This window comes from Podarcis erhardii (assembly GCF_964252035.2).
Source record: "Podarcis erhardii genome assembly, chromosome: 14".
NCBI classification, from domain to species: Eukaryota; Metazoa; Chordata; class Lepidosauria; order Squamata; family Lacertidae; genus Podarcis; species Podarcis erhardii.
The window spans coordinates 27914676-27983503 of NC_138503.1; the positions used below are offsets into that span (position 1 = coordinate 27914676).

At 45.6% G+C, this 68828-nt stretch overlaps 2 protein-coding genes and 1 long non-coding RNA gene across 12 annotated transcripts; 2 read left to right on the forward strand and 1 right to left on the reverse strand.

Annotated features, from left to right (window-relative positions):
- Positions 1-1036: 1036 nt before the first annotated feature.
- Positions 1037-28725, forward strand: PAQR5 (progestin and adipoQ receptor family member 5). Of its 4 annotated transcripts, none has more exons than XM_081839222.1 (9): positions 1037-1411; positions 13132-13307; positions 19302-19429; positions 21629-21834; positions 22516-22642; positions 24548-24592; positions 25957-26053; positions 26687-26828; positions 27805-28725. In XM_081839222.1, the coding sequence occupies exons 2-9, from the start codon at positions 13248-13250 to the stop codon at positions 28038-28040; spliced, it is 1041 nt and encodes a 346-aa protein (XP_081695348.1). In that variant the 5' UTR covers positions 1037-1411; positions 13132-13247; the 3' UTR covers positions 28041-28725. The 4 variants fall into 4 exon arrangements, with proteins under 4 accessions (XP_081695348.1, XP_081695349.1, XP_081695347.1 ...); XM_081839223.1 differs by lacking the exon at positions 1037-1411 and adding an exon at positions 8565-8698; XM_081839221.1 differs by lacking the exon at positions 1037-1411 and adding an exon at positions 11162-11405.
- Positions 28726-32993: 4268 nt separating this feature from the next.
- KIF23 (kinesin family member 23) lies at positions 32994-55722 on the forward strand. Of its 7 annotated transcripts, XR_014151163.1 has the most exons (25): positions 32995-33231; positions 35309-35378; positions 36386-36514; positions 37310-37415; positions 37932-38068; positions 39190-39299; positions 39410-39583; positions 40204-40245; positions 40567-40679; positions 41461-41582; positions 41780-41882; positions 43067-43146; positions 43251-43370; positions 43704-43863; positions 44405-44569; positions 46759-46916; positions 47593-47766; positions 48741-48920; positions 49236-49565; positions 51695-51925; positions 52634-52716; positions 53339-53420; positions 54146-54216; positions 54423-54524; positions 55091-55722. XR_014151163.1 is itself a non-coding variant. In XM_081840194.1 (24 exons), exons 1-24 carry the CDS (start codon positions 33119-33121, stop codon positions 55104-55106), a joined length of 3066 nt encoding a protein of 1021 aa, XP_081696320.1. In that variant the 5' UTR covers positions 32994-33118; the 3' UTR covers positions 55107-55722. The 7 variants fall into 7 exon arrangements, 6 of the variants coding, with proteins under 6 accessions (XP_081696320.1, XP_081696319.1, XP_081696324.1 ...); XM_081840194.1 differs by lacking the exon at positions 54423-54524 and having other exon boundaries at positions 32994-33231; positions 39413-39583; XM_081840193.1 differs by lacking the exon at positions 54423-54524.
- Positions 33835-47664, reverse strand: LOC309329437. The gene is made up of 3 exons (XR_014151164.1): positions 47590-47664; positions 39858-40011; positions 33835-34689 (listed from the first exon to the last, which is right to left on the reverse strand). It is a non-coding gene; the product is annotated as an uncharacterized lncRNA (long non-coding RNA).
- Positions 55723-68828: the final 13106 nt, after the last annotated feature.

Below are 68828 nucleotides of genomic sequence, written 5' to 3' on the forward strand. Positions count from 1 at the left end.
TTCCCTAATAGAACCATGGAATTGTAGAGTTGGAAGGGACATCAAGGGTCATCTAGTACAACCCCCTTGGCAAAGCAGGAATCTCAGCTCAAGACTCCCTGACAGATGGCCACCCAACATCTGCTTTAAAAAGTGTTGCACCAACAAGCACAATACAACCCCTCTGCAGCGCCACAAATCCAACTTAACGGTGTATCATTGGAAAATGTTAATCACTTCTACCTGGGCAGCTATCTTTCCACAAGGGCCGACGTTGATGCCAAAATCCACTGGTTGCGCTCCCCTAAATCTGCCTCTGGTGGGGCAGGGCGAGGGGGGTCTGTCCAGATTCTCTTTTCTACACAACTCTTTGAGGTGGAGCAACAGTAGCAGCAACAACAAAGGACTGCCTTTGCAGCTGGATACTGTTGTGAGGTTGAGCAGTGATTTTTGGCATCATATGCAAGGCTGGGGTTGGGGGGAGATATTTTCCAGCCCGAGCAGCCTACTCCAGTGATGTTTGGAGCCAGAAGCAAGAGGTGCGACTCAGAACTTTGTTCAGCTAAAAAGTCAGAGGCTTCCAGTGCATTCACAACTCTCCATCTTCAGTTCAGGCAGGGCAGAGGCGTGAGTGCAAAAAGGCCTGGGTGTGCCCTGGGAAGAGCCCCGGGGGCCAGGTAAAGAGGTTTGGAGAGCCACAGTCAGCTCCCATTCCTGAGCTTTCCCACCTCAGATGTAAAGGGTTCTGCTGCTATCCTAAGCCCGCTTACTTGGGAGTAAAGCCTCATTCAGTTCAATCAGACTTGCTTCTGAGAAGACATGGTTGGATTAATGCCCCTGTTTCTGTTTGCGATGAGTGAGGTGGGAGGATCCTTGAAATACTTTTAGGTAGCTCTGACTACAACCATAACCAGGAGCAAGCCCTCTGCCTTTGCAGCTTAGCATGAGACATCCCATCTCCCCACTTCTTGTGAGGCCAAACCAGCTGGTTTTCAGCTCTGAACTGGAAAGACTTGCTTTCGCTTGTTTACGCCCTGAATGCAAGTCCTACCGCTGCAAGCTTTGGCTAATTTGCTGGCCTGGGGACTCTTTAACTGAAGGAGCTTTTGGGGTGGGGAAACCCCAGCACGCTTTAAAAAACAACAACCAACCAGCCCAAAAGGCTGTCTCTTTCCTTTAATTGCAAATACAACCAGAAGAAAGGAGTGGCTTCTGGAAAGAGCTGGTCACATTCTTCAACCTGTGGAGATGGCCTAGCCGCTGTCAAGCCTCCCTCCTCTGTCTAGGCTAAGAGGTGGGGACTGACTTTCCTTTCCATCCCACGAGAGCATCCCTCTGAAGCTGGAAACCAGAGAAGGAGCAGCAGTAGCAGCAGCAACAGAAGCAGCATTGCCTCTCTCTCCATGCCTTTGACAGAGCTTGGCTGGCAGAGGTAAGTACTGGACTCTTAAATTTCTAAACTGGGATTATGACCTCCCAATCTCATTCCTCCTAACCCTAGATTTGTGGGGGTTCAGTAGGTGTCTACTTAGGGTCACCAGATGCAGTGGTGAGGAGGAAGGGGTAGTCTGCAGTTGCCTCCCCCCCCTCCATTTGCTTCCCGCAGATACTACACTGGAAGCATTGCACAGGAACCAGCTCCTAGGGGTTGAGGTTCCTTCACACACCCCAATAAAATATTTGAGGGGGGCAGCCTCCTCCAGAGTTGATGGGCATTGCCATTCAAATGGTGTGCATGGACTGTGTCTTGTGAACATTTATGCAAGGCTCCCCCCAAAAAAAATATTTTATTCAAGTTGGCACCCCTGAGGTAGTACTTAAAGAACTCAGGGCACAGATTCAGGAATGTGAATCTATATGTACAGTGGTACCTTGGGTTACAGACACTTCAGGTTACAGACTCCGCTAACCCAGAAATAGTACCTTGTGTTAAGAACTTTGCTTCAGGATGAGAACAGAAATCGTGTTCCGGTGGCGCGGCAGCAGCAGGAGGCCCCATTAGCTAAAGTGGTGCTTCAGGTTAAGAACAGTTTCAGGTTAAGAACGGACCTCCAGAACGAATTAAGTTCTTAACCTGAGGTACCACTGTAAGGTACCACTGTATAGATGCTTCTGGGAAAATGATGGTGAGTCGGTGGCTGGGGTCACCAATGTTTTGCAGTCTGCCCAGTTTTCAAAAAGGGGTAGGAGACATGGGGCCCAGGGTGTAAGACCCGGGTCTTGCCCCTGCTGTTCTGCTCTCTAACAACACCCATATATACCACACCTGCTGAAGTTCCTGTTCAGTCTACACACATGTCGGAGGCTCCTGTTCCCCTCTTCTGCTATACTGACGATTCGCCTGGTGCCTTCATTATATTGTCACAAAAGTTGGGTGCCTGCCCCTCTCTCTGCCAAGCGGTGGCAAGAGCCCATGGGGTGCCAGGCACACGCACAGGGTCCGTGTCCCTTTGGAGACTGTTGTGCTTTAAGAAATAGGGTTTGTTCACCTTCTTACAACTTCAGTCTGCATGGAGGAAGTCCAGAGGCAGCAGCGCAGGCAACCCTCAGGCTGCCTCTCTCCAACATAGATCTCCCCCTCTCCTTCCTCCTCCCAAGAAGTACCCCAAACCCCTGCTCAAAACACACACCCCATCACCTTGGCAACCCTTTAAACCAGGGGTCAGCAAACTTTTTCAGCAGGGGGCTGGTCCACTGTCCCTCAGACCTGGTGGAGGGCTGGACTATATTTTGAAATAAAAACAGAACAAATTCCTATGCCCCACAAATAACCCAGAAATGCATTTTAAATAAAAGCACACATTCCACTCATGTAAAAACCCGCTGATTCCCGGACTGTCCACGGGCCGGATTGAGAAGGCGATTGGGCCGTATCCGGCCCGTGGGCCTTAGGTTGCCTACCCATTTTAAACCCCTGTCTCTCTTCACACCTCAGGGCATGGGGGAAGTTCTCTTGCATTGCCTCAATGGGCCTCTGTCGTTCCCTTAGCTTGGCCAAGCTGGTTTGCATAAGCCAGCCCAGGAATCCCCGGTCCGGCACATCTCTGCAGTTTGCGTTTTAATCCGTATCCCACTTAATCAAAATCTTAACATTTATTCATTCCTAGGGTTTAGGGGGACCCTCCCCCCCAATCTATAATACCATACTTTAGGTGCCAGGCAAAAATGTTCCTCTTCAACCAGGCCTTTGGCCGATTAATATTCTACAGCCTTTTGAATGTGTCTGTGGGAAGGGGGGAGTTATTGTTTTGCTGTTTTGTTTTAATTATTTACTCCTTTCACCCTGTATTTTATTCTGTGAACCACCCTGAGATCTTACGATGGAGGGTAGTATAATAATAATAATAATAATAATAATAATAATAATAATAATACAGGAAGAACCCTTCTGTAAACTGGGGCTAGCCCGTATCATGCTGCAGTTATACAAAGCTATGGCACAACCACAATTGGCATACCTGTCGCCTCAGCTGAAAAAGGATATTGCAGAGTTGGGAAAGGTTCAGAAAAGGGCAACCAAAATGACTGAGGGGAGGGAGCGACTCCCCAATGAAGAAAGGTTGCAGCGTTTGGGGTTTTTTAATTTAGAGAAAAGGCAAGTAAGAGGCGACATGATAGAAGTTTTTAACATAATGCATGGTACAGTAATGAGAAAGTGGAGGCAGAAAAGATTCCCTCCCTCTCCCCTAACACTAGGACTCACAATAAAAAAATTCCTTCCAGTAGCACCTTAGAGACCAACTAAGTTTGTTATTGGTATGAGCTTTCGTGTGCATGCACACTTCTTCACATACCAATAACAAACTTAGTTGGCCTCTAAGGTGCTACTGGAAGGAATTTTTTTATTTTGTTTCGACTATGGCAGACCAACACGGCTACCTACCTGTAACTAGAACTAGGACTCACAGACATCTCAGGAAGCTGAGTGTTGATAGATTCAACGCAGATAAAAGGGAGGACTTCTTCACGCAGCGGATAGTTACCGTAAACTATGGAACTCTCTCCCACTTGAGGCAGTGATGGCTACCAGCCTAGATGGCTTTACAAGAGGACTGGACAAATTCATAGAGCCAAAGGGGTATTGATGGCTTCTAGCCATGATGGCTGTGCTCTACGTCCACCACCAAGCCAGATTTGAGATTGTAAACTCCTTGGGAGCAGAGACCTGTGCTCTGGTATCGTTTAAAGTAGCAGGCATGTTGTTGGTTCTCTATAAATAATCAAGGACAAGAGAGGCGAAACAGGAAAGAGCATGTGACAGACTGTTTGGGGGGAGAGGAGGAAGAGGGTCAGCAACAGCAGACAAGAAAAAGAGAAGAGGAGAATGAAAAGGAGAAGCACCTCAGCATCAGCACCGCTGTCCCTCACCTGGTGCCCTGTTTCGGACTACAATGGGGGGGGGGGCTGATGGGAATTGTAGTCCTAAACATCCACAGGGTACCAGCTTGGTGAAGGCTGCTCCAGAGTCTCTCAAAACCCTGCTGCGAGTCACCTTAGAATCATAGAATTGTGGAGGTGGAAAGGTCCAAGGGTCATCTAGTCCAACCCCCTGCAGTGGTGATAAGGGCAGGTTCAGACATGCAGGCCGCCGTTTGATGATGCCTCAACCCTAAGTGTGTGAACTGACTCCACTCAATGGCTCTGTTGAGCCTGAGAATGTTCTTGGTGGTGGTGGATTCTTAAATCACGTAAGTCGCCCTAAACGGACACTCCTCAAGGGACAAGCGTGAAGGTGTGAACCAGCCCTGAGTCTCTTGGGTGTCCAGAACAGAGGCTGAGGGTCCAGCCTGAGTCTCGCTCTCTCTGGCTGGTGGAAATGCAGTTCCTCATTCCTTTGGCATGCTAATCATTGGTGTTGCCTGGGCAAAGAGGACAGGAACAAAAGTAGCTTTTTATTTTATTTTTGGAAAAAGTTTCAGTCTGCTGTGCTTTTAAATGGGCTGTCCGTCTTGTTTTCACTGCATGTTAATTTCATGCTGTTCTTGTTTTGCAACTTGCGGAATGGTTAAAAAATAAATATTGAGCTGCCTTTTCGCAGCATCTGTAAATTTCCACTTGCTTAGACTAGCCTGGCCAGTTGCTGTAGTATCTGAAGGCTGGTCAGGGAGTTGTGTTCTGTTGAGCCATGCCCCTTCCCCCCAAATCATGTAAAAGGGGTCAGGGGCAAAGCCATCCTTCTGGCACAATACATAGGCATTTTCTCTTGGGTTCCAGCTGGAAGACTAGGGTAAAATAGCTCCCTCTCCAAAGAGAGCTGCTGGTGGTGTAGTGGTTAGAGCACCAGACTAGGACCTGGGAGACTCAGGTTCAAATCCCCACCCAGCCATGATTCTCACTAGGTGATCTTGGGGCAGTCACTTACACTATCAGGCAAACCTACCTCAGAGGGTTGTTGTGGGGGTTAAATGAAGACTAGGAGCTTGGAGACCTGGGTTCAAATCCCCCACTTGGCCATGAAGTTCCCTGGGTTACCTTTGCAGCTGGTCACTGCATCTCAGCCTCGCCTACCTTGCAGGGCTGTTGTGATGATTTAATGGGGAGGAAGAGACCTATGTATATCACCTTGGAGGTAAGATGCAATATACAAAAAGTACATTCCTTTTTCCCAACAAGAGATACCCATGTTTTTACTACACCCCAAACATTATCTGGTGAGACTGGCCAGTCCGCACCAGATCCAGTCTGTGGGAATTAGGATGCCATTCTTGATAGAACTGATCTGAACTGATCTGTTCTCCTGTACTCCTTGCAATTCCTGGGGGTCTGGATGATGACCCTTTGGGTCCCTCTCAGCTCTACAATTCTATGATACTATGACTGACAGTTTCTTGGGGAAATCACTTAAGGTCAAACCTAGGCAAGGACCTAGGTTCTGCCAGACAACTGCAAACTCTTGCAGTTGTCTGGCAGAAAGTTCTGATGCAACCAGAATCTTCTGGGTCTACTAAGACTTGGTTAATCCAGGAAGGAACAAACTGTTTATGGGGCAGCCGAGAGCAACTCATCTCTGGCCTGTTGTTTTCCTGGCTCCTTCTGCCTGTTGAATAATATACCCGAGAGAGAGGATGTTGCTAAATAACCTGCATTATGAAAATGGGGTTTGACTGTATAACTTGGCAGAAGAGACAGCAGTTCTGAGCAATGCAAGCTGGCTAGGAAAGCATGTCTCCATAAAGCGGCCTTCCCCAAACAGGTGCCCTCCAGATGTTTTGGATTTGCAACGCCATCGGTCCCAGTCAGCCGATGGAGCTGCGGTTCAAAACATCTGGAAGGCACCAGGTTGGTTTGTTGCATCCAAGCATGGATGGAGGGAGAAATTCACAACAGTTTTCCTTGTACAGCAAACCTTTCTGAAACAATGCGTGGACCAAAACACAGCCATCCTTGGAAAGTCACACTTCTCCGAATTTTGCAATGTGGTTTTCCAGCCAAGCCATGTGAGCAGAAGAGTGCATCTCCAAGGATAATGTGTGCATAAAAATGCATATATTCTATGTGGGCAGCATCATTGGGAAATGGTGATAGGCCTCCAAGAACACATGGCAGATTATGGGATGATATCTTCGTACAAAAACCAAAATGGCATAAAAGTGAAATGTTATTAAACAGACATTTAGTGCTTCTGCTGGGGGGTGGGCAGGATTGTTGAATATTGATCTTTGCTTCTCGTATAAATAAGTGAAAACAATAAAATATTTGAGGGGAGGAATGCATATATATCATAAAGATAGCATCCCTGAATGCAATATATGTAGGGAAATTGCTTTGCCAAAATGTGGAGATTAGGAGACAGTCATAGGGAAATCCTGGTGCATTTACAAGAGGGCTTAAGAAAAATTCACAGACTGGTGTGGAAAGGGGAGAACTCAGCTTGAGACTGCAAAAACTGAGAAACTGGAGTGGACAGCTTTACCTTGAGGGGCTTAACCCTAGCAGCGCCAGCGGCAGGCCGCGAGGTATACATAGTTCTGTCCTTGAACCACCTCGAAGCAGCCGCACCCTGGGAAGTTGCCCCAGAGCTCTTCCTGGTTTCTTTCTTTCTTTCCTCCCTGCCCTTCCTCTCTCCTGCCACTCAGCGAGGCATTTGCAACCATCAATGTTTAAACTCCTTAACCAGACTCTCTGCAAACTGCTGCTGGAGGGGACCAAGGACTCAAGGAGTCTTGCCAGGAGCAACTCAGATCGCCTAGGAGTACAGTGTTTTCAGCAGCGTTTGGGAGCCCATCTGGTGGCTTGCAGCATAACTCAAGAGAAGATCTAAGGGGCTGCTTGATTTGCAGAGCTGGATTTACCATCAAGTAAGACATTAACCTGGTGGATTTGGGCAGGTGCCTGGCAGTGGCCGCAATCGGCTGCTCCTTTCAGGCAGACCTCAGAAACATTCTTGTTTCCGATTGTGTTTAATTGAGGGGGGTAGAGTAAGGCTATGTACGCATTGCCAGCTTAAAATGCCACGAGGTTGGTCTTTTTCCTCATAAAATTGTGAAACTGGAAGGGACTCAAAGGTGCATCTAGTCCAACCCCTCCCCTGCGAGGGTGGTAAGGATGTTACCTATCATTGTCAGCCTTATTTATATATCAAATAAAATCACAGACCGTAGAAATGTAGAGTTGGAATAATAATGATAGCAATAATTTATTATTTATACCCCGCCCATCTGGCTGGGTTTCCCCAGTCACTCTGGGTGGCTCCCAGCAGAATATTATTAATAATAAGAAAGTGATAAAACATCAAACATTAAAAACTTGCCTAAACAGGGCTGCCTTCAGATGTCTTCTAAAAGTCAGACAGTTCTTCCTCAATATAATGCATTCCTCCCCCCCCCCCATTATATGCATCTTTATGCATGCTTTACCCAAGCAAGTATATGGTTGCATATATAGGGAGAACTATGCTACAAAATTTGGATAGCCGTGAATTTTGAAGGCGTGTGGGGTTTCTATTCTGATATCATTTTGCAAATCGGGGAACTTTGCCTTTAAATGCAAACTGAATCAAATTCCTACCAGCAGTCAACCTAGATGATGTTTGTCTGCACCAGCCTCTTTGGAATCACCGGGAGTTGTGTGAGATTGCGGCTGTTTTTTCCCTGCTTTGCAAACCATTTTGAGCAGCCTTCCCCGCCTTGGCACAGCTGTTTGATGTTGTTTGGTGTTGGTGGGAGTGCAGCTGCCCTTGCTGGAGCTGATGGGGGTCCAGAACATCTGGAAGGGCACCAGGTTGGGGAAGGCTGCTTTTGAGGGTGTGCACAGCAGGGTTTGGTCTGAGGCTGGTTCTCTGCTTGAACAATCTCATCTTTGGTGCCACATGGGGGAAGTCGTAAAAAGTTACTCATTAACATCTCCATTATTTACCCAGAATGTTGAACCTCCTTGCAGGTGCATAACATTCTCCTTTGGGTGGGTGGGGAGGATGGATGCCTGAACCCTTGCTTTATCCTTGCGGGGAAGGCAGGCAGGCAGGCAGGCAAGCGATCCTGTGTCCTGAACAACCTGGCGGAAATATTTAGCATCCAGAAAGGGTGGGGAAGGCGGTGTGCTTCAGCAGTCGGGTGGGGCTTTGTTTCGCTGTGTGTTTTGCAAGATTCACACACTCTCTTGGATACAGGGCGTACGTTGGCATGTTGAGATAAGCCGGGAGGGGGGACCTGCACGGTCCCAAGCCAAACATGAACACAGTGGCCTGCAGGGATGTCTCTTGCCAGACGCAGCAGGGAAGGTATGTAGCTGTGCCAGGCAGCAGCTCCTGCAATTTAGCGGGGAAGGGGACAGGAGCCCATCGCGGTGCAAAGAGCCAGACTTTTGCCAGAGTTGGGGTGGGGCAGTAAATTTAAGGAGCGGTGGTGGCTTTGCTCCAGACCTCGGTTGCCTGGCCAGGAAAGGAGTTAAGCCAGGAAAGGAGTTACGGTAATTTATTTCATGAAATTTATACATCGCTGGATTGTAAAAGAAAAAAAGGAAAAAGCAAACTAAAAGAGAAAAAAAAAGATAAAGCAAGACAGTATCCACAAGAAAAATTAACATTAAGGATTTAAAACTTTCAGAAAGTTAAAATAACAATAGGCTGAAAATGTGTGGGCTAAACAAGAATGTTTTTAGCAGGTATTGAAGAGAGGACAGTGAAGGCAACTACCTGATATCAATAGGCAGGGAGTTCCAAAGCTCAGGTGCCGCCACATTGCACTTGCAGTCTCCTGTTGGTGTGATAGGGGGTTGTTTCACTCCTTATACAGGCATCCCACCCCCTTACGTGCGATCGATTCATGTGTGACTGTGTACATGCAGGGCACCGGGAAATAGATAGATAATTTAATTCAAACCTGGGAATGGCAGGAGAGAGCTGGAGAGTCCTTATGGCTTGCAAGGAGACCCTTCCCAGAGCCTGAAGAGGACATCGGTGAGGGCAGAGGAAGCCCTGAAGAGACCTGAGGTGCATCAGAGCTTTGTTTGGGCTGCTCAGCCTCCCCGCCTAATAGCTGATGTCCGGGGTAGCGCAGCAGCATTGGCTGCTTTCCCATGCATCCTCCAGCCTCCTGCCGGCACCAGAGCTCTAATTCTAGTTATGGATATTTTTGGATACAGTATTTTTGGTTACAGATTGGAGAGAGATCGGCAGAGAGGGCGCTCTCCACTTACACGATTTCCGCTTATGTGCGTGGGGGTCCAGAACGCAATCCCCACATAAGTGGGGGGATGCTTATATATCCATCTCATTGCTTTGCTCTGCAGAAGAGAGTCTCTTAACAGGGACTATCTCACCAGGAAACCGTGTCTGTGGTGGCTCCTCACAGAACTCTAGCCCAATGGTTGCCATTAATTTGATCTGAACTGATTTTATAATGAACTGATTTTAGAATGCTGTATTATTTTACTGTTGTTAGCCATTCTGAGCCCGGCTTTGGCTGGGGAGGGCGGGATATAAATAAATAAATAAATAAATAAATAAATAAATAAATAAATAAAATAAAATAATTATTTTGGGACTCCCTTCTGGTGTATATCCAACAGGGTCCATTTTTAATGTCCTTTTTGCACCTAGTAAAGATGTTCCCCTTTCAATGAACCATTTAAGTGGATTTTTTAAATAAAGAAAACCCTCACTCTGTATCTGTATTGGTCTTAAAATTGTTATATATAAAATCATTTCAACAGTCCAAGTTCACGGTGTTGCTATTAGTATATCAGCCCTGAGCAACTTTGGACCAGTTTACCTATGAGATCACCTTACACCCACTTGACCACTAGTGGAACTAGCTCTGTTACACCTGCTATATAATACCTGTTCCGCATTTGTAAGAACTTAATATTTGCTGAAGCACCTACACTTTGGAACTCCCTACCTGTTGATATCAGATTAGTCATAACTGTCCTGCTAAAAACGCTTTTGTTCAGGCAAGCCAACCCAGATGCTTAGAAAGTCGATGTGAGTTTTAATCTGTTTTTAGTCTAACCTTTTGAAACTCTTCAGTTTAATTAGAGATAATTTTATTGTATCTTTTTCACAAACCGCTTTTAGGATTTATTTCTCTTTTCTTTATTTTACAATTAAGCGGTGTATAACTTGTACGAAATACAATCGTACCTTGGAAGGTCGAATGGAATCTGTTCCAGAAGTCCGTTCGACTTCCAAAATGTTCGGAAGCCGAAGCACGGCTTCTGATTGGCTGCAGGAAGTTCCTGCAGCCAATCAGTAGCTGACAAAGCTTTCAGCAGATGTTCAGCTTTCAAAAATAGTTCGCAAACCAGAACAGACACTTCCGGGTTTGCGTCATTCGGGAGCCAAAACGTTCGAGAACTAAGCTGTATGAAAACCAAGGTACGACTGTAATAAAATGAAGAGAACATGTTCTTATCATGCAATTGTTTTGATGTGGGTGTTTTTTTAAGGAAGCAATTATTAAATGAAATACGTAAATATTAATGCTGACCTGCTTTCCTAGCTTGAGGTGGGATTGAGATACACCTTGAACTTGGCTGCCAAAATACTGGCATCTGCTTAGGCTCAGGCTCCTCAGGAAATTCTTGACTGGCCACACTTACAAGAAGAGAGTAAATGGGTGCAGGCGGCCATTTAGAAAATGGGGGTGGGAGGAAGTGGGTTAAAAGAAATAAAAGAGGTGAAGGATAATAGCAGGCTGAGAAAAGGTGTGGCCAAGTTATGCATTTTGTGGATTCTTCCTGCAGTGAATCAACACCTCCCTTTTTAAATAGTCCGCTTCTGCAAGGAATTTCTCATTGCCTAGGGAGAGTTCAATGCAGACTTCAAGGGCTCATCCTGGCTGCCTTTTGGTCACTGCATGTGAGAGAGAAGAGAGACTCGTATTGCCTCTTAGCATCCTGGGGTAGTAGCTTGCCAGGCAGTGAGCTAGAACAAAAGGAATCAATTTCTACAGCAAATCGCAGCTCATGTGCTACAGAAATTCAGGGTAGGTAAGAAGGCTGAGCTAGGTTTCCACTTATGGGAATTTTGGGCAGGCAAGAAGAAGAGACGGGGTGGGGGGGTGGGGGTATTTTCCACATGCTTTTTACAGCTAGTTCTTGGGAGTCACCATCCAGCCCTCAACATACAGCTTTGATGTCATCTTCTTCTTTAAAAATGGGCTTCCTCTTGAGATGAACCCAGCCAATCAGGAATCCTGTTGGGAATAGAATGCCACAAAGCCAGCACAGAGCAAGGGCAGTTCTTCCTGCCCTTATTCTGAATAGCCTTTTTTACCCAGTTTTTCTGGCTCTTCTCTAAAAATCAATCTAAGGAGAGGTGGGAAACACATTTTGCACTGGCTGTTTTGATTTGATTGTTTCTGCATCTTGTGCACCTTCCATTCTGCTGCAGTTCATCTTCTACCAAAAAAAAACCTACTACATTAGTCTGTCTGCTGTGGCGAAATTATGTAACTTCAGCTCCCTTTTCTATTTTTGTCAGAATTCTCTGACATCTGCGCTGTGGCTGAGGGCACATATTTGTAGCTCTAAGGAGGCCTGGCTCAGTAATGTCAGGATATACAGTGGTACCTCGGGTTAAGTACTTACCAGTAATTCGTACCGGAGGTCTGTTCTTAACCTGAAACTGTTCTTAACCTGAAGCACCACTTTAGCTAATGGGGGGTCTCCTGCTGCTGCTGCGCCACTGGAGCACGATTTCTGTTCTCATCCTGAAGCAAAGTTCTTAACCTGAGGTAATATTTCTGGGTTAGCGGAGTCTCTAACCTGAAGTGTATGTAACCTGAAGCATATGTAACCCAAGGTACCACTGTATAGCCCCATCTGAACACCTCCCACAACATAGGCGAGTGGTGAGAAGTGGAAAAAAAATTGCTTTGAGAAAGGGTGTTTTATTGTTTTCCTTTGTAAATAAGGACTCGGGATTCCCAGGCTCTCACAATCCCAAACGCCTCATTTTGGAGGGGTTATACAGTGAAGACCTGACATCAATAGGCAGGGAGTTCCAAAGTGTAGGTGACACCACACTACAAGTTTAAGTTCTTACAGCTGTGGAAATGGGTATTAGGTGGCACACATAACAGTGCTTTTTCTGCAGGTTGAATTGGCAACCAGTGCAGTTCTCTAAGAACCACACAGAACTGGCAATGACTCTTCTGAGATAATACAATAATTTGCTGCAATCTGACCTGACTCTGCACTTGGTACGCTAAAGCCCGTGTCTGTAACTTGATTCTGTTACGTAGGTTGACCTGAAGTTCATAAAAAAATTACTGTATATATAAACGGAATTCTGTGACATGAGAGCATGTGTTTGTAGCTTTCCTTCTGTGTAAAGCCATGCCTTCAGACTGTGAGTGTTCATGGAGCTCCACTCCCTGAATCTAAGCCTGAGGAGAAGCTGCCATGTTTGTAGAGGGTCAAAATATGGAGTCCAGAAACTCTCTGGGAGCCTCTGGGGCTGCGTGCAGATCATGTTTGGTACACATTGTAATGTGCTGGTTGGGGAGAGCCACCCAGTATTTTGAACCCCCTCCTTAAGTAGTAGGGCTGCTGCCACTTGAGTTTTCTGCCTGGGGCAGTGACTTTTTGGGGGGGCACCAATCCTAACCCTCGTGTGTTCCTGTACACTTGTTGAGGCCCATCTCTGGATCATTTTCATTCCCATAGCAACCCTCGTGTGCTGTCTCTTTCCTTAAAAAACACCCCCAGGTATCCGTGGCAAGTCTGAACGGAGGCGCCGATGAAGACTTAATCCAACCTGCCTGTCTCTCAGGCGGGAAAGTTCTTCCCAGAGGAAAACTCTCCACCCAGATCAGCTCGTGACCATGAACACCATCCTGAGTTTGAAGCTTCCCCGGCTGCTCAACACTGACCAGGTTCCCAAAGTGAGTAAAGGGGGTCTTTGCAACATGGGTCTTGTGCAAGGCGAATGCCACCCTGGGTAAGGCAGTGTGGCATAATAGTGTGACTAAGGAACGCGGGTGGCACTGTGGGTTAAACCACAGAGCCTAGGGATTGCCGATCAGAAGGTCGGTGGTTCAAATCCCAGCGACGGGGTGAGCTCCCGTTGCTCGGTCCCTGCTCCTGCCAACCTAGCAGTTCGAAAGCATGTCAAAGTGCAAGTGGGAAGGTAAACGGCGCTTCCGTGCGCTGCTCTGGTTCACCAGAAGCAGCTTAGTCATGCTGGCCACATGACCCGGAAGGTGTGCACCTGTTCCCTCGGCCAATAAAGCGAGATGAGCGCCACAACCCCAGAGTCAGCCACAACTGGACCTAATGGTCAGGGGTCCCTTTACCTTTACCTTTTTGACCTGGGAGACCAGGGTTCGAAACCCCTCGCTCGGCCCTGAAGTTTGCTGGGTGTGACCTCAGGCCAATCACTGCCAGTCTAATTATTATTATGATAGTTTTTTATTAGCATTGGCTGTGATAAGTAATAATTATAATGTTATTATTTGTACCCTGCCCCTCTGACCGTGTTGCCCAAGCCGCCTACATCACAGGGTTGTTGTGGAGATTAAATGACGAGGGGAAGAACGATGTGTGCCGCTTCAAGCTGCTTGGAGGAAAGGCGGGATGCAAATGAAACAACAACAACAACAACATCAATTTTATTTATATGCCATCTACCTGACTGGGTTTCCCCAGCCACTCTGGGTGGCTTCCAGCAAAGTATAAAACTACAGTAAAACCTCAAACATTAAAAAATTTCCTATAGAGGGCTACCTTCAGATGTCTTCTAAAAGTCAGAGTGTTGTCTATTTTATTGGTTTTATTTAGAGCATATTCTTCTCACCCTTCCAGGAATTCTGGGAACTGTAGTCAGTTAGGAGTGCTGGGGATTGCAGCTTGCATAGCTGTCAAGTGTCCCTTTTTTGAAGGGACAGTCCCTTATTCCAGCGCCTTGTCCCACTGCTGTCCCTTATTGATGGATGTCCCTTAAATGGCCCTTAAATGATGGAGTGCTTGGAACAGGTGAGGCTGCAGGTCCCTTATTTTCAAGGCTGCTGGTCCCTTATTTTCAAATCTGTAAGCTATGAGCTTGTGATGGGTGAATTACAGTTCCCAGGATACTTGGGGGTGGGGATATGCTCTAAATGTAGAGGGGGTGTGCAGCTTTAATTTCCATCTTGACTGGCCACATGGTATGAAACCAGGATGGTCTCAATTCTCTTCGCTGTTGCATCATCTTCTTTAAAGAGGGCAAAGCTCCCAGGTAGGGCTTGGAGGAAGCAACCAGCACACCACTAGCAGAGGCAGAGGTGCCCCAACCATGGGGCAAAGTAAAGCAACTGCTACAGGTGCTGGAGAGGAGTGGTGGTGGGCCCCATCCCCAGACTGTCCTTTCTAAGCCCTGTGGCCATCCCCCTCTGAAATATACTCGGAGTTGAGAGTGGATTTCATGCTCTTTATTCAGCTCATAGTGGTGAGGAGCAATGGAAGTTCCCTCAGAATGTCTGCTTTATATACATTATTTACACAATGGGCTAATTCTGCGATTCACCTGTAGGCCAATCAGGTTGCGGATTCACTTCCACCTGGAGCTGGATTGGGTGGCTCCTGTGGACCAATCAGACTGCTGCATTCTGAATCCTATTGTTCTAGGACCAATCAGACTTCTGCCTTTTGGATCCTATTCAATTCAGTACATAGCACCCTCTGAGGGCAGGTGTATGTTTGCTCCCTGCCTCCCTCCACCTCCCCAACCGGTCTGCTGCCCCCAGGTGTGCTGGAGGATGCTCTTAGCATCTCTAGTATTCGAGTGAGTTTCATCTGACAGTCTGCTCGGCTTCTGTGTGTGGAAAAGCCGGGGGGGGGTCATGCCATTTTGTCCTTCAATATTTATCCATTTATTTCATCAAATTTATACACCGCTTGATTCTTAAAAAAACAACAAGCAACAACCTCAAAGCAGTTTACAAAAAGAAGATAAAGCAATACAATTGTCACCAGGAAGAATTAACGACAAGAATTTAAAACTTTCAAACAGTTAAAATAACAATACGCTAAAAACAGATTTTAAAAGTGCATCAACTTCCTTAAAACCCGGACAGACATGTCTAAACAATAATGTTTCTGGCAGGTGGTGAAAAGAATACAATGGTGACAAGAGTCAAGGGAGTTTCAAAGTGTGGGTGCTGCCTCACTGAAATAACTCATTCTTACAAATGTGGAACGGGTATGACGTAGCACCTGTGAAATGCCAATTCTGTCACCCGAAGCGGCTGAGTGGGCTCCTATGGGGCAAGGCGATATCAACAGTCTTGGGCCAATCGTGAGAGGAAGGGCACCTTCTGACCATGTTTGAACACATGCTGCGCCCACTGAAGGTCACAGCCCTCACTTGAAGGAAGTGGGGTGGCAGGAAGACTGGGCCAGACCTCTGCTCAAGAATCTGCCCTAAATACTGCCAGAGCAGACCCTCCAAGTGTCCCTTTTTCCAGGGGCAGCCCCAGATTTACAGAAGCCGTCCCAGTTTCTGTTTTGATCCCTGAATGTCCTGCTTTTTCCTTAGGATGCCCCTATTTTCATCGGGAAAACATTGGAGGGTATGGAGTTATGCGACCCCCGAGCCAAGGAGATAAGTAACTATTCAGTGGTACCTTGGTTCTCAAAATCAATCCATTCCACGAATCTGTTTGACTGAAAGACCAAGGTGCAGCTTCTGATTGGCTGCAGGTGCTTCCTGTGCTCAAGCGGAAGCTGTGGAAGCCATGTTGGACGTTCAACTTCCTAAAAGCGTTCACAAACCAGAACACTTACTTCTGGGTTTGCAGTGTTTGGGAGCCAATCTGTTCAACAACTAAGCCGTTCAGGAACCAAGGTACCACTGTACAACCTTTAGAAGACATCTGAAGGCAGCCCTGTATAGGGAAGATTTTTTAAAATGTTTAATGTTTTATTGTGTTTTTATATATGTTGGAAGTCACCCAGAGTGTCTGGGGCAGCCCAGTCAGATGGGTGGGGTATAAATAATACATTTATTTATTTATTTATTTATTTATTTATTTATTTATTTAGGGTGTCCCTTGTTTCATCAGAGAAATGTTGGCACATATGCCAGAGCAGGCTGTTCCAGGGCAGAAGGAAACCCTGGTTTGGACATAGGAAGCTGCTTTACATGGAATCAGACCATTGGGTCTATTTGGCTCAACATTGTCTGCACTGACTGGCAGCAGCTCTTCAGTGTTCCAGGCCAGGAGTCTCCCCCAGCCCTACCTGGAACTGCTGAGGATTGGGGCCCTTCTGCACGTGAGGCAGATGCTCCATGACTAAGATACACCTCTTCCCGTGACTCTGCGTGAACATTAAGTTCCATGAGCCGGTAACTCTCGGAAGAATTTCAACCTCCCAGGACATTTGGAGGCAAACATGAAAGTCACTGCACTCTACCCAAGCAAGTTTCAGCATGAAGCAAAGTTGGCACTGTAGGCCTTAGGTCCCAGCTAATCCCGGGAGTGGCTTGCTTGTGACAGAAAAGACCTCTTGAGGTGTTGGTCTAGCTAGCCTATTGAACTTGCTTTGCTTATTCATCGCTGGCTGCTAGGCAGGAGAGGGTCACACCCATACAGACTGAATTCTGTATTCTCCATTTGCATTTGGCGTGGCTTTCTGAACAACACCTTTCTTTTTCTGAGGGTCTCATGAGGGCACACGGCATGCCTACAGACCTGGGTGGCTCCTTCGTAACTGAAAGTAGGGTCTGGAGAGGAATGGACACATCTGTCCTTTTCAATTTTAAGTTGATATTATCCCATTTTTGAATGATGATGATACTATAATTCATTTATACCCCGCCCATCTGGCTGAGCTGCCCAAGCCACTCTGGGTGGCTTCCAAAACATAAAAACATAATAAAACACCAAACATTACTAGTAACAATCTGATCCAACACTATAGCTTTAAAATAAACAACTTATATCAAACAAAGCAACAATCCATCAGAATCTAATAGTAAACAGTAAAATTAAACATCAGCAAATAATAATTAAACAGTTCAACCACAGTAAAGAATTACCAGTCTATAATCAATAAAAGTAACAGCAAATCACAATGCATAAAATACCACAAAACATACAAAACCATGTAAAAGGATCAAACTGAGAAACAAAAAGGCACAACTTATAAAACTAATTTTTAAAAATATCCCTGAACTCTCTTCCCAGCTGCTTCTGCTGCTCTTAAAGTCATAGCTTGGGAAAGACTGGGTGGGGAAAGGTAGAGGGAACGCCATTGCCTGATGAGGAACAGAAAGTCTCTCTCCCCTCACAAGTTGACAAACTTGTGGAAAATGGTCAGATTTTTGCATGTATTTCCCCCGATCCAATGCATTTTTTTCAAAGTCATTTTGACTAATGTACACATTTTTTTGTAAGCACTTTTCCTCTAATACTTGCTGTTTAAAATATTTTAATGGCTTGTGGACTGCATTGCTACATTTGGATAGCCTGAGACTTCAGAGGAAAGCTACATTTTGGTTCAGGAAGTACGGATGAGTAGATTGCTATTAAAACTGTGAGCCCAGCGAATGCCACCCAACTGCATGTGGCCCACAAAATTTTATGCCGTGAACAAAGTGCCAGCCTTTTCATGTGCCAGGAGATGCTTTGCTGTATTTTCTTCAACAGAACTAAATGAATCCCTCTCAGAGATTAAGCCCCACCCCCGCCGAAATCTACAACATTTACCTGTGAATACAACTACAGTGGTACCTTGGGTTACATACGCTTCAGGTTACATACTCTTCAGGTTACAGACTCCACTAACCCAGAAATAGTACCTCAGGTTAAGAACTTTGCTTCAGGATGAGAACAGAAATTGTGCTTCAGCGGCGCGGCGGCAGCAGGAGGCCCCATTAGCTAAAGTGGTGCTTCAGGTTAAGAACAGTTTCAGGTTAAGAACAGACCTCCGGAATGAATTAATTACTTAACCCGAGGTACCACTGTACAGTCTTAATGAGTGATTATGGAGTCCAGCAAACAGAAATAACTTTTATTATAAGTTTAGTTCATAATTGTGGTCGTGGAGACATCTGGTGGACATTTCCGAAGCAAAAGCACAGCAGCCAGCTTGAAACACCTGCCCTGCATTTTCTAGGCTCTTTACATCAGTGGTTCCCAAAGAGGGTGGCACCACCCCCTAGCAGATGCTGGGATTCCCCTGGGGGGCGCGCCTTGTGCTAAGAGGCAAGGGGGCGAGAGGAAGGCACTGGAGGTGTAAATGACAATCAGATTTCAAAAAGCTGGTATGACTGGATCAAGTTTATTTTGTTGAAATTAAACTAGTTTTAAAAAAATGTGCAATGAATTGTTACTGTTTTGACTTTTATTGTGTTCTTATCTTCCTTGAAGGGTTATGCAAACCACTATTCTGAAGAGTGGTTTTTGTGGAGAAGGGTAGGAGTACAGTTTATGGAACCAGGGGTGGGGTGGGGGGGTGGCCCTCAAAAAGTTTGGGAACCACAGATCTACACTGCCTGTTCACTCTGCATCCAGGGCGCTGGTTACACAATGTAAGCAGCAATCTGGATCTATTCTGTTGTTTCTTACGAAATGCTGCATTTTCATGTGTTTCTACCCAAACCAGCTGTGATCCAAATTGAGACAAAGGATGCCCTGGCTGCAACTTAAGTTGGGAATGGGTGCACAGTCCTAGTTTATGTTCTTTGAAAGCTTTTAATCAGCCTTCAAGAACCCACGAAAGTTTCAAAATTAATCTCCAGAGGTCCTGTTTGCAAAGCAGGCATCACCGTGCCTTTGTCGTCATTGCTGGAGCTCCCTAGCCCCCTTCTCCCGCTTAGGACTATCGAGGTTGGCTGTGAACTATGCAAGTTGTAGCAAATTTGGCTCATCTCCAGTTTGTTGACTGTCCTCCTGCAGGTTTTCCGAGAGAAGGGCATTCTTTTTGGGTACCGTCACCCAAGAAGTTCCGCAACAGATTGCATTGTCAGTCTTTTCCAAATGACAAATGAAACTGTGAATATCTGGACGCATTTTCTGCCTGCCTGGTATGTGATGATCTGTCTGAGCACTTGAAATATATAAAAGAAGGAGCTGTGTTCCTTGACAATGGCCTCAAAGGAGCTGTGGACTTCTGATTTAAGGGGTGGGACGTGGATGGCACTGTGGTCTAAACCACATAGTCTAGGGCTTGCCGATCAGAAGGTTGGTGGTTTGAATCCCTGCGACGGGGTGAGCTCCCGTTGTTCGGTCCCTGCTCCTGCAAACCTAGCAGTTCAAAAGCACATCAAAGTGCAAGTAGATAAATAGGTACCACTCTGGCGGGAAGGTAAATGGCGTTTCTGTGCAGTCAGGTTCATCTAGTCCAGGGGCCGGCAAACGTTTTCAGCAGGGGGCCAGTCCACTGCCCCTCAGACCTTGTGGGGGGCCGGACTATATTTTGAAAAATAATATGAACGAATTCCTATGCCCCACAAATAACCCAGAGATGCATTTGAAATAAAAGCACACATTCTACTCATGTAAAAACATGCTGATTCCTGGACTGTTCGCGAGCCGGATTGAGAAGGCGATTGGGCCGGATCCAGCCCCCGGGTCTTACTTTGCCTCCCCATGATCTAGTCCAATCCCCTGCAGTGCAGGAATCACAGCTTAAAGAATCCCTGACAGACGGGCCTCTAACCTTTGTTTAAAAACAAACCACCACCTTCCAAGGGGCTCCGTTCAGAAGGTTCTTTAATCCATCACTTTGGGTGCTGCCCTCTGGAGCAGCAGAAAACAAGCTTGCTCCATCTTCCATGGAACAGTCCTGCAGATATTTGGAGATAGCTATCATTTCTCAGGGTTCATCCACACTTCCTTTTGTGCCGTGCTAGGCACAGGTCTGGGATTTCCAGGTCAGTATCTGATTTCCAGGTCAGTCCCTTTCCCCCAGAGATCCCATGTTTTACTGCTGAATCGGAGACCCCATGAACTTTGCTCCATTCAGTGGTAAAACATGGGTTTTCCTGGGGAAGGCAGCGGAAGAAAAAAACCTGCTTGGACACAGATTTGGAAATCCCGGACCTGTGTCTAGAAACGCAGGACAGAATGCAGCAGCCCCCCCCATCAAGTAAATCAATACAAATAATTAACTAACTGAAGTTCCACCCCCCCACAACATGAAGCCTGCCCCCCCCCCACAACATACGCCCATGTGGATGAGCTCTTAGAAAGGTATCTGCAGTGGCATCTCTCTGGGCCAGTCTGGATGACAAAACCTCCTAATTATGGATAAAGTGCATAGAGAAAAGTTGCTTTCTCTCTTTCATAGCACTGGACCTTGTGGACACGCTATGAAGCTGAATGTAGGAAGATTCAGGCAGAGGAAAAAAAGAAAGGTTGTCCCCACGCAGCACAGAATTAAACTATGGAACTCTCTCCCACTGGAGGCAATGATGGCCACAAACCTAGATGCCTTTAAAAGAGGATTGGACAAAGTCACAGAGGAGAGGGCTATTGAAGCTGCTAGCCATGATGGCTATGCTCTGCCTCCACAGCTGGGAGGCAGCAACGCCCCTGAATACCAGTTGCTGCAAACCAAAAGGAGGGGAGAGGGCTCTTGTGCTTGAATCCTGCTTGTGGGCTTCCCATTGGGGCATCTGGTTGGCCAGTATGAGAACAGGATGCTGGACTAGAACAGGATGCTGGACTGGCCTGACCCAGCAGGGCTCTTCTTACATTCTGGTTAAGCTCACTCCTTGCTCTAAACACCTCCGTGCAGATCTACTCACTTGCAAACAATAAGGCCACCACGTTCTCTCTGCAGCAGCTGCCAAAGCGCCAAGAATTACTCAAGGAGCAACAGCCAGCCACTTGGGGGGTGGGATTAGCATCGTGGCCTCAGGTAACCTTAGCGAATGGGCTTGCTTGGGATGGGCACACGCACCCTGCAATGACAGCTGTCACTTCAACAGAAAGGAAGGGGAATGAATACATTACCGGAGGTTCCAGCCTGCCTCCAGGAATATTACAGGTGGCATTTATTGAATGTGTGGGAGTTACTTAGCAGCTCAATATCTTAACCCTGAAGTTGCCTGGAAAGCAAGATCCTGCTTTCTGGTTTCCCACAGGCATTTGGGTGACCATTGGGAGAACAGAATGCTGGACTAGATGGGCCCTTGGCCTGATCCAGCAGTCTCTTCTTATCTTCTTAAGGTAAGCTACAAGACTGTTGCTGCTAGCTGATTGGCTTTTCTGCTTTCTAGGTACTTCCTATGGAAGCTTTTGGCCTTAGTCTACGCCTTGGATGTCTGGAGGGACTCATATACCTGGCCCTTTCTGGCTTACATGGTCACCTGCTGCATCTATCCGCTGACGTCCAGCATCGCTCACACGTTCAGCACCATGTCCAGCAGGGCCAGGCACATCTGCTACTTCTTTGATTACGGTGCCCTCGCCTTGTACAGCTTAGGTGAGGGTGCAATCCAATGTATCGGAGCCTTGACTTGAGGTGTGTTCCTTTTGCAGCAGGAAGATTATTGCATTTTTCCTAACACGCAAACCACAGCGTTTTGCCGCCAAGAAAATGTGTCGTTCCCCGCAGAGGGCACCGCAGCTGTGGCTCCGAGTGCTGCGAGGAATGTGGTTGCCTGAGCATCATAGGAACAGAGGAAGCGACCTTGTAAGGAAGCAAAGCAATTTGGGCTTGTCCACACTTAGAAAGCACGGGGCCAAGTGGTTTCCTTTTTGCCCTGCTCCTTCCCCAGGGAAAAGCCATTCTTCGGTGCTAAGTCAGAGCAAACATCAATCTGGACCAAACCCAAATTGCTGTTTGCTTCGATTGAGCTCTAAAGGGTGGTTTTTCCTGAATGAAAGCAGCAGGACAAGAGGAAGTGAGGGCAAGCCCTTAGTCCATCTAGCTCGGGACTGTCTACACTGACTGGCAGCAGCTTTCTAAGGTTTCAGGCTGGGATTTCTCCTAGAAATGCTGCCAAGAATTGAACCTGGGACTTTTTAGTTTGTGAGTGGTCCCATTTTGGTTAGAAAATGATTGTCATGCGCCACACAAGTTTAGCATTGGGGGGAAGCAGTGAGGTGTCCGTGGAAACGCAGGTTGTCTGATAGAGTTGTGGGGTCTGCTTTATCCCTTTAGGCTCCGCCATTGCTTATTCTGCCTACGTTTTCCCAGAAGAATGGATTGGCAGCACATTCCACCATTACTACGTCTCCACTGCTGTGCTCAACACAGTTGTGGGCACAAGCCTCTCCTGCTATTCCAGGTATTAACGGCTTCCTCTCTGCAATGGGAATGCAGCTCGGAGTGTGCCATCCTAGGTTGGGGAGAATAATATTTATTCTGGAACTGAGTCAATTACACTAGAAAGCAGAGCCTCCCCCCCCAAAAAAAATATATATTTATTTTCTATTTCAATAGCACTATAAATATCAGACCACAATTCTGATCAGCCCCAGCCAGCAACCTTTGCCAACCTGGTGCCCTCTAGATGGCATTGGCCTCCCATCATCCCTGACAGGCTGGAGACCAACAACATCTGGGGGTGTCATGTTAGCTAACCCTTACGTAGATGGTGATTTCCTGTGTAATGCAAGGAAATAAATATAGGGCCCCCACCTCATGCGATTTTGTGATATGTGAGTAGTGAGGGAAGATGGTACCTGAATAAATTCATCACTCTGGGCTGGACCTGATGCTGCCTCTCCCTGATCTACCTCAGGGGAATGACAATAAGCCTCTCCCCACATCGTCTAGTGTGCCCACCACATCTCTGATGCGCCCAGTTGAGGGTGATGAGATAGCATTCAAACACAGGGAGGGAGGGGGATCTCGGCCTGTCAGAGGTGGTGAGCATACTGAGTCGGGTGATGCTTTGTTAAGATGTTAAGATTGGATCAGGGTGAAGCACTGATATATACTCATAAGTGATGAGGCTGATTTGCAGGTGGTTGGAATATATCAGCCTTTCTCAACCTTGGGTCCCCAGATGTTCTTGGCCTACAACTCCCATTATCCCTGACCACTGGTCCTATGAGCTAGGGATCATGGGAGTTGTAGGCCAAAAACATCTGGGGATCCAAGGTTGAGAACCACTGGAATAGATGATGTTTTGGGTCCCTTGCAACTCTCCAATTGTATTATTTTAATTAGGGGGAATGTACTTTTTTTTTTTTAGGGACGCGCATGGTGCTAGGGATGCGGGTGGCACTGTGGGTTAAACCACAGAGCCTAGAGCTTGCTGATCGGAAGGTCGGTGGTTCGAATCCCCGCAACGGGGTGAGCTCCCGTTGCTCGGTCCCTGCTCCTGCCAACCTAGCAGTTCGAAAGCATGTCAAAGTGGCGGGAAGGTAAACGGCGTTTCCGTGCGCTGCTCTGGTTCGCCAGAGGCGGATTAGTCATGCTGGCCACATGACCCGGAAGCTGTACGCCGGCTCCCTCAGCCAATAAAGCGAGATGAGTGCCACAACCCCAGAGTCGTCCGCGACTGGACCTAATGGTCAGGGGTCCCTTTACCTTAGCTTTTTTTTAAAGGAAAAAGTCAATACTTGTGGACATTGTCTGCATAATCAGAACATTAAAGCCAACTAGATGGCTTTAAAGGGGGATTAGACCCATTCATGCATGGGGTGCCAACTTGGATAAAATATTGGGGGGGGGAGGTAAGCCCCACCCTGCATAATTGATCACATGACATAGTGCACCCCCCCATTTGAATGGCAATGTTAATCAACTTTTTGAGGGCCTGATCCTCTCAAATATTTTATTGGGGGGGTGCAAAGGGACCTGAGCCTATAGAAGTTGGCTCCTATGTTCATGGAGGAGAAAGCTGTTGATGGCTATTAGCTGCAATAACTATGCCTCCACAGTTGGAGGCAGCAATGCTTCTGAATACCAGTTGCTGGAAACCGCAGGAGGGGAGAGAGCTCTTGTGCTCAGATCCTGTCACTGGGCTTCCCACTGAAGCATCTGGTTGGCCACTGTGAGAACAGGATGCTGGACAAGGTGGGTCATTGGCCGGATCAGGCAGACTCTCCTTATGTTCTTATTCAAAGCACTGAGTTAGGCTATACTGGCAATAAGATACATGCCATTTATACAAGCATGTCCAAGTATTTATTTCTGCATCCAAGCATTTTTCTCATGCAAACTTATTGTGTGTAACCAACAGGCTCGGCCTTCCCTATTTCCATTATAACAGTGGCGGCATAGAAAGGTAACATGGGCCCCTCTCACCTGAGGTGTAGATTGGAAAGCAGGCAGGAGACACTAACAACCAAAACAGTGATTCCACCTAATCGACGACACTTGGTGGCTAATAGTCAATATGTCACCCATGTCAATACGGACTCTGAATTGGGAACAAATCAGTCTACTTCCAATACTAACCCAAGTGCCTAATCAGTGATCACAGCGGTGGTGGTGACAGCTAATATCAGCAGCTGCTTAAAGGTGCAAATGAATAATAAGACATTGATAATGATACATTTCTGAAGGCTTCCTTTAGTCCAAGGGTCAGCTGGCTTTGCTACATCCTCTTGGCATGTACTTTTCATTTCAATTTTCACTTTCTTTGCCCACATCCTGCTGGTGACGCTCTGTCCCGTGTTTTCCATGCATTCTGCCAAACAGATGACCTAAATCAGGATGAAGAGGCCTTGGATTGATGGTTCAAAATTCAGGCTTCATAAAGCAAGTTCCAAGCTTCCATTATAGAGAACAGTGAAGTGAGGATTTTTCTTAGGCTACATAACTTTTGGCCCACCCTCAATGAGGGGTGGTTTGGATACATCCTGTAATGTAACATGTTTGGGCAATTCATCAGTTGGGAAACTGCTCACAGGTTCCGTGATATGCCAAAATTGCACAACTGAAGTGGATGTAGGGTTCTTGCACAATAAACCCACTTTTTCTTTTTTTAAAAAACAACCATAATTTTTTTGGCTGAGAAAAGTGATAGCAGACCACACTCGAAAGTGTGGTATAACGGCAACATCATATAACTTCCGTGCAATCAGATCAGAATTAATGTGAGATTAACAGTGTTGTTGTATAACCTCCACACAAATTTTATAGAAAAGAAATCTGGGCGACGGCTCAACAAATGGGTCATCTGTAAGAGCTCAGTGTAAAATGAAAACAACCAACCGCGCCCACCTATAATTAAAATTATTTATTTGAGTTCCAAGTATTTTCTTTGGCCCCTTGTGCTTTGATTCTTCCCTTCTTTATAAGCTTGAATCAGTTGAGTTGAACTAAGGTTTCCTAACCACCTGAGCAGAGAAAGTCATTGGGGCTGTGCACAGTATGGATTGGTCGGTGCCTAGGCAATGCGGGCATAGCTTTAGCATTTTGGTGCCAAGGCAATGCCATTCTGCCCCCAAAGCATGCAGGTCTTGATGGGATACACATCTAAGTATAAGTAAATTGCAGAAATTCCCTCTGTGTCATGTGAGGATGTGGAAAGCTTTGATAAGAATGGGAGACAAAGCCAAGACCCATGCCGTATACACTCTGTGTTCTGCAAACCAGACCTATGCACTGTGCTCGTTCATATATATTTTTTCAAAATTTATTCAGGTTCAATGAAATGGAGCAGCCAAAGTTCAGCAAAACAATTCGCACATTCGCCTTTGCTCATCCTTACGTGTTCGACAGCATCCCTCTCTTCTACAGGGTACGTATAGTTTCCCTCAGTCTGCTGTGTTTTTATACATAACATAATGCATGGCTGCTGAAGGGTGGTTCTAGGCTGCCACCCTTTCCTGCAAATAAGGGGGCTTCCTCATTATTTCCCATTTAATCTGAATTTGTCCTTTCCATGGAGAATCTGATCAGAAAACGAGTTAAGAAGCACACATACAGAAACAGTAAATCCAGATTAAAAGAATAAAAATATGGGGTGACCTTTCAGAGAGAACGATATTATGTGGGTGCTGAGAATGACTTCCATGCATGAACAGTCAGCACTAAATCCACAATAAGCTGCTGTGCCCCAATCCCTATTAAATTCAGTGGGGTTTACATTGTGAGTAGACAAATATAGATTTGTGATTATGCTGGAACTTCTAGACTTTCTTACAGTGTCTGGAGGGAGGGTACCATGCTGGCTAAACATAACTCGGCTAAACAAGGAGCTTTTATTGGCCTTCCACAACTTGGTGTTCTCCAGATGTTTTGGACTACAATTCCCATCAGCGCCTGCACCTTATGGCTCTAATGGCAGGGACTGAAGAGAGCTGTAGTCCAAAGAGCCTGGAGGAAACCAGGTTGAGGAAGGTTATCTTATGCTTTCCTTTCTATGCCACAGCTGTACTTATGCGCTGCAAGAAGTTGCATGGAGAGCGTAATTCCAATCCACCTCAAGCACACGGTCTTTGCCTGCCTCACCTGTTTCCTTTTTGCGACACACCTGCCGGAGCGGCTGGCCCCTGGACTCTTTGACTACATAGGTGAGGACAACAAGGGGCTGCTCTCCCCCTTGCAGGCCCCGCTGAAATGAATGGGGTGGGTGGATTCCAGCAGATATTGGCAACTGATAACATAAAGGTGGCTGTTTTAATCAGCTATTGTGGCCACACCTGAGAAAGGGAATAACAGCTGCAAGGAATTGAGAGCAGCCCTGTTGGAGGAGAGCAACTTGTTCTGGATTCAGAGAAACAAAGGAACCACTTCAGAGTCATTAGGATGCTTGGTTTATAATCTCCCATCCACGGGCAAGTGCAAAACCCCAGAGTTGGGCAGCAAGACACTTTGTATAATAATCCTAATTATTACAGAACAACCACCAGCAGCAGCACAATGCATTGTTAAATCTATTACCTGCCCTTCGGCAGTAGGGCATGTTACAACAATTTAAAATTCAGTAATAACAACTGTTAAAACAAATTGCAGTCACAGGAATGAGTCATACCCTCCAACATTTTTCTGATGAAAACAAGGATGTCACATTCCATAATGATAATTTTACCATTTATACTCCACACATCTTTTTGGGTTGCCCCAGCCGCTCTGGGTGGCTTCCAACATATATAACAACATAATAAAACATTAAACATGTAAACAACTCCCCTATACAAGGCTGCCTTCAGATGGTTTGGGGATTGGACAACTCCATACCCTCCAACATTTCTCCACTAAAAATAGGGACATCCTAAGGAAAAGCGGGACATTACGGGATCAAATCAGAAACCAGGAAGACGTCTGTAAATTGGGGATATCCCTGGAAAATAAGGATACTTGGAGGATCTTCTGCAATTCACAATAACACTGCATGCATCTGATGAAGTAGCTTGTAGTAGCCCAAAAAAGCTTCTTCCGTAGTAAACTTCGAGGGACCATAAGATTCGTTGTTGATTTTATTGCAAGGGAGGGATTGTGCCCCCCCTATGGAAATACTGAGTGTTGTATTATTTTGATCTCTCACAGGGCACAGTCACCAGCTCTTCCACATCTGTGGGATCATTGGGACCCACTTCCAAATGGAAGCCCTTCTGGCTGACATGGCCAACCGCCGTGAGTGGCTGCTGGCTCCATCCTTCTCTCAAACCTTTGGGTCCCTTGCAGCTGCCATCATTGTCAATCTTATCATCATTGCTGCTTTCTCAACGACGCTCTATTCCATGCCAAAATTCTGCAGGAAAGGAAGCAAGCACAAGGACTAACGCCTGTTGAAATAAAAATGAAATGAAATTATATTATATTATATTGCAGTTAACAGTAGCCGTACAACACAAATTAGAAACTACTTCAAATGAGGCTTGGTGAATATTATTTGAGAAGTGACTTAAATGATTCTTTTTTTATTGTGAATATGATTTTGTATTGTGGTTTTTCTACAACTTGAGCTGGAAGACTTAACCAATTTGGGACGTAGCTTTTCATTTGTTGATCCTGATTGACCATTTAGAATACCAAGCTGCAATTCTGAGGACTCTGTGAGAACTCTAAATAACTTCAGCCACTTAAGTTTGTGCCAGATTATTATTTTTAAAATAGTGATTGCAATTTAACTTTATGTGCCAGTTTGCACTGATAACATAGAAATGTTGGCCACCTTTCATGCCAAAGCAGCCACAGTGGCCTTTTAACATAATTCCATGGGTTTTTATGCTTTATTTGAAATGACAAGCACATGTAACATTCCTATCACAAAATACTAATATACATACCTTTCTAATTCAGAAACTTGCAATGAAATAATATGAGGTTTCTTTGAAATTATATATATTAAGAAGTTTATATTTTTGTAAATAGCCTCTGCTGGGGTATCACACAAGCACTTTTTGGTAACAGTAAATGAAGCTATTGTGGAATAAATGCCCTTTTGAAAGGTACATTCAACCTGCACCCAAAGATTTTGCTCTTTATTTTAAAGCATCCTTTACCAAGCTAGTACAGACGAAACATTTATTTTTTTAAAAAAGATTTTTATTAAAATTTTAAAGGTTACATAAGTAATAAAAAAGATAACAACAGAAAAACACCCAATTAAACCAAAAAAGAAAGCAATACATAAAAACAAGTCACATCAAAGGAAAAAGATAAAAAATGGAAAACAGACAAAAAAAACATGCATAGAATCAAGAAAAGAAAAAAAAGAAAAGAAAAGAACAAATTAAACCTTTACATAACTTTCCTTCTTTAACTTATTTCCTTGACCTCCTCACACCTCCCCTCTCTGTATTCCGGTTCAGTTAGATATTTCAGCAAATCCTTCATCTTTGTTTTTATCCTAATAATTTATCTTAATATACTGTAATTTAACATTCTCTTCTTTCACCAATTAATCATCCATTTTTACTTTATTTAATCTTGTTTCTGATTAAAACTAATATATTGAACTTAATCTCTTAAGACATTTCCCCTAGGGTCATAAAAATTTCATTCCACGATTTTTCCATTTCTCATTATTATTATTATTTTTTAAAAACCTCCTTATATAACTTTAAATTCCCAATTTCTTTCCTCCGTCTCCCCTCCCCGGTCCCGGTCCCTGCCGTCAGTTCCATCAACCTCCCAGCGTCCATCAACCTGGAGATCTGATATCCGAGGCTCTTAACTCTTCTTCATTTCCCTTCTGCTGATCTTCTTGATAATCTTTGGTGCTAAAAAGCAGATCTCGGGGGAGCTCCAACCCAACGATGCTTATATTCCTTCTTGACAAGTCTGCCAGGTTTCCATAATTAAAGCTAGGGCCCATAAAGTATTCTAAACCTTGTTTCACAGTTCTTCCAAGTCCAAAGGCCCCCGAAGCTCCAATCTCCTCCTGGCTCAAATTCATATTCCAAAAGTCATTTGATCCCTGCATAAAGGGATCTCTCCACTTTTCCTTTTCCAGATCAGGCCAGGCACCCAGCTCAAATTCATATTCCAAAAGTCATTTGATCCCTGCATAAAGGGATCTCTCCACTTTTCCTTTTCCAGATCAGGCCAGGCACCCATCTTCAAAAACTGGCTTCCCCTAATTACAGTCATATAAGGCCTCAAGTTGTAATCCTCCATTTGCCTATTTAGGGTTAAAGCTCCCCCATGTTTTGCTTTATATTCAACAACAGCAACTTTCTCCTTCTCTGATTCATCAATTTGTTCAGTTAAGAAAGATTCTTGTGCCGGGTTCTTGTCGACTTCTATGCTGATGCCCACTTTTGTTCCCAAGATATCAATATTAGTAGCCATGACATCTATCTGTTTATGCAGCTTTCCCAGCAGATAAATTGTCCTATTCAGAACAGACGCTACTTCTTCCTTTACCGACATTCTTAAGATATTCAAGGTCAAAACTAGTTTCTCACAGTCCTTATCTTCATAGCAATTTCGCAGCTGCACACTTGTAACAATGTCCCAAAACTTCCTCTAGAGGGAAGCAGTCTCAATTTGTATCAATCCTTTCCAGCACAATTCCAAAAGTAAATTAATAACAGTTCCCAGTTACTTTTTGTTCTTTTTAAGTGCAAAAGCAGACAATAGAAACAATGTCTTTCTTTTAAAGCTAGCTGTCAAATTAAAGCTAGCTGTCAAGTTAAAGCTAGCTGTCAAATTTGTCCTGTTTACCGTCGATGGACTTTTTGCAAACCGTTCCCAGGTTCAGAGACGTGATGCTTCAATCTTTAATTTTCTACCTTCTCCTGCAAGTTCACTTGGTCAGAATTGATGGTTTCAATCAGTGGAGTTTTAATCCTTTACGTGAGACTTTCCAAAACCTTAGTTAGTAACTACCTTGCTTCAGTCTATTTACAGAAAGGGAAGGTGGACTTCCTGTTTAGACCTTCCCCGTTCGGTGCCAAATTGAATTATTTAAAAGCTCAATTTCCTGTTCTACTCACGGGTTGTTGTTTAGAATCCAATTATCCACAGGAAAAAAGTCAGCGCTCTCCGACAGCGGCAATGCGGCCTCGCTCCGTGAAATAAGCGGTCGATTCAAAGCACTGCGCCTCTCACCCCACGTCGCTCCGGATTCCCGATACCGGGTCTCCCCGCGAGTAGGTGGGCGCTGAAGGTGCCAGCCGAATCCCAGGTTCACAGATTTCTCCCGTCTGTGATTTCTAAGGGTCTCCGCCGTCGCCGTGGCGGTCAGACCCTGTTTTTCACGGAGCCGGTTCCTCCCGATCGGAGGAGCTCCACCATTGCCGGAGGCGCTAACCCGGAAGTCCAGACGAAACATTTAGAGGGTTCCAGATCAGCAAAGTTGAGAGCTCACTTTAAGCTCCCGATTGTCCCTGTGCAGCTGTTTCTGTACCTGTGTCACATAGAATCATAGAGTTGGAAGAGACCACAAGGGCCATTGAGTCCAACCCCCCGCCAAGGGGGAGACCATATGATGTTACATATGATGTCAGGTATGAGACTGGTGGATTTGTGGCAATGACCTCACAGGCAGAATTGGGACTCATGCCAGGCCTAATTAGGCAGTGGGCCAGAGGTTTCCCACACTTGCTGATCCTTCAGCCTCTGAGGTGTTTGGAACAGAGTCCTCCAACCCATTTATTCATGATTTGCCACTTGCTCTTCACCTTGACAGTTGGTGTGGGTTTATTGACCAAAGAGTAGAGAGGAAAACACTGCCCAAACCAATCTTCTCCCAAACCACAGTCACATCTTGCTTGGTTCAGACCTCAACCATGGTTTAGTGCTCAACAGTGGTTTAGCATTGACTTACCCATTGTGGTGCCCTCCAGCTTCCATCATCTCTGACATTGGCCTCCAGCTCCTATTATCCTTGACCATTGGCTAAGGCTGATGGGAGTTGCGGTCCAACAGCATTTGGCAGGCATGTGCTCTTTTTCCTCTCTTGTTCATGTGCGGGGAAGCTCGAAAGCTGCTGTTTCCAGTTTCTAATAAACTGCAGTTTCCCATTCCTTCCAAACATGGGAAACTCTGGGGGAGCCCAGTCAGATGGGCTGCTGCTGCTGCTGCTGCTTCTTCTTCTTCTTCTTCTTCTTTTTCTTCTTCCTCCTCTTCCTCTTCCTCTTCTAATTGTGCTTAGTTATCAAAGACCCAAAACCACAGTTTGATCTGAGTTTGTTTCAAGCTGGCAGCTATGGTCACCTCCAGGCCTCCTAAACTTGTAAAAACTCTGACATGGTGGGATAGAGAAATGTGTGTTGATGTTAAAAGGTAAAGGTAAAGGAACCCCTGACCATTAGGTCCAGTCATGACCGACTCTGGGGTTGCGGCACTCATCTCGCTTTACTGGCCGAGGGAGCCGGCGTATAGCTTCCGGGTCATGTGGCCAGCATGACTAAGCCGCTTCTGGTGAACCAGAGCAGCGCAGGGAAACGCCGTTTACCTTCCTGCTGGAGCGGCACCTATTTATCTACTTGCACTTTGACGTGCTTTTGAACTGCTAGGTTGGCAGGAGCAGGGACCGAGCAACGGGAGCTCACCCCATCGCAGGGATTCGAACTGCTGACCTTCTGATTGGCAAGTCCTAGGCTCTGTGGTTTAACCCACATCGCCACCTGTGTGGTGTTGATGTTACTTTACACCAAAAACAACAAAGATTCTTGTGAAGCATTTATCATAGTATATATGTCTGTGTGTGAGAGAGAGAGAGAAAGCAGACCCTCCAAGTGTCCCTCTTTTCCAGGGACATCCCTGATTGACAGCTGTCCCGGTTTCTGATTTGATCCTGGAATGTCCTGCTTTTCCTTAGGATGCCCCTATTTTCATTGGAGAAATGTTGGAGGGCATGGCCTTATCTGACCCCCAAGGCGTCTGAAGGCAATCCTATAAAGGGAAGTTTGTTTTATGTTTTTATATATGCTGGAAGCTGCTCAGAGTGGCTGAAACAACCCAGTAGGAATATGTGGGTTTTAAAAAGTAAAATTATCATTATCAAATGGGACGTCCCTATTTTCATCGGGAGAAATGTTGTGTATATGAGAGGGAGGGAGTTCACTTATTTATCATCGCAGCAGTCCCTCTTGAGTCTTTTTTACGTTCATAACCAGATTTGCGCATCTGAGGCCTAGCCCGCTTCGTTAAGGCCTGAGCTCGCTTGGCTTTCCCGTTTCCATGGAGACGGGGCGGTTGGTCTCCCTCCCTTCCCGCGCGCAGCTTTGTGAGGTAAAAAACTCGCGCCACGACGCCCCACAAAGAAATAAGTGCCAATAAGCAAGAAGGCGGTGACAGCAGAGAAGGAGTGAAGGCTGAAGGCGGCGAAGGCCGCTGTCCTGTCCACGCCCCTTCCCTCCCTAGCTCCATCCTGATTGGTTGGATTTGAATAACAGCGGGTCGCGCAATGGATGCTGGGAAGCGGGAGGGAACGTTCAAACCGAACCTTCGTCAAGAGGGCTGCGAGAGGGAGAAAAAGAAGGACGAACGGGGCGGCTTCGGCGAGATGAAGGCGGCCGCGTGAGTGACCCGGGGCGGGGTGGAGTGGCGCCTAGTAAGAGGCTCCCCAGCCCTCCCTTTAAAGTTCTCCCTCCCTTCCTCTTTCCCATACTATTTTCCTCGAACAAAAGCGCCCTTCTATCGTGCAGATTCATGTCTGAGATACTGTACTTATCTGCATTTATTATCTCTCTCTCTCTCTGTATCTATATGTCATAAAATGTATATGCTGCTTGATTGCAAACTTTGTTAAACGATCTGCTAATGTATAAAACAAAAAAATGGGTATAAACAGTTAAAAAACAATTTAAAACGTTGAAAAAAAATAAAAAGCAGCGACAGATTAGAATACAGACCACTGTTTTATGTATCTGGGTAGACTTGTCTAAATTAAGATGTTTTAAAACATACACACATATGTTTATATAGATAGTTGCCTGTTATTATACAGTAATTAATTAATTGCCTTCTAAAGCACTGTCTCAGTGAGATTTACAGATATGGCTAGCAGCAATTTGAAACAGAAAATAATGAACACATTTAAAAGACTAAAAATTGCTTGTGTGTATATAAGATCTGTGTGTGTGTGTGTGAGAGAGAGAGAGAGAGAGATACCCCGTTGGTATCTGTTTTAGATTTGAACTGATTTATACATGCAATGTTTTTAGCACTATTACCTATGTAACTGTTCTGCTTAAGTAATTACATTGAAAATTGCTTTGGGATGCCTTGTGAGAAGTGATTCATAAATGAAATAACATTGAAAAAATTCTCAGATGCGTATGCATATAACCTCTCTCACTCTCTTAACCTGTATATAATTTTATATAAATAGGGTAGGTTATACATGAGAGATTCTCTTGTATTTGTATTGCTTGGTAGCAGGCTGCCTTAACAGGAGAGATTGGAAGCTGGGCTGTTTCTGGCCCTGAACTGTTTCTGTTTTAGCTAGCCATAGTAAGAGCTGCTAATAGACTTATAAGAATTGGTGACTGAGTTTGTTTTATTTCCTCTCCTGTCTTTGTTCCTCAATTCCTTTTGTGACATGTATTTAATACTGTAAGCTTGTAGGCAGAGACTGTGTTTTTAGTAAGCTGCTGTAGGAGCCTTTTTGGCTGAAGAGCAGGGTACAAATGCTCTAAACAAGCAACTACATAATCTATGCATGCTACTTAACTAAATCAGGGGCATATCTCTAAACTGTGTTTCAAAAATGTGTTACTAGCTTTTTCCAGAGTGACAAATGCCAAAGGAAAAAAAGATTAGATTCTTATACAGTAATCACCTTCAACTTTATGCACTTCTATCATTTATAAGCACTGTGATACTAGGATCATACAATAGTTAAAAGCAACAGGTTCCTGCTATGCAATGCTGGTTTAAAATAAGTGATGCTCCTCTCCAGGCGTCATCTGTGTCATATGAAGGCAGAAACATTCCAGAGTCTGACTTCTTTCCTCTGTGCTACAAAACTGGGAGCTGGGGAGGAACAAAGCAGTTATGTTTGTGAAGCCATCCTTTACACAGGTTAACGTTAACATGTGAACCAGCTCACTATCTAATTTTTAAGAGCACAGGAGATGATGCTGGCAGAGGCTAGAAGGGATGAATGTGCCTGTTAACCAGCCACCTTGACTACCTTTTCTTTTAATAGAGTGGAGGGATATAAACAAAATAAATGTGTGTGCTCTGCTGTTCCTCCTGTCTCTAGTCTCCTCTGTATTTGAGATTCTTTTTTTTACATGGACTCCAACTCTAGCAGAGCATTTAAGACTGGCCTGGAGTCCATTCTAGATTGCCTTTAGCTGAAAGCCACAATATTGGGGAAGCAGGGGTGTATGGGATTGCACATCTTCTAAACTGAAATGCTCTGCATGTGATATTTTGTTTAAGTAGCATCAGTAGTGCAGTGCCTTTCTGCCTTAGCTGTTCTTATCCATGAAAACTATTTCACATGGCATGGGGCTGACACGGTGACTTGAAATGCGCTCCTGCATTGTTGTCATACTGATCCCAGAGCAGTCAGGTTATTTGTCCCCTGTGTGTCTTGGTTGACTTGCCTGATGATTTTTTTTTTTTTAATTTTTTTCGTTTCCAGGAAAACCAAAACTCCAAGGAAGCCTGGGCAGAAAAATGGATCTAGCAACAATTTGAAGGACCCTGTTGGGGTAAGTGGCTGATACAGAGGATGGGCATGGGATGTAAATGCAAACCTCATATGATGTGTGTTTTTTTAGATGAATAGGTGAGATCCTCTGACAGCAGACAAACATAGGCAGAGTCTGTAAGCAAATAAGGGCACAACTTCATGTTTCCCTTGAATATTCTCTCTTCCACCCCTTATCTTCTATGAAAATTAATTGGGGTATCAGTCAGAGGTTCCCTTCACAGCTTTGCTACTTTTATTTACTTTTATTTCTATCCCACATTTTCTGATCATGTGGGAATTTGAACTTTGTTCTCCTAGGTCAGGGAGATCCCACCTTGCATCCTTTCACATAAATACATCAATGGTTAGACTGGTTTAGGTATATAAACATGTGCTAAAAGAATAATGGCCTGTGATGACAGCTGACCTTTAACTTGGCTGATCTTTCTGATGCTACAAGATGCTCGTTAGTTTTGTCACACAGTCCTTTGTGAGAACAATAAGAGGAAATATGTTTTAGGTTTTTTGTCTGTGGTAGACGCTGATTCCAAGCTACATTAAAAATTTTGGATTTATTTCTCTGTGGGAAGTCCTCACTTCCAGCCCTGAGGGCAAATTTCTTGGTTTGCAGAAAGAAATTATTTTAATGATAGATCCAAGGAAATTGATTTTGTTGTTGCCTCTTCTCTTTCCAGCATTTTCTTATTTCTTGTATTTGGTTGTCAGTTCGATGTCTGTCAGTCAACATTACATGCCGTTCAAGCTGTTGGAAGCTATTTTTGTGTGGTCCTCTTTAGGGTTCTTTCAGAAACACCTTTTATATTTCTGCAAACCTTGGGTCCCTCCCCCCAAGCCTGCTGATACCTTCAGCCTTCTGTGTTGGTGCTTTTGTTTTGGCTACCTAGTGGTGGGCTCTTTTCCTACTAAAATGGGGGCGAGTGGTGGAAGTTTCATTTATCTCACCTGCTAGGCTTATTAAGACTTGGAATCTGCAAGCTGTGACATTTCTAAGTACTTTTTCCTCAGGTGTACTGCCGGCTGCGCCCACTCAGTGTGCCAGACCAAGAATGCTGCGTAAAAGTGATCAATACCACAACAGTCCAGGTTCACCCACCAGATGGATACCGAATTTTCCGCAATGGGGAGTATAAGGAGGTAACACCTGCTGGAAAGTGGCCAGCAACTAGAAGCTGAAAACTGAGGTTCTGTTGAGTTTAGGTTTGGATCTGCTTTATCCTTTAACGTTTGCAGGGAACTTTCTTCCCTGGAGGACAAATTAAAGCTTTGTAAAAGGCAAAACTTGTAATGAGAGGACAAGTGCCCCTCTCATGGGACATAACAAACAGCTCCTCTGCATCAGACCAAAGGATGGCCTAGTCCAGTAGCCCACAGTGTACAACCAGATGACCCTGGGAAGCCTGCAAGCCGTGCGTGAGAAAAATCGTAGTCTACTGCTTCTCGCCAGCAGCTGGTAGCCAGAGGCTTGCTGCTTCCCTTGATTATGCTCCACTACTGCTTGAGATGGGGAGCTAATAGGATCTTGGGGGAAATTAGAGTAAAATGTGTTTATTAGGAATTAATATGCTGAAGCAATGCTAGACATCCTCTATCAGACATTAGGCAGGAGTCTATTTTTAGATGTCTATTGAAAACCTATTTTTAGTTCAGCAAGCCTATCTAGATATAAATTATGTGTATTTTTAAACATTTTACCGCTTTTATCTCTGTGTTCTTGATGGTTATTTTAGATTTGCTTGTTTTTCAGAGAGTTTTGCTGATTTTATCTGCATTTTAGTGATATTTTTATTACGTACCATGCTTAGAGTTTTCTGAGTAAGCAATCAATATTTTTTTCCTAAATTAATAGAAGCAAGACATAATTTGAGGTCTAGAAACAGCAGCAAAGTGCTTGCTTGTTGCTTCATAACAGCTTGTTGTCTTCCTCTTCAGGTTCAATATTCATTCAAAGAGGTTTTTAATGTCGGTGGGACTCAGAAACATGTGTTTGACGTTGTTGCCAAACCTCTAGTGGATGATCTGATTCATGGGAAAAATGGTACGAGAGGATAGAACATTTCATGCTCTAGTTGATATCTAACCACTGATCTCTCTTTTTCTAAACTTGCTAAACTTTCTAAATGCTCCTCCTGCACGTTCTGCTATAACTGCCCAAATATTGATTAGGAACTACTTAATTTTGTACTGATTAAAAGCATATATGGTTTGGAGTATCTTCAGCCCAAATACACCTATAATAGATCATCCAATCTTAATTGAATAAAATACTTCATTTTCTGGAGGTCGGTGAAGTTTTAAATTCCTTCTTCATAGCTGCACCTAGGCTGAAGAAATCTTTATTTGAAACTGACATCTGTTTTGACCCTGCTGGGCAGAGAAAGCTTTTTAAAGTTTGTGTTTCTCTGTTCCTGCCTCTGTTGTATTGTTTGGATAGTATGCACTTATGGTACAGTTTGATTCATTGCCAGCCAAAGTGGTTTTTTTTTTTTTTTTTTGTGAAACAGAAGGATGAAGTAGACATTTGCCTGTAAAATATGTTCTCTTTGACTCCTAGGCCTCCTTTTTACATACGGTGTCACTGGGAGTGGGAAAACTTACACCATGACTGGTTCTCCTGGTGACGGTGGCCTGCTTCCTCGCTGCTTAGACATGATCTTCAACAGCATAGGATCTCTGCAGGCCAAACGATACGTAAGTCTCTTCCTACCAAGTCTTGGTGTGTAAACGGGTTTGTTGCCATTGCCAAATGCTTCTTATAAATTATTGAATGAACAGGTTGGGATGCATTGCATTTAAAGACACACAATGTAGGTAGAGTCCTGAAAGGCAGGATAGCCCCCTGCAAACCACTTGGGTGGAGTTCAAAGGGTCTCTTTTGCACTTACTGCTTACTCTGTAGCTGATAGAGTTTGTGCTTCTTTTTGTAAAAGGCAAACTGAGATGAAGGGGAAACAATCAACAGCAAAAGTTCAATGTGTAGATCTCATATTTTCTGACGAGTTCTGAATCAGTGCTCCCTATCATGAATGTTAGAAACTTTTGTTGTTGGTTGGACAGGCTTGATTATAAAATTTCTTTCCTGCCCTTCATCATAAATGTGAAGATGACAGCCAGCACAGGGTAAGCCAGGGTTCAAATCCCTCAGCTACTTGAAGCTCACTGGGGAACCCTGGGCAGTTGCTATCTCTCAGCCTAACCTTCCTCATAAGGTTTTTGTGAGGGTAACATAGGATAGGGAGGAGTCAATGTACGCTGCCTTGAGCTCTTTGAAGGAAAAGTGGGACCTAGATGTAACAGATAAACATCAAATCAATGAGCTTGGGGTTTGTAACAACAATTTAAATAAAATACAGTGAGATCAACTCTTCCCATTCCCAACTTTTCCCACTTTTAACCCATAATTAAAATATAAAACTACCAATATCTCACATACCTGTCTCTGTGCAGACCCAACAGAATGACAAAGTATGACAGAAGAGGGAGGTGTTCCTAAGGTGTGGGGCAGGGCTATCAGTAAGAAGGTACTGTGGTGGGTCATAGCCCCCTGGCATCCTTCAAAGACTGAATCAGCATTGCCCCTCCCCACCCCAGCTGATCTTAAGGTCCAGGCACGTGAATTTTGAAGGATGTGAGTTTGAGTAGAAATCTTCAGCTGGTGTTGGCTGTCCTTCCTGCTTCTCAGGTCTAGAAGGTCTGGTCTGAGATAGCAGAGACCACTGGCCAATAGCCTAATTGTGACACTATTAGTAAAATAAAATTGCTACTTTCCTCTTGGAAAGACTTACCTTATTTCTGAAAACCTTTTACCTCAGGTGTTCAAGCTGGATGATAAGAATGGGGTTGAGGTGCAGTGTGATGTCGATGCTTTACTTGAACGTCAGAAACGAGAAGTTTTTCAGACCCCGAAAACTCCATCTAGCAAGTAAGTAGCAATAGGTGGCTGGGACACCCTCATCCCATCAAGGACTGCCATAGATCCGTTGTCGAATATATCAAAATTTCAACTTGCTGTGCTCTTTTTTATTTTAAAAGCAGGCGGCAAATTGACCCTGAAATAGCTGATATGATCAATGTCCAAAACAACTGCAAAGCGGAAGAAGTTGATGAAGACAATGTTTACAGTGTGTTTGTCTCCTACATCGAGATCTATAACAACTACATCTATGATCTTTTGGATGAAGGCCCCTTTGACCCCATCAAACCAAAGTGAGTAAACTTCCTTCAGCCTGGCTCTTTGAATCTGACAGCTAACCAGATTATAGCTATGTGGAATGCAAGTGACAGAATTGTGGTCTGGTTTTTTGGATTCCAAAAAGTAAAGGTTTATGCCTTGGGGAACAAATGGATTGTGTCTGTTTCCAGGACATTGGGCTGAGGTGGTATTGAGGAAATGTTTCTGTAATAGTGAACATTACTGTGAAGCAGTGTCATGCTTAAGATGCATTGCAGAAGTGAGCTTTGGTACAAAGATGGGTCTTACCTAGCCTTGGTGTAGGCACTATTCTCTTCGTCAACATTTCTTCAACATCTTTGGTCCAGGGTTATGCAGAAGCATCACTGAGCACACTCTTTTTTTCTGAGGCTGGCATTACCCACAAACAAAAGTCTTCCAAACTCTGGTGTTTACTGGCTGCCTACATAGGAAGTAACCCCAAAACAGACTTTTTGGAGTGTTCCAAAAACGTACAAATTCTGCCACAGCTTCACCTAAAAGTCACAGGCATACATTCCAAAAGCAGAAAATGTCTGGGGAAAATGCTCTGAAAAGGGTTGCGTAGTGGGAGAAAGGCGGTGTGGGCCTGTAACACTTGTAATTTCTTTGCTAGGTGGAGCAGCTGTGGCACTCCAGTGCGAAATGCTGACTTTATGTATGTGCACAGGTTATATTTTCCTCTTGTTAATGTGCAGTTGGCTGTTTTGCACTTAGTGAAACTGGTGTGATGTCTCCCATTGGCTTTTCTTCCCTGCAGCTTGTTGTTGATAGCTGACATGTACCTGAGTGTTTCCCTCCCTATATGAAGTCTGAATGGCTTGACCTTCCCTCTCTTTCCCTTCTTGCCTGAATAAGCTAATCCTGCATGGCAGCTTGTGCTGTAGCTGACCTTGGCGTGGTTAGTTTTTGACTTCCCCTTGCTAGCAATAAGTATGTTGGTGCTGGCCAACTCTCATTGACACCTTCACTCTTACAGACTTCCCCAGTCCAAAATTCTCCGCGAGGATCAGAACCACAACATGTATGTTGCAGGATGCACGGAGGTGGAAGTCAAATCCACAGAGGAAGCTTTTGAAGTCTTCTGGAGAGGTAGAAAACTCCCTGGGCTCCTCCAAAGTGCTGCCCTTGTGGCAGAGGACTGCCACAGGGGAAAACATCTGGCACAGAGCTTCCTGTACCTGTCTGTTTGAGCCCTGATAGGATAGAGGGTTCATAATGTCCAGTTCTTTGTCTTCTAACAGCAGCCAGGCAGGTGCCTATAGGAAGCCCAAGCAGCAGGTCACAAATGCAACAGGACAAGCCTCACCCTGAAAATTAGTTGCTGAGGGTGGGGGACAATACCCAGTCCTTGTGAAAGCACAGTTGGCATAACTAATTGCCATTGATTGCATTATCCCATGAATTTGTCTCACACCTTTTAAAAACCACTTGAGCTAATTGTCCTGTTTTGTGTTCATGCATATTCCATAAGTCACACATTGTGTCTAGCACTTCCTTTTTTCTGTTCTGTATTGACTGCCATTGAAATTCATTGATTAACCCCAACTTCCAGGTACAGGAGAGGGAGAAAATCTTTTCTGTGTCATTTGCAACTTGATAAATCCCCCACATCATCCTTAAGCTGTCACTCACACAAACAAAACATCCCTCCCCAAATATATTGACTTTTTCTCCTGGGGAAAAAGGGTGCTCCAAGCCTTGCCCCTTTCGGGTTCCTCTTCCTGTATGTTTTTCTAGCTTGGACCACCTTCAGCTATGGTCCCCAGAACTGTGTGCACACCACAATGCACCAACACCTGGAATGCTATTGATTGCCATGTGTTCAGTCTCTGCTAGATTACAGGACTTTTTCCTGCTTTCTATCAAACAGGCCAAAAGAAGAGGCGCATTGCAAACACTCAACTCAATCGTGAATCCAGCCGTTCCCATAGTGTGTTCCTGATCAAACTGGCCCAGGCGCCACTTGATGCCAGTGGGGATAATGTTCTACAGGTAAAATCGAGAGGGGCTAAGGAGAGCACAGCTTCTCTTTTCTCTCCCCCAACCCATTCCCAAAAGGTAGATCCATTAAATGACTCCCATCTGATAGCCAAGGTATGGGATGTAGAGCTGGTTACAGGAGGAAGATTCTTTTCTCTCATTGTGGTTGTTTCTTTATTAAAACTATGACTCCTTCCCTTCTCTTGCAGGACAGAGAGCTGATAACCTTCAGCCAGTTATCTTTGGTTGACTTAGCAGGGAGTGAGAGAACAAACAGAACCAAAGCAGAAGGGAACAGACTACGGGAAGCAGGTAGGGGTTGTGACTTCCTTGTCCAGGCTTTGCCACTCTTTTCGGGCATGAAAACAAAATCTAGCCCCATTCATGAAAGCTTTCCATTGAAGCCTGGTGGGAAACTGTATTCTCTGATAGAGCAAGGAGGACATTTCAGTTCCTTTGGGGTTTCCCCTTCCACCAGGAGTAGGCGGGGCTAACTTGGCCCAGACTGCGCCCTGCCTTGTGACTACAAAGGAGAGTCTCTCTTCCCCCCACCTTTTCTCTAGCCCCCCTCCCTTAGCAGGGACTTGGGTCATTTTCACAATCAGAGGGTGGGGATTGTTTCCCGCCCTCCAGCTTATCAAGAAGAGAAATGGCAACCTCTGCTGCAATAGATTTAAGCCATGAGCACTGCCAGCCTGTCTCTAGTGCTGGTGGCCTGGGTCTCTTCAGATGTCCCAAGCAACAACTAGAGTGCAGCTTGTGTGTGCCAACCCCACTGACAGCGCTTCTAAATCCCCAATAAATGTCCTCCTTACTCTGCCAGAGAAAACAGGCTTTTCTTACTGTGCTTAGGAGAGTGAGCAGAGCATTTGACTCACCCTGCTAACCTCTGATTCTGCTTTGTCCTCTTGGATGATTGGCAGGTGGCAATGATGGGCAGGTTAAGGCCATCAGGGACATTTTTCCTTATGCCTTTCTTAAATGCAGTTTAACCAGAATAATGGCTTGTCACAATAGCAGCCTGTGATAGATTTTCTGTCTTGGAGAAGGAGCTGATAAAAGGTTTTCCAGTGAACTTGAGATCACACAGCCTCTGAGGGGAAACCCTTGGACAATAACAATGGACTGAAATAAATGAAACTGTGCTTTGATATATTGGCTGATTAATGCTGAACAAAAGGTTCTCTTCTGAGTTTCAGGAAGAGGAAGCTGACAGTTCAATCCCTGGACTTGGATGTATTTAAGAAGACAGTGGGGGCTGGTTGAGGGCAGACAGATTGTGGGGCCGTGCCACATTTGCCCAAACTGGCTAGCCTCCACTGCAGTCCAGTCTGAGAGGGCCTCCTGGTGGGCAAAATACATAGAAAGTGCCCTTTACTCTCCCGAGAGCAGGAAATTTACAGTATGAAAATGTCCCTGTTTCTTCAAACCATGTCTTGTGACCAAGGCATGGTTTGGGGTGAATAATGGGCTACACCTTTCCCTCTCCCCTCCAGGTAATATTAACCAGTCCCTAATGACGCTGAGGACCTGTATTGAAGCTCTGCGGGAGAACCAAACTTATGGGACCAACAAGGTGTGTGGTTGCTCCCCATTTCTGTGGGTCTCCCTCTCCCCTGGCAGTCTTTCTTCCAGATAATTTTTTCTTCTTTAGAACTTAAGGACTTTTTTCTTCTTTAGATGGTCCCTTACCGAGACTCTAAACTAACCCATCTCTTCAAGAACTACTTTGATGGAGAAGGCAAAGTGCGCATGATAGTCTGTGTGAACCCAAAGGCTGAAGACTACGATGAGAGTTTGGTAATCTAAATCTTCTTTGAGATTCCTTGCTCTCATCTTGCTGAAACTGGGATGGAGGGGAGGGCTACCTTTATTATAAGATCTTTACATCTGATCGACCCAAACAATGAAACACAAACCTGTTCTGTAGTGGAACTACCTTTTAGAGCAGAATTAACTTGTGCTGTGTGTTATAGGGTAGGTGGGAGGGAGAGAAAATAATGTGAAATCCTTAGATCTTGCATACGCAAATCTGTTGGTGTGTAATTAGGCTTGACTAATGTCTCAATTTCCTGTTTAATTGTGTTGTAAAGTACCAGATCCTACATACTCCCATATATCATTATTTTGTAGCAAGTCCTGCGATTCGCAGAGCTCACCCAAGAAGTAGAGGTTGCAAGGCCTGCCGAGAAGCCAGTCTGCGGCTTAATCCCTGGTCGACGGTTTAAGAACCAGGCCTTTCGGGAGGAGCTCTCACGGCAGCTGGAAATCCGAGGTGGACCGATTGATGGAGGTAAATCACAAGAGGCTACTTAGAGTGCCCAAAGCGGCACTTATCAAGCAACCAGCAACATAGACCTCTCATTCTAGCTTATTCACCTGTCTTAAGCCTTCCTGCTTTGTACACACATACACAGAACTGCCTGAACATGGTGTTCTGGACCTGTGTTCTCACGTTCAATGTTAGCTGGGTAAGAGCAGCAGGAGGTGTGTTGGAAGGAAAAGACCCACCACCGTTTTCTCCCCCTCCTCTGCTGCAGAGCCAGTCCCTTCTCACAGAAGGCATCAGGGTATTGTTGCACTTCAGCCACTGTATAATAGGAGGTTTGGCCTAGAATGTACGTTTGTGTGTGTATTAACCCTTAAGGTCTTTTTTGTGGTTATCTTGATAGGAATGCATTTGAATTAACAGAGTGTCCTGTTCTAGCAACCCTCCATGCACCTGGGATCCAGGCTCTGTGCAGAGCATCCTGGCAGCTGTTCCTCCTTTGGGAGCTTGGCAGAGCCCTGGCCAAGACATGTTCTTGAAACAGCTGCTTCATTGTCTCTTGCAGATCGGGAGCGGTCTATCACAGAGGTGCTGCTGCAGAATTTCCCCCCAATGTCTTCCTGCGAACTTCTGGACATCCATGATGACCAGACTCTTCCTCGACTGATCGAAGTGCTTGAGAAACGGCATCGCATCCGGCAGATGCTGTCGGAAGAGTTCACCAAAAATGGTGAGCTGTATGACTCTCCTGGCTGAAAGTAGTTATGCAGGCAGCTGTTGGAAACTTGCCCCCTCGGGAAAGGCTGACTCCTCTTCCCGGGCTCTAGGGGCCTGTTGCCGGTGATCAGTACATTTCCGAGCACAATTCAAAGTGCTGGTGTTGACCTTTAAAGCCCTAAACACCCTTGGCCCAGTATACCCCACCCCCATCGTTCTGCCCGGACGCTGAGGTCCAGCGCCGAGGGCCTTCTGGCGGTTCCCTCATTGCAAGAAGCAAAGCTACAGGGAACCAGGCAGAGGGCCTTCTTGGTAGTGGCGCCTGCCCTTTGGAATGCCCTCCCATCAGATGTCAAAGCGATAAATAACTACCTGACATTCAGAAGACATCTTAAGGCAGCCCTGTTCAGGGAAGTTTTTAATCTGTGATATTTTAGTGTATTTTTGGTTTTTATGGAAGCCGCCCAGAGTGGCTGGGGAAACCCAGCCAGATGGGCGGGGTACAAATAATAAATTATTATTATTATTATCTACCCTGGCTGACATCCCGGCAGACCAGGGAGATCTTGAATAGGCGACACCTCCCTGGTGAAAGGTGCACACCCCCTTCCCCCTTGCATAGCAGCAGGAGAAAGAAAACAGTCAGAAAGTAGTCTATTTCATTTTTACTTTATTCCTGACTGTACACTGTACAAAAGCATGTCTGCTCACTCAGAATCCTCCGAGCAACTGACTCAGTCCTCCTGGACACAAACAACAGGAAGGTCTCATGTTACACAAAGAACATAACCCTGAGAATCGCCTGGAACATCCTGTCCCACGCTTAGACCCATCATGTGATGTAAACATCGAACTGCCTGTTCGCAGCTGCGTAGTACTCATATCATAACAGCAGCTTGGGCGACTCTGCCTTGGAGGTAACTGACCTGGTGCCCTCCTGTTGCTGCTGAAGTCCACTTCTTATCCTCCCTGGCCGCTGGCTGGGGTTGAAGGGAGTTGGAGTCCAATAATAGCTGGGGGGCACCATGCCTCAGCTATTCCATTTTTAAAAAAATTCATCTTATGAACACAAGAAAGGGCCTGCTGGATCAGGCCAATTGCTCACCAAGTCCAGTATCCTTTTCTCACAGTGGCCCAACCAGATGAGTGTGGGAAACACACAGGAAGATCTGAGTCCAACAGCACTCTCCCCTTCTCTGGTTTCCAACAACTAGTATTCAGAAGCATTGCTGCCTCCAACTGTGGTGGCAGAGCATAGCCACCATGTTTATTCCCATTCATAGTCTCTTCCATGAATTTGTCTAATCCTCTTTTAAAGTCATATAGGTTGGTGGCCATCACTGCCTCCTGTCTGAGTGAGTTCCGTGGTTTAATTGCGTTGAAACACTTTATTTTATCTTTCCTGAATCATCCAACACTCAGCATCACTGGATATCTAGGCATTGTAGTCTTCTTGCTTGTACCTTGTACCTTGCTTGTACCTTGTACCTTGCTCCTTGCTTGTACCAGTTGTACCTTGGTTCTTGAATTTAATCAGTTCTGGGAGTCCATTCAACTCCCAAAACGGTTCGAAAACCAAGCCATGGCTTCCTGCAGCCAATTGGAAGCCGTATTGGACGTTTGGCTTCCAAAAAAAGTTCGCAAACCGGAACACTCACTTCCAGGTTTGCGACATTCAGGAACCGATTTGTTCGACAACTAAGACATTTGACTACCAAGGTATGACTGTAGTTTTAATGCATCAGATTCTAAGCAGGAATGCCTTATTTTTGATATTTTCTTTTCCTCTGGTTTCTGTCACATGAGGGTTTCCACAAAATTCCCATTTTACAAATGTGCTTCCACATCCTTGGAGAGATTCCTTCATTTTATTAGCATGCCACTTTTCCACAAAGAAATCATTCTCAAAGCAGTTTACAATAAAGAAAACAGGAGGGCATTTTGAAGCAAACACTGCATTTCATAATAACATGGCAAAATACGACAGTGCTATATATAACATACAATATATATATAAATATAACAAGATTATATAAACAACATCTATCCTCTAAGGGCAAAAATGGTAAGGGAGCCTTACGCTTTTACTCTGGTCTTAGAAACAGACCTCCCATGACGTTGCTCCCATGGGATGACCCAGACTTCCCTGGCGAGTTGGCCTAATCCAGTCAGTAACGCAGATTGCTTTTTCTTTTGTTGCAGTGCATTCTGTCAAGGGGATGCTTCAGGAGCTTGACTCCAGTATCGTCTCCAAGGAGAACTATGCACAAGTTAAAATGGCCGAGAGAGACAAATTTATAGCAGCCCAGAAAACTGAGATCGAACGCCTAGAAAAGAAAGCAAAAACTCTGGAATACAAGGTTTGGGTTCTGTGCCTTTATGTTCTTTAAGCATGTGGCCTATTTCGCATAAGTCTAGGAGTGCAGCATCTCAGGCCCAGAGGCCAAATGCAGCCCTCCAGCATTCCCCATCTGGCCCCTAGGATGCTACCCAGGACACACCCCTGTTAACTCTGCTCCTTGAGGGTGTTTGCCTGGCTGGAATGTGTCCTTAAAACTTGAGAATGCCATGTGTGTGTGCATGGAGAGAGAGAGAACTCTCCAGTTTTTGTATGGCTGGAGTGTGGCCTGTGCGTAAGAGTCTCTATGGTTCTGCCCACCACTGACTGCTGCCCTGCTCCCCACAGGATGGAGTGCAAAAGGATCCCTCTTCTCCTCTCCCCACCCCAGTGCAAGTGGAACTCTTGTAACTTGCTGAGCACTATGCTAACCTAGAAGTTGCAAGTATGATGGCTTTTTTTGACTTGCTGTCCAGCGGCGATCATTTTTGAGGCTGTCGTCTTGAAACAGGGGTGTCCTCTTTGCACCTGCCTGACAGTTGCAAATTATGCATGTTTTGACATTCATTTGCAGTGCAGGTTCTTTCTTTGCCCCAAAACCTCCCCTCTATTTTGGATGTAAGGGTGGGTGTGGATATGGAAGCATGGGGGTGTGAAAATGAAGTTTTCAGAACAGAAAGTGGACTTTATCTTACCAGATCGAGATATTGGAGAAAACGACAACAATTTACGAAGAGGAGAAGCGCAACTTGCAGCAGGAGCTGGAAAGCAAGAGCCAGAAGCTACAGAGACAAGTTTCTGACAAGCGCCGCCTTGAAGCACGGTTGCAAGGCATGGTGACGGAGACAACAATGAAGTGGGAGAAGGAATGCGTAAGTGCTGTGTGTGCCCACACACTGGGGTAGATACTGTTTTGGAGGCAAGCTGCTTGAGGCACAATCTGAATGCTTACAGGCAGAAGTTCCTAGGACACTTCATATAGAGTCAGACCATCTGTTCATCTAACTAAGTACTGTCTACATTGACTGCCAGCAGCTCTCCAGGGTTTCAGTCTTTCCCAGCCCTACCTGGACATGCCGGGGTGGAAGCCATGACCTTTTGTATGCAAGGCAGATGCTATGCTACTTCCTGCTCCCTGTCGTTTTACCATGAGGCAGTGCTGGAGATCATTTGAGCCGTTCCCTGCTACTCATGCAGTTGTATGAGAGCTGGCAGGAAAGGGTTAATGCAGTCTTCCTAGTTCCCTGCTCTGTCTCCTGTACAGAAGGAATTGAGCTGTTGGACTCCTGGCTAATTCAGGAAGCCCCTGCTGATCTATGTGGTCCTCTGCTTATTTGTGTGCATGAGATATATTGATTTTTGTTACTGGTTTTTGTGTTTGTGTGTGTTTTCCCCCTCAAGCCTGACCAGGAGAAAGGTACTTCTTTGAGTGCCCATGGCATGCTGAGGACTTTTGTTGGTTCATTCTCTTCCTCCCTACCATGGCTGCAAAGGCATCCTTGGGTGCCTATACCATGCCCAGCAGCCCACAGTCTCTTCTCTGGGACAATATGAAAGGGATAAGGGGAAGTCTGCATGTCTGTATGTCCCAAAAGCTTTGATGACTTGAACTCTCTTGTCCAAGCAAAAGGGGGTCCTATCTATCTCCACCAAGGGCCCAGGGAATCATTCATCTGTGTGATCGTGGTGTCCATCCCACAGGAAAGACAGTCTTTGTGCTGCTGCTCAATACTTGCAAGGCTCTTGGAGGGGGTGTAACATGTCCTCTTCCACGGGCCCATAGCAGCTTCTCTTCCTGTGGTCCTGTCTGGAGCCCTTCTTAGCACCACTTGGCTCTCTCTCGCAGGAGCGGCGGGTGGCAGCCAAGCAGCTGGAGATGCAGAACAAGCTCTGGGTGAAAGATGAAAAACTGAAGCAGCTGAAAGCCATTGTCACGGAACCAAAGGGCAGCAAACCAGAGCGGCCTGCTCGGGAGAAGGATCGGGAGAAGCCCCTGCAGAGGTCCCTGTCGCCTCCCCCAGTCCCTGTAAGTTGTCTAAGAGACACTTAAAGTGTGTTTGTCTGTGCGTCGGGCAGAAGCATCAGAGAAGCTGAACTGTTCAGCCTTGGTAGCTTTCTGGGGCTAGGGGGTTTGGTAGTCCAGTAAGGGAATTTGGCTGCAAGTGCGCCGAGTCCCTGCCTCTGTTCCCTGCTTTTGTTCTTTCCCCCAGACCCTCTGTAAATCTGCTTAATCCAGACCAGTAGATCTGGGGGCCACGGTGGGTGTCTGCCTGTGCCAGAATCTGAGGGCTGACTGACTCTCTCTTCCCTCTCCTTGTTTGCTAACTGCACCTCTCTTCAGTTTTCTAGTCCCTGTGTCACTCAGCTCCCTAACACCACCAACTTGCCTGCTGCAAGCCAGCCACAGCTGCACAGGCGTTCTAACTCCTGCAGCAGCATTTCGGTGGCCTCCTGCATCTCGGAATGGGAGCAGAGGACGCCTACTCAGAGCAGCAAGCACCCCGGCGGTGGTGGCAGTGGCGTGCCCCAAGGCAGGAGTAGACCTCAGGAGCTCCAGCAAGCTAGGCACTGTGCCATGTCAGACAGAAGGCGAGGCATGTGCTGGACCGGCGCCCTCGAGGTCCCCAGCGGTAGAGAGGCTCTAGAGGTAGAAGAGGACCTGTGCTGCAGGGTTAGTGCTGCTCCTCCTAGCTGGGGCTTGACGCTGGGGTGAGCCTGGCATAGTGGCTCAAAGGTTGCCTTTCCCCATCCCCCGAAAGCCATGGAGAGCGCAGCAAAACCAAAACCATGAGAATACAATATATAAGAATTAAAAGAAGCAGTAAAAATAAAAATTTAAAAATCAACATGCATTTGCTGTCTCCCACCTTCAGCTGCACCACAGATACACTGTGGACCACCTGAATTAAGCTTGCGGATCGGTTTGGGACTTAATTTTGGAGCCCAAACAAAACCTTTCTAGGAGATGGATTCTAGCCAGACTCTGCTTGTTGCATGGCTTTCCCGCATCTGGGGCTGGGTAGCTACTTTTAATTGACTCTCTATTATAAAGATCTGAAATATGTTTTTTGCTAGACTTCTCAACATGTAATACCTGCTTCTTTTTTGCTTTAAATTGCTATGAAGTAGCTTCCCAAATAGTTGAAATCTCTTTCAGTTGAGATTGTTTAAAGCACACACTTAAATCTGTTGCCAGCTAGTCCCAAACACATGTCAGCTTGCTTAAACTTCTTCAAATAGTGAGATCAGCCTGTTGATGCAAATTAGTTGTAAATCAGAAAACTTATACTGATTTTCTTTCTCTGCGTCAATCAAGGGCAATCAAAACTTTGGAAAGTGCCTCTGACAGGCTGCAGTGGTGTTTGTGTCACACTCTGTGAATCTGCGCCCGTCTTTCCCATTAGCCGTGCTGATGAGAGTTGTAGTCCAGAAGGCTAGGGGGCACCAAGTTGGGAAAGGTTCTTCTAGAGCCCTGGGGTGCTGTGTGGACCAGTATAACTAACAGGCCAGTTCTATGAAATGGGACAGTGGCCACAGTGGCCAATGCATTGTTGTAGGCTAAGCATAGGTGACTGGAAGGCAAAGTTCATGGGCTGTAGGTGATGCTACTCAGAGTAGCCCATTGGCATTAATGAGCTTCAGTGAGTCATGCCCAATAACTTTAATGAGTCTACTCTGAGTAGGACAAGCATTGGATACACCCCTATGAAATCTTATTACTTAGGTTTTCCGGGATGTGAGTAATGTGGGGTTGTCTCATGGTTGAGCCACCTGCTCCCATCAGTCCTCACCATTGGCTAGGTAGGTTGGAGTTGATGGGACTTGTAGTCCAACAATGTGGAAGGCCAGAGGTCCCCCACCCCTTGCCTTCCTCTCTGCCCCTGCATCAAGGGCTTCATGAGAAAGGAATTATAAGTGCATGGAGCTGCCCAGGCTATTTGTCCCTCTAGCCCAGAATGTGCTCTGGTATGAGAGGGGCCTTTCCTGTCGCTTCTAGTTTGACCACCCAACAACCAATACCATAGATGTAGTCCTGGGCCTTCTGCATCCAAAGCTCTTGAGCTACATGGTCCCTCCCCAAGCTGGTCTTCTGTGTTCCTGTTGCTCTATAGCCACATTACACAGCTGCTTATGGTGGCTCCCACTGAGCACATGTCCAGCAGTCATGCTAATGGGAGCTGTGGTCCAAAGCATTGGAAGATTCACAAGCGGGTGAGGACTGTCCTGGGAAAACCTGGTGGCCAGGGCAGCTTGTTGGACCTTATAATGGTGATCAGGCCTACTTGAGAGCAAAGGTTACCTTGTCCCAACATTTCTCCTCCCCACTCCCTGTGTGGCTGTGAAAGCATTTTACCTCTAGAGCATTTAATCTCAGAGTGTCCATCAGCAGGGCAAAAGGCAAAGAGGCAGGAACGTTTGATGCTCAGCCAACTTAGGAAATCTTTGCAGGTGGGGGTGTTGCATTTGTCTTGTATTTTGTGTGCATACTTGATTTGGCCTACTTTGGCCAAATACTTGATTTGGTAATGTGCCTGCATTCAACACTGTTGCTCTAAAATCAAGACTACTTGTTATCCATTGCTCTTCCTTTTCCATCTCTTCCACCCTCCCCAAAATACTACGATTGCACCTATAAGATATATGCATGACACTGAAGGGAAATCTTAAATGTTGGGGATGAAAATAAAGTGACTAAAGATTTTGAATTGCTTTGTTGACTTGGCTCTCCAAAGATAAGCTTGGGTGAAATTTGCTGCTCATCCCCTTTGCATCTCTCTCTTCCTTTTGGGACCCACTTAGAACGCTCCGCCAGTTCGCATCCGGCACAGGCGCTCTCGTTCAGCCGGGGAGAGATGGGTGGACCACAAGCCTCCCTCCAATGTCCAGACTGAGACAGTCATGCAGCCCCACGTCCCCCACTCCATCACAGTGGCGGCTGCCAACGAGAAGGCCCTAGCCAAGTGCGACAAGTACATGCTGACCCACCAGGAGCTGGCTTCCGATGGGGAGATTGAGACAAAGCTCATCAAGGTAAAGGGGGCCAGCAATCAAGCAGGCAGGCAAGGGAGCTTTCCCAAATGTGTGCCTGCTTTCTAACAAATTCCTCCAAGCAAACTTTGAGGCTTGTTGGGCTGCAAAGCAGCTGAACTCTAGTGGGGCCATTAGAATTCTACACATTTAGAGCAGAGGGGCGTGTGGAGAGAAGCATACAAATGGCAGTCGCATATTGCGCACCATTAACTGGCATGATTTCAACCTTGGGTGGTTGAAAGCTGGCCGGTTGAAATCCCAGAAATTAATTGCATGCAGGGCAGAGAGCTCCAAAGCTCCTTTTGCACTGAGTTTTCCTGGCATGGAAAGTGCTTTTTAATCTCTCAGACTTGCTTACTGGGCTCGGAGATGCTCTTGTGAGATCTCACGGGAACTCAGATGGCCCTGCGAGATTTTGTGAGAGCATCCCAGAGCTTGGCAAGAAAGGCAGGGATGGATGCCTGGGGGCAGTTTAGGGGTATGTTTTTAGCATATACGTGCCCTTCCTGGAATGCAGCCCACAAGACATGATTCTACTGCATCAATTTACATTTTCACTGCCTTCAAACCCAGGCTAGGCTTCCTAGGCTGGTCTGGCCTGATCTATATATCTGTAAAAATGGAGCACAGTTAAAACAATACAAGAGTGGGAACCTCAGCTGCCCCCCTCACGATGCAAAGAGCTTCTTCACTGTTCCTGTCTTATAGGGTGATGTTTACAAGACCAGAGGAGGTGGCCAGGCAGTCCAGTTCACAGAGATAGAGACCCTGAAGCAAGAGTCTCCAACAGGGTGAGTTTTCTAGCCCAGTTTTCTTGCCCTCTTAAAACGCACAGAACCAAGATGTCCATTCATGGGGCTTCTCTTGCTCCTGGGAGTAGGAGGAGGGCCCAGTGAGACTGCTGTAACTTAGTATCATGACATAAAGTATTTATGTTTATCTTTTTAAATACGTTGTAAGCCACTTGGAGAACTCTGTACCCAAGGCTAGTAAATAATATGAGGCAGGTTCCTGCTGGAAGGCCAAGAAGTGCATCTCCCAGTGGATTTGATCAGACTTGAAGTTTTCAGGGCAGGATCAGGTTTGATGAGCAATCCTTTAAACTAACCATTTGCTTTTTCCAGATGAGTAGCCATAAAATGCAATACAAATATAGAACTATCCTTAAAACAAGCTCCATTTGAGATCAAGGTATAAAAATACTCAGGAAACAGACAAAAAACATGGTTGTCAGAAAATGTGAGGGGCAGGTATTGCTCCCCTCCTCAATCTGTGACTAGTTCACCTAACCTCTGGACAGGGGGTTGGACCTTGAAGGCCTTGGCTTGTGAATCAGCCAGGTGCCCTATTGTGGCTTGCTTCTATCAGCTGGACACAACTTCCCCTCAACTGTTGTTCCTTTTCTTCTTCCAGCCGCAAGCGAAGATCATCTCCCTCCAGCCGTTCACCTGCAGAGGAGGGTACAGAGTCTGAGTGGACAGATGTAGAAACAAGAGTAAGTTCCAGGGAGGCCCTTCTTCGTGTGCTGCCTCCATGAGAGATCCGGAGTGTGGCAGTACGAGAACGGGCCTTTTCTGCAGTGGCTCCCTGTTTGTGGAATGTTCTCCCTGGGGAAGTTCGGCTGGCACCTTCATTATACACCTTTAGGTGCCAGGCAAAATTTTTCCTCTTTAACCAGGTTTTTGGCTGATTGCCATCTGGTGCCCTTTTAAAATGTGCTGTGGAAGGGGGGGTTATTGGGTTGTCGTTTTTATTACGTATTTTGTTTTTTTAAAGATATTTATTAAGAGTTTAGAGATTACAAAAATGAGGGGAAAAGCAAAAAATAAAAAAACATCATAATTGTATATCGCTCTATACCTGTAGATCTCAGGGCAGTTCACAACATAAAATCACAAAATACACATATTATGTATTTTGTGATTTTATTTTGTGAACTGCCCTGAGATCTACAGGTATAGAGCGATATATATATATATATATATTGTTATTGTTGTTGGTGATGATATTATTATTATTATTATTATTATTATTATTATTATTATTATTATTATTATATATTGTTATTGTTGTTGGTGATGATATTATTATTATTATTATTATTATTATTATTATTATTATTATTAGGCCTGGTGTAACCCAGGGTGGGGGGTGAGCAGCAAAGACTGCTTCTGAGTTGCCTCTTGATCCCATGTGGTCTCTCTGTATTTCTCTGTCCAGTGTTCTGTCGCAGTGGAGATGAAGGCAGGCTCTCACCTGGGGCCTGGATACCAGCACCACGCTCAGCCCAAGTATGTTTCTCTCCCCTCACTCCTAAATACTGAACAAGGCTTTCTGCTTCCCTAAGCTTGCAGCTTTGTGTTCTTGAGAAAGCTGGGTTTGGAACCAGAACCAGGCTTTCTGCTTAGGACGAACAGGAGCTGTGCCTGGGAGATGCTGGCTTTGGGGTGGGGGGCAGAGGGGGCAGAGTTTATTATTGAGGTTTGGCCTCTTGCAGATAGGTGCCGACCAAGCTGTGGAAGTGATCTCTTCAGCTCAGGGGACGAAAACATGGCAGTTTTACAAGACATGTTAACAGGCAGGAAAGAGGGCATCAGAGGTAAAAAAAGAAAAGAAAAAGTTACTGAAAGTTCTGAGTGGGGAAAAGCTATCATCAGGACCTGGAGAAACCTGTAAGGTAGTGCTGTGTTTGAGTTACAGAGAAGCCAGGATGTTCCATAGGACAAGGAAGCCTGCTCATACTCTGCACCCCCTCCCCTCAGTGGCTTCTGGATTTCTTTGCTGGGTGTTCCTCACGTATATTTTCCAGCCGCACAGGCTAGAATCCTTTTTTGTCCTCTGGGGTGCCGAATCCTGCCCTGCCTTGGGCAGTTGCTGCTTCCTGCGTCGGCCCCTCCTGACCAATTGGCTCAACTGCAGAAAGTTTTTCTTGAATGTTTTGTCTGCTGGGTAGAGGTGGGGGAGATGTTGGGATCTGACAGCAGCTCCTGGAGCCAAAGGGCCGGAAATAGCCTCTTGCAGGAGTCGCTGCGGGGACACAAGGAGGTTTTGGGGGCTGCCTCATCACAAGGGGCTCTGCTTGAACACTGAGAATTTTACATCGATCATGACCTTCCAACTTTGGTGTGTGTGATGGATGATCACAAACCTTTCTTTCCTTTGCAGGCGCAGAAAACCATGAACTGTTGGAGATTCCTCCTAGGACTTCTTTGGCAAAGGGATTATTTGCAGGCCTACATATGTTAGGCAAGGAAAGAGCCCAAATATATAATAAAAGTACATTTTTTTCCTTTGGCTCTCTTCTGTTGTGGCATTGAAGAAGACAACCTTGTTTTGTTCTGTTACCTCTTGACTGGATATAAGACTCCCTTGCACAGGGCTCAGCTGTGTTCCTTGCCACCTTTTTTTGTCTTCTTATGGGTATTTTTATGAGACTGTATTAAAAATGTGCTGCTATTTATTTAGCTGTCCTGATGCACTTTAGAATGATCTTGACGCCTGTTTAGAATGGCAGTCCTGCCCAAGCTTTCAGCTGGGAATGGCTTTGTCCTTAGACTGGGAGCATCTGTGCCCCTGCAAACTGGTGGAGAAGGCCTTCTCCTGCCAATGTATTCTGAGCAGTGGGAAGGATGGGGCTCTCGGCGCTGGCTACCTTCTCTCTTTGTTTTGTTTGCTATGCATGATTGTAACGGGGCACGATGAGTAGACATCTGTGTAGGAAGGTGACTATATTCACGTGTGATATATATGTATATTTTAAAGGGCTGAATTTGCCAATAAATTTTCACAGCATCTTGCATTCTGTGGTCTTCCTCGTCTACTTCTAACATATCTGGCAGTACTTTTAAAAAAGCATTCTCCCCTCCCATTGACGTCATCGAGACGGAAATGGCTACAGCCTGTCATCTGGGGTGAAGTTTGTTGATAAAACGAAGGGGCATTTGATGTGGCATGACTTTGTTCTCCCTTGTAACATAGCCAGGATTGGCCCCAGCTGCCGGAGGAACTTGTAGAGATGGAATGGAAATGGTTCAGAAAAGCACAACCAATACATTCAAGGGAATGAACGTTCCCTGATGAGGAATAATTAAAATACTTGGGGCGTTTTAGTTTAAAAAGGCGAGTACATGCTAGAGGTGTATAAAAATTACTGGTGGTGTGGAGCAGATAGAGATTTTGTTCTCCCTTTTTCATAATGCTTGGACTCCCAATAGGCTCATTCCGCGAAGCTGAATGTTGGGAGATTGGGGACAGACACACATCATGTATTGCATTACAATTTGATCTTGTGCTGAGTGCTGTTCCAGGTATGGTGTGTAACTGCCACCGTGCCAGCATGCTCCTGGGGCTAGTGCACCGAGTGGTACTTGCCTCCCCAAGTAAGGCAGAGGGCTACCTTGCTTCCTGGGTAAGTCCTGCTCAGTTCGTGGCCTCTGGGATGCTCTTGAGGCCACCCAAGTTCCTGCAAGATCTTGTGAGAGCACCCTAGAGCCCGTGTGCCGAGCAGGACTTACCTGGTAAGCAAGGCAGACAGCTTAAAAGCGCTTTCCACATAGGGAAAACCCAGCACAAAAAGAGCTTTTAAGCTCTGTGCCTTGCATGCATTTAATTTACACAATTTTAGCCATTACAGATACACAGTTTGAAAAGGAAAATAAAAACAGTTATGACATTCTAAAAGCAGTTACAGTTAAGAACATTCTTCCACTCAGTGATCTTGGGTTTGCCAGGAGCAGTCTTCTTCAGCCACCCAAATCCTGGGTGAACAGGAATGCTTCCAAACTCCTCCTGAAAGTGAATAATGAGATAGGTGCACCTCACTCTGGAGGGCATTCCACAACTGGGAAGCCACCACTGAAAAGGCCCTGTCATAAGTCAGTACTAACCAGGCATTCCTGCCCCTTACGTAAAACAAATTTGCTACCATAAAATACGGTGCTAGTCACTAACCCTGATGGCTTTAAAAGGGCATTAAATTCACGGAGCATACTATCAGTGTTGTTTGCGGTTATTCTTCCTATGGTGTTGGAGGCAGTAAGCTGAATATATGCAAGAGAGTGCTGTTGTGCTCAGGTCCAGCTTTTGGGTTTCCCAGGGGCATCAGGATCCTGGGCTTTTGTTTGATCCAGCAAGAGCTGCTCTTGGGATTTACCCCATGACCAAGGCAGGGGAAGAAATGATGAGATGTTCCTTTCCTGCTTCCTCTAACCTCTCAACCCTTGCTGGTGCTATTTGCATTTTTAAAAAATTTGCAAAAACATATTTCACTTCATGCCTAGTTTAGGTTCCTCTGCCGCCTTCTGAATAATAATATCCTAAAGTAGGTTGGAGATGCTACCTAATGAATTGAGCAGAAGAGGCCGTATGAGCTTGCCTAGTAGATTCCACTAGAGGACAGCATCCACCTAAAAATGAATTGAATAAAGCTGGGTTGGTTTCCTGCTTTGGGTAGTGTATGTCCCATGTATGTTTAGGTAAGATGCTGTTCAGATCTCGGCATCTGAAGGCTCTTTTAACTCTTAACTGTGTTACTCTTAACACAGACTACACCAACCTGGTGCCCTCCAGATATTTTGGACTAAACCTCCCATTAGCCCAAATAAGCTGGCTTGGGCTGATGGAAAGTGTACACTAAAACATCTGTAATTTTTGGGTTTTTGGAAAAAAATAAAATAATTTAAGACAAAACATCTGGAGGGTGCCAGTTGGTAGAGGCTGAATTGGCATATGCAGATTGGTGTCTGTTTCTTCACCTGAAAAAGGATATTGCAGAGTTTCAGAAAAGGGCAACCAAGATGATTAAGGGGAGGGATCAAGTCCCCTTTGAAGAAAGGTTGCAGTGTTTTGGGCTTGTTATTTTAGCAAAAAGACGAGTAAGAGGCAACATGATAGAAGTTTATAAAATAAGGCATTGCATGGAGAAAATGGATTGAGAAGGGCGTTTCTACCTCCTAACACTAGAACTTACAGACTGCTTTTTTTCTTTAAAAATGTTTAGAGGTACTCTCATTTACTCATTGAAATACTGCCCCTCAATGAGGCCAACCTTAGATTCACAAAATGTTTGTGGGTGTGCGTACTCCTGCATTCCCCCCCCCCCCAGGAAAAAAGCACTGCTTGCAGACATCCAGTGAAGCTTGAATGCTGGAAGATTCAGGCCAAATAAGAGAAAGTGCTTCATGTAAGATATAAAACCATGGAACTCACTCCCACAGAAGCCATTGATGACCAGCAGCTTGGATGGCTTTAAAAGAGGATCAGGTAAATTTATGGAGGAGGGGTGCTATTGATGGCTACTAGCAACGTTGGCTATGCTCTACCTCCAGAAGTGGAGGCAGCAATGCTTCTGAATATCAGTTGCTAGGAACCACAGGAAGGGAGAGGGCTCTTGTGCTCGAGTCCTCCTTGAAGTTTTCCCACAGGCATCTGGGTGGTCTCTGAGAACAGGATGCTCAACTGGATGGGTCATTGGCCTGATCCAGCAGGCTCTTCTCATTTGTCTTGGACCTCCCTGTGCCCTTGTCAGTACAGTGGTATCTTGGGTTAAGTACTTAATTCGTTCCGGCGGTCTGTTCTTAACCTGAAATTGTACTTAACCTGAAGGACCACTTTAGCTAATGGGGCCTCCTGCTGCTGCTGCGCCGCCAGAGCACAATTTTTGTTCTCATCCTGAAGCAAAGTTCTTAACCTGAGGTACTATTTCTGGGTTAGCGGAGTCTGTAACCTGAAGCATATGTAACCTGAAGTGTATGTAACCCGAGATACCACTGTACTTAGCAACTCTCCTGCCCCCACTCTCAACATGTCCTGTCTTCTTTCTTTTTGAGGAATGCCAGCCAGGGTGCCTTCCACTCACTTAGAAAACAGGAGATAAAGTAAGAGCCGTTCTCTCAGCGTCCTATCTGAAAAGGCCAGAGTGCAGCCTCTGCCCCTATTGGTTGCATCACACAGCAGCCTCCTGGGCGCCTGTTCCTTTGCCTGTCTTGTTCATCCCTGCAAACAGCAGCAGCAAAAGTGTTTACCCAACAAAGATTCCTCTTAAGACACACAATTTACTCTGCTAACAATGCTGCACATCGGTTATGGGAATAGATGTTTGTTGTTGTCTCTGCTGACATTGGAGGGTGGGGAAAATGAAAGCCAACACGTGTGTGTGTGTGTGTGTGTGTGTGTGTGTGTGTGTGTGTGTTTTGCATGTAGTGTATTTCAGGGGTGATGCTAAGCGGTTGCATGTCCTGACCTCCCTTGGCTAGAGCGGAGCTGGGTGGAAATCTGCACTTCTCCATAATTTGCTTCCTTTGGAAAAGAGGCTTCCATTTTTTCTGTCTGATTCTCAGGGACCTTAATGTCTTTTTAATAATTTTGCTGATACCACCTGAATTTGCAGTAGCTGACATATGGGAACCAGACCTTGTCGAAATGATGGTGATTCAGCCTGATCTGTAACAATCCTGTGTTGCATTAGATGCCCAGAAAAGCCAGATGGGTGTTTTCAATGGGTGACAGTCTCTAAGACGTGATAAGCAGCCTGTCAGGTGGCTTCTTATGTGTAAAGGAAGGCATCTAGTGACAGAAGGGCCAGATCAGGGTTTGGGGGTCAATGCCTGACCAAATAATACTAGAAGCAACAGCAAAAATCCTTTGCCAAACCCCATGGGCTCGTCACATTCCCTTTGATTACATTGCTCTAACATCCTGCAGCCTCCCTGCCTGCTGGCACTCCCTCATGCTGATCTGAGCTACTGCATGATGTTTCCCTCCCTGCCCCCATTGGAAAGTGGGGACCTGGGCAGGCTGCAAAGTTTGGGAACTCCTTGGGTATTCTTGAAACCAATGGAAAAGCAAGGGGGGGGGGTCTTTTTATTAATAGTTGAGAGCATAAATGGCCGAAAGCAGCTGTGTAGGAGGTACTATTCATTGTTTTGTCCATGTGGTCAAAGCCAACAAGCTGTTTCAAGGTGGTGGTGTGATCTTTCTCCAAGAAGTACCCAGACTGCGGATTCACGCATGATGCTTTCCCCCCATGAAAGTCATTGCTCTGGGTGTCTTCCATATGGGGGCTGCAGAAAGGACCACCCTGCCCTAAACCCCTTAAAACTACAAGTTCATGGAGTGCTCCCGCCACCCCGCCACTTTGCTGCATTGAATATTTTTTTGTATAATATTCTGTACACACACACACACACCCCCCAGGCAGTTAAAACGCTTCTGCTTTTAAAACCCCAACACGCCATTGAAGGCGAGGCAATCTCTGCTTATTAATCATTTCAACCTCCAAAGCAAACGGGATCCCAAATAATATAAGTAATTAACTTTATCTTGTTGACATGGCTGTTTATAACACAATGTCAACACTGGCTCTGCCAACATGGCGGAGTTGCTATTTACATAAACGGAGGGCTGGAGACAAGAGCCAGGCGGGGCTGGGGCAGAAGGAGACGACGGTCTGCTTTATGGGAAAGATTAGGCAGACAGTGCGACTTACCTGGTGCCTTGCAGAGTCACTGAGTTCTCCTGGTGGGCGGATTTCTTCAGGATGTTATGTTTTTTTGATGCTGCTGATCTGATGGATCTCATGTATTTTTGCATGTTGGGATGCTTTTTCTGTCTAACTGCCTCAGTTGTGGATTCCCCTGCCTGCCTGGGGGGGGGGGGGAGAGAACATAATTAATATTTGTGTGGTCCCTGAGGAGGGAGTTTGGCAGCCACTAGCAATGACTCTTCAGGGGATTGAACCTGGAAGTTTCTGCATGCGGTACATTTCTGAGCACAATTCAAAGTGTTGGTGCTGGCTGTTAAAGCCCTAAATGGCCTCAGCCCTGTATACCTGACATAGCTTCTCCACCCCCATCATTCAGCCCAGACACTGAGATCTAGCATTGAGGGCCTTCTGGTGGCTCCCTCACTGCGATAAATGAAGCTACAGGGAACCAGACAGAGGGCCTTCTCGGTAGTGGTGCCCACCCTGTGGAACACCCTTCTGTCAGATGTCACGGAGATAAGTATGGTAACTACAGCCTTTAAAAGACACATAAAGGCAGCCCTGTATAGGGAAGTTTTTAATGTTTGAGGTTTTATTATGCTTTTATATATGTTGGAAGCTGCCCAGAGTGGCTGGGGCAACCAGGTGGGTGGAGTACAATTATTATTATTATTATTAATTATTTTTCTATAGTGGAATAGGAAGGACACTCTGCTTATGTACCAAGACTATCTTTTCTTTTTGCTTTCTGTGTTTGAGGCCTGTGTCCTTCAATTTTTTAAAAGCCGTATTTACAGTATGATCAGCATCTATTCCAAAGTGGATCCCTCAAATCCCCAGAACCTTCTCTTGTATACTGAGGCCTTTAGTCCTCAAGATGGCACAAGACTTTGTTGTTCTTGTTGCTACAAAGGACAAACCCATCTGGAAATCATGGACTGTATCTATCCCCCCCCCCCAATTTATACATTACACACAACCTGGTATTCACCACTCCCCCTTTATAACTTGCTTAGCCAGGAAAGGCTTCCCAAGAACATCGTGGTGAGAGTGGAGCTTTCCAATCAATTTGGCTTTTATTGGTGGGTGAAGGGCTCAAACCAAGTGTCATCTCCTTAAGTGATGAGGGTGTCTTCACTAAGGCCATTGCTGGAAGTCATCATCATGGTCCTCTTTCAATGGGCAGCTCCCATTACCATGGACCATTCGTCATGCTGCTGGAGCAGCTGATTGCAGTTGGGAGTCAAGCAACATGCTGCCTTTGCTCCTTTGGGAGGAAGGGCAGGATATAAATTAATGGAGGGCCACCCCCCACCCACCCAACCTTGCTTTTATGCCTGGGTGCACCCAAAAAGCTGGGTGTCATTTCCCAGAAAACAACAACTCTAAACTTGGCCTAAGCTCTGTAAACTGATGCTTGAAGAGGCTTTACATTCACCAGAGCTCCCTGGACCTTTGTCCCTGCCTGTGAAAATATTGACTCTGCTAACACCTCCGTTTTGTTCTCTTGTTCATGCAGACAGCAGCTAAGTGCTTTGAAAACAAAGATTGCATGTTTCGGAGAGGCGGTAGGGAGAATTGGACAAGGCCTGAAATCAAACACTTTCCAATAACAGAGTAACTCTCCTCCGCTTTGTCCTTCATGTTTGCCCTGCCAGGGGTGTGTTCGTTGGCTGCCTTGGAATTTATTAAGTGAGGAAGTGGTAGCAAGTCACGGAGATTGGAACACCATATTTCCTGTTAAAAGCCTTCTTTGCCTTCCTTGCCTGTCTTCCAAGGCTCTTTCTGCACCGGTGTTTTTTGGGGGGCAAATTCACTCCTGGTAAAATTATTGCAGGTAATTTGTCATGGCTCTGGACCAGGACTCCTTGGAAGTGGGTTCTTCTGGAACCTGCAGCTCATATAATTATGGAATTATAGAATTGTTAAACCAGAGGGTCAACTGGTCCAACCCTCTGCAGTGCTAAAGAATCCCAGACAGATCCAACCACTGTTTCAAGACCTCCAGTGGAGAAAGTCTGTTCTACTGCTCTCACCGTCAGAAAGTTATTCCTTTTTTATTGTTAATATTTTATTGAAAATATTTCAGTTAAACAAAATAAAGTGGGAAACAAATCAAAAGGAACAAATAGTGCATTGGAAACAAACAACTGTAATTCTATAAGTATCTAATACAATGGTATATATATGAAATTATTGTTCTAATACATATGCAATTATTTATAGTTTACAGTGCGTTTTATAAATGTTTTCCAAATATATTTGTCCATACGCAGTCTATAAGCTATCCATTCATAAATTGCAAGAGATGCCATGTCCTCTATCCACTGATTAAAGGGGGCCATATATTTATCTTTTCAGTGGATCAATATCAGTCTTTTAGCTGTAGTGAGGACGCAAATAATACATTTATGCTTACCAGTTGTCAAATGCCATGTTGTAGGTAGATAATTTAAAATAATACTATCCTCTGACAATATTAGCTTTCCCCCAAAGTAATATTTATACAATCTAGTACGTTCCCTCAAAGCTTCATAAGCTTTGGACATTGCATAAACATATGTTGCAAAGAAATATCCAATAACATGTTGTCATAGATAGTCCCTTTCTATACAAAGTTCAATAAATTGTAAATATTATTTTTTGTTGTTTAAGATGGCATTTAAAATCCATTAACACCTTTCTTACAGAAGCGAAAACATACTCACATTGTCTAGGTAATATGGGAACCTCCAATTCATTATGTTGTAATTATTATTATTATTAATTGATTAATTAATTTGTACCCTGCCCATCTGACTGGGTTGCCCCAGCCACTCTGGGAAACTTCCAGCATATATAAAAACATTGTAAAACATTAAACCTTAAAGAACTTCCCTATACATGGCTGTCTTCAGATGTTTCCTAAATGTTATATAATTACTCAGCTCCTTAACATCTGATGGGAGGGCATTCCACATGGTGGGCGCCACTACTGATAAGGTCCTCTGCCTGGTGATTCCTCTTGTTTAGTTGGAATCTCCTTATTTGTCACTTGGTCAAGTCCTCCCCACACGAGCAGCAAAACACAAGCTTGCTCCATCTCCAGATGATAGCCCTTCAAATATTTGAAGATGGCTTCCATATATCCTCTCAACTCTTCTCTTCTGCAGGCTCAACATGCCCAACTCCCTCAACTGTTCCTCATAAGGCTTGGTTTCCAGACCTCGTATCATTCTGTGTGGGTCTGTGAGCACTATGAATCTGCCTTATGTCCCCTGAGCCCCAAGGAGACACCTCTGCCACCAGACTCTGATGGATGGTCCACGGACCATCCAAAAGAGCCCTGAGGAGGGGTCCACACACCTGACAACCCTACTACACTGAACGTAAGAACAGCCCATCTAGACCAGCATCCAGGACCATGGATAGCACTCCTGCAGCAGAAGCTGCAGTTGTCTCAGCAGAGTCTTGGAGAAATTAATTGATTGAGTTGTTGTATCGGAGGGCTATAAAACCAGGTGCTCATGAGAAACCCTCAAGCAAAGTCAGAGCAGAAGAGCCTTCTCCCCTCCCACAATTTCCAGCAGCTGACTTCAGAAGAAGGCACTGGCCCTTTCACTGGTCAGGAGGCAGCACTCAGGGATGGGGTCTCTCCATGGCACCCACCTAGCCTTACATTTATTGGTTGGTTGGTTGATTTCCCACCCTGCACTCTAAGGTCTGAGGGCAGGTCACAGCATTAAAAATAATATTAAAAATAATTTAAAACAACATATAAATCTCAGCCCATTTCTCCAAGCAACTTGGACGCTTGGTCTACAGCTGCAGGAGTTCTACCCATGGTCTTGAACCTCAACCTTCTTCCCCAAAGCTGTCCTTTACCTTGCCTTTCTGCCTGCTAGGGGACCAGGAATTACCCGGGAACACTGGTCCATCTAGCTCAGTATTGTCTACACTGACTGGCAGCAGCTCTCCAGCATTTCAGATTGGGTTCCCTCCCAACCCTACCTGGAAATACCAGGAACTGAACCTGGGATCTTCTGCTTGCAAGGTAGATGCTTTTCCACTGAGCTATGGCCGTTGCCCACTGCTAACTCCCCCTTACACAGGCCATTGGCTCTCCTCTGTGGTGGCCATCCCTGTACACCACAACACAATTTTGGTAGCCCACATTTCATCCCTAGCCTGCCATCCACCAATGTGCTTCTGGCTCAGTGCAGATGCAGAGACTCTTCCGAACCGTTGCTCTTGTTTGATGGAGGCTATGGGGGTGGCGCTGTGGGTTAAACTGCAGAGCCTAGGACTTGCCAATCAGAAGGTCGGTGGTTCGAATCCCCACGATGGGGTGTGCTCCCGTTGCTCGGTCCCTACTCCTGCCAACCTAGCAGTTTGAAAGCACATCAAAGTGCAAGTAGATAAATAGGTACTGCTCCGGCGGGAAGGTAAACGGCGTTTCCGTGAGCTGCTCTGGTCTGCCAGAAGTGGCTTAGTCATGCTGGCCACATGACCCAGAAGCTGTACGCCGGCTCCCTCAGCCAGTAGAGTGAGATGAAAACTGCAACCCCAGAGTTGGCCATGACTGGACCTCTTCCCATGGTCAAAATGGCTCAGCCACCCCCCCTTCCCTCTCCTGCAGCAGTGCCAAAAGGACGCAGGGTGGCCACTTGGCTGTGCTTGGGGTTTCCTCCGCCACCTCGGTCTCCCTGCAATCCGAGCCGTTTATAGCAAATGTGTTTGCTTTGTTGCCGAGTTGCTTGCGACGCCTGCCAGCAACCGACACACCAGCTGTTAATTAGAGCTTAGCTTTTATTGCCCGAGTCTGCTGTGTTGATACGGAAAATGGGAATAAAAAAGTCATTTTGCTCATTGTGATGTGAAAATAAACGATGCCTCGTTGGTTTGATTAAATAATCTACTTATCCGCCCTGTCAAATAGCCTGAGTGTAGGCAAGAGCGTTGGCTTCGTCTCCTGGCATGAAGGGTCAGAGAGAAGAAGAAGGAATCTGGGGCGGCAACATTGGGGACTCCTAAACCCAAATCCAGAAGTACTTTTTGCCTAAAGCCCCTTGCCGGGCAGGATATGTCCAGTTTACAGCAACTCAACTGGATCGGAGAGGACAAGGGCATCAGAAGACACTGGCTTCTGGATCATACCAAAGGGGGCCCATCTAGTTCAGTACTTTATTTTCACTGTGGCCAACCACCAGGACATTATGGTGGCATCACCCTCCCTATCTATGGGACCACCTCTCCTGGTGTGCCCCGCAGAGGACCTTAAGGTCCATGAATAACCATAGTTTAGAGGTCCCGGGCCCTAAGGAAGTCAGACTATCCTCCACCAGGGCCAGGGCCTTTTCAGTGATGGCTCCGACCTGGTGGAATGCTCTGTCCCATGAGACTAGGGCCCTTCAGGATTTAACCTCCTTCTGTCTGGCCTGTAAGACAGAGCTATTCCACCTGGCCTTTAATTTGAATTCAGCCTGATCTTTTATTTCCCTTCCCTTCTCTTCTCTTCCCTCCCCCTCCCCTTTTATGAAGATCAACCACTCTGAGACCCCACAACTAATTCTCCCCTGGCATCCTCACTGGCCCAAGTAGGACCAATTCAGCCAGCTAGCCCTGGGGATTATTGAACTGATTTTTTAATTTTATTGTTATTCATGTTTTTATACTGTATTTTATGCTGCTTTTATAATTAAGTGTTTTAAAGTGTTGTTAGCCACCCTGAGCCTGGTTTTTGAACTGGGAAGGGTGGGGTATAAATAAAATTTATTATTATTATTAGCAATTCCAAACAACTGCACTTCCATTGCAAGCAATGCTTAGTTTGGGGAAGCTTTCAATGTTTGATGTTTTGTTGAGTTCCTTTATAGTCTGTGGGAAGCCCCCCAGAGTGGCTGGGGGCAATCCAGTCTGATTGGCAGGGTACAAGAAAATTATTATTAACATTATTAGCTATGGAACTCACTTCTGCAGGAGGCAGTGATGACCACCACCAACCTGGATGGCTTTATAAGAGGATTAGACGAATCCATGGAGGAGAGGACTATCAATGGCTACTAGCCATGATGGCTGTGCTCTGCCTCCACCGTCAGAGGTAGCAATACTTCCGAATACAGTTGTTGGAAACCAGAGAAAGGAAGATTGTTCTTGTGCTTGAATCCTGCTTGCAAGTTTCCCACAGGCCTCTGGTTGGCCACTGTGAGAACAGGATGCTGGACTAGGTGGGCCTTGGGCTTCATCCAGCAGGCTCTCCTTATGTTCTTACATGTACCAGTGGTAGCACTCTCCCCACTTGCAATTTCAGCTGCCTCCACCACCACCACGGCTTAGTAGTCACTGACAACCTTGTCCTTGGTACATTGGTACAATTTTTCTAAGTCATCCAAGCTGGTTGCCATCAGATATCCTTCAGGAGGCGGTCAGTCCATTGAAAGGACAAGCAAACCCTGAAGCCTTGGAGAACACCTTCCAGTGCACACTAGCTCCAGATTAATCAGTAAACCTCAACCATGGCTCTGGTGGGACATCATCTGAAGGGGAGGTAGATGGATTCTGCAGAGCTACTCCAGACCCTGTTGAAGAGACTTCCTTGCTTGCCTCCCCACCCGCCCAGCAACCCCATAGCCAGCAGCTGGATCTCACCCCATTTCCACACTCTTCCCCTTTGCCCTGGAGGACCCTGAATGTTGTCTGTGCCAGCAGGTGAGGAGAAGAGAGGCTTTCATGAGGACATTCTGGGGAGGAGGAAAGCGAACTGAATGTGCCAACCTGAATTTAAAATTGGAAAACAGGGAATAGAATTAACAGATCCATCCACACCTGGTGTCCCCTCTGTGATGTTGATGATGATGATGATGATATACAATAATTAATAATAATCTATAATTTATACACCACCCATCTGGCTGGGCTTCCCCAGCCACTCGGGGTGGCTCCCAACAGAATATTAAAAACACCAGGAACTGCCAGAAGGCCCTCAGTGCTGGACCTCAGTGTCCAGTCTGAACGATGGGGGTGGAGACACTCCTTCAGGTAAACTGGGCCAAGGCCATCTAGGGCTTTACACATCTTGCCTCTTTAGCTCCCTTCATGCAGTTAATACACTTCTGCACCAGAAGATGTCAGTGTGGTTTTTCAAATGTGTGTTTGTGGATAGTTCTCACAGTGGTTTCTTTTGGCCCTGCTTCCTTGAAGGCGAGGAGCAAATGAGGGCATTGATGCCTCCAGATCAGAGTTCACCAAGGGAGCGCCTGTGATTTGGCCAAGCACAAAAGTTGGCGTGTCTTTGCAAGGATCCTGGCAATGTGCTGATATTTAATGTTTATTTATTTCATTGTGTATCTATTCCACCTTTTCCTCCAAGGAGCCCAAGCTGGTATACGTGGTTCACCTCTCCTCATTTAATCCTCACAACAGCCCTGTGAGGTAGGTTAGGCTGAGACGCAGTGACTGGCCCAAGGTCAGCCAGTGAGCTTCATGGCCAAGTGGGGATTTGAACCCTGGTCTCTCAGGACCCAGCGCACACTGTTTCAGTTTGTTGTGGGTTTGTTTGTTTTTAATGTACTTTAGGTTAATTGCAAGCCACATAGGAAGGATTCATATCTTGGAAGGCAGGCGAGAATTAATTGTAATAGGCAACAATAATAATTACTCAGTTTCCCTTTTTCCTTCCTTGTCCCTTGTTCTCATCTCATTGAGATCTTCTCCAGCTTTATTTGCATGATCACCTCCTGTTGTGGAAATGTCATTTCTTTTATCATCCATCCATTAACTAATTTTTATATTGTACATTCCTGCACAATATCTGATACAAGGAAATTTTGTATTTTCAGCTCCAACATGGTTTGAGTGTTACACAGACAGAAAAATCTTTTAAGAAAACCAAATGTGTTCTGGAGCTTGGACATTTTTCTCTTCCTTGCTTTCTCTCAGGCATACTTGCCGGGCAAAACCTCTAATGCAGATCTCCTTACGGTGACTTTGCCATTACTTACAGTTCTGCAAGTTGGACTTGTTTAGCTGTGATTCCTGCATTGCAGGGGGTTGGACTGGATGACCCTGTGGTTCCCTTCTATCTCTACAATTCTATCATTCTTTGATTGTAAAAAAAAGGTAAAGGTAAAGGTCCCCTGACAGTTAAGTCCAGTCGCAGACAACTCTGGGGTTGTGGCGCTCATCTCGCTTTACAGGCCGAGGGAGCCGGGGTTGTTCCGCAGACAGTTTTTCCGGGTCATGTGGCCAGTATGACTAAGCCGCTTCTGCCACAACAGAAAACCAGAACCAGAGCAGCACACGGAAATGCCGTTTACCTTCCCACCAGGGCGGTACCTATTTATCTACTTGCACTTTGACGTGCTTTTGAACTGCTAGGTTGGCAGGAGCTGGGACTGAGTAACGGGAGCTCACCCCGTCATGGGGATTCGAACTGCCAACCTT

What these genes read in the sequence shown, in the direction of transcription:
- PAQR5 (XM_081839222.1), top strand. Translation starts at nt 13,248, where the DNA reads ATGAACACCATCCTGAGTTTGAAGCTTCCCCGGCTGCTCAACACTGAC. An exon ending in CCTCGCCTTGTACAGCTTAG is followed by an intron (nt 21,835 to 22,515) that starts GTGAGGGTGCAA and finishes TTATCCCTTTAG; the next exon opens with GCTCCGCCATTGCTTATTCT. An exon ending in AGCCTCTCCTGCTATTCCAG is followed by an intron (nt 22,643 to 24,547) that starts GTATTAACGGCT and finishes TGTAACCAACAG; the next exon opens with GCTCGGCCTTCCCTATTTCC.
- KIF23 (XM_081840193.1), top strand. Translation starts at nt 33,119, where the DNA reads ATGGATGCTGGGAAGCGGGAGGGAACGTTCAAACCGAACCTTCGTCAA. An exon ending in CTCTGCAGGCCAAACGATAC is followed by an intron (nt 38,069 to 39,189) that starts GTAAGTCTCTTC and finishes CTTTTACCTCAG; the next exon opens with GTGTTCAAGCTGGATGATAA. An exon ending in AAACTTATGGGACCAACAAG is followed by an intron (nt 43,147 to 43,250) that starts GTGTGTGGTTGC and finishes TTTCTTCTTTAG; the next exon opens with ATGGTCCCTTACCGAGACTC.